The sequence below is a fragment of the Pseudorasbora parva genome, chromosome 17 (genome assembly GCF_024679245.1).
Source record: "Pseudorasbora parva isolate DD20220531a chromosome 17, ASM2467924v1, whole genome shotgun sequence".
Taxonomy (NCBI): Eukaryota; Metazoa; Chordata; class Actinopteri; order Cypriniformes; family Gobionidae; genus Pseudorasbora; species Pseudorasbora parva.
Window position 1 is genome coordinate 26,622,067 of NC_090188.1, and position 72,089 is coordinate 26,694,155.

General features: G+C 38.9%; 2 long non-coding RNA genes across 2 annotated transcripts; both read left to right on the forward strand.

The window, feature by feature from the left end:
* Positions 1–23,856: 23,856 nt before the first annotated feature.
* LOC137045025 (uncharacterized) lies at positions 23,857–33,049 on the forward strand. Its single transcript, XR_010898678.1, has 3 exons — positions 23,857–24,335; positions 31,529–31,624; positions 31,928–33,049. It is a non-coding gene; the product is annotated as an uncharacterized lncRNA (long non-coding RNA).
* LOC137045435 (uncharacterized) lies at positions 25,180–27,117 on the forward strand. Its single transcript, XR_010898773.1, has 3 exons — positions 25,180–25,349; positions 26,479–26,579; positions 26,963–27,117. It is a non-coding gene; the product is annotated as an uncharacterized lncRNA (long non-coding RNA).
* Positions 33,050–72,089: the final 39,040 nt, after the last annotated feature.

The following is a 72,089-nucleotide window of genomic DNA, read 5'->3' on the forward strand; positions in this document are numbered from 1 at the left end:
CAACAGAATTGAGCCACAACACAACGGAATCACCACAACACAACAGAAACGAACCACAACACAACGGAAATGAGCCACAACACAACAGAAACGACCCACAACACAAACGAAAACGAGCCACAACACAATGGAAACGAGCCACAACACAACAGAATCACCACAACACAACAGAATCACCACAACACAACAGAAACAAGCCACAACACAACAGAAACGACCCACAACTCAACGGAATCACCACAACACAACGAAAACGAGCCACAACACAACGAAATCACCACAACACAACGAAAACGAGCCACAACACAACGGAATCACCACAACACAATGACAACGAACCACAACACAACGGAATCACCACAACACAACAGAAACGAGCCACAACACAACGGAAATGAGCCACAACACAACAGAAACGAGCCACAACACAACGAAAACGAGCCACAACACAACAGAATCACCACAACACAACAGAATCACCACAACACAACAGAATCGCCACAACACAACAGAAACGAGCCACAACACAACGGAATCACCACAACACAACAGAAACGAGCCACAACACAACAGAAATGAGCCACAACACAACAGAAACGAGCCACAACACAACGAAAATGAGCCACAACACAATGGAAACGAGCCACAACACAACAGAAACGAGCCACAACACAACGGAAATGAGCCACAACACAACAGAAACGAGCCACAACACAACGGAATCACCACAACACAACAGAAACGAGCCACAACACAACAGAAACGAGCCACAACACAACGGAAATGAGCCACAACACAACAGAAACGAGCCACAACACAACGAAAACGAGCCACAACACAACAGAATCGCCACAACACAACAGAAACGAGCCACAACACAACGGAATCACCACAACACAACAGAAACGAGCCACAACACAACAGAAACGAGCCACAACACAACGGAAATGAGCCACAACACAACAGAATCACCACAACACAACAGAATCACCACAACACAACAGAATCGCCACAACACAACAGAAACGAGCCACAACACAACGGAATCACCACAACACAACAGAAACGAGCCACAACACAACAGAAATGAGCCACAACACAACAGAAACGAGCCACAACACAACGGAATCAACACAACACAACGGAATCAACACAACGGAATCACCACAACACAACAGAAATGACCCACAACACAACGGAATCACCGCAACACAACGGAATCACCACAACACAACGGAATCACCACAACACAACGGAATCAACACAACGGAATCACCACAACACAACAGAAATGACCCACAACACAACAGAATCACCACAACACAACGGAATCACCACAACACAACGAAAACGAGCCACAACACAACGGAATCAACACAACACAACGGAATCACCACAACACAACGAAAACGAGCCACAACACAACGGAATCAACACAACACAACGGAATCACCACAACACAACAGAATCACCACAACACAACGAAAATGACCCACAACACAACGGAATCACCACAACACAACAGAATCACCACAACACAACGAAAATGACCCACAACACAACGGAATCACCACAACACAACAGAATCACCACAACACAACGAAAATGACCCACAACACAACGGAATCAACACAACACAACGGAATCACCACAACACAACAGAATCACCACAACACAACGAAAATGACCCACAACACAACGGAATCACCACAACACAACGAAATCAACACAACGGAATCACCACAACACAACGGAATCACCACAACACCACGGAATCACCACAACACAACGAAATAGCCACAACACAATGGAAATGCTCGCGACCACGAGAGGGCTTTCGGAGTGCAAAAAAGTTAGTTTTCCTTGCCATTGATCTATAGATTGGCCAGTCTTACAAAAATATAAAGACTATGCTCAGTTTAAGTGTGTAACCATTGTATATCGACATGAAATATCAATTCAAAATCACCTACATGCATTATAGCTGCATATTTGTATCTGTAAACGTTTTGACTCACAATCACGGCGCTTCCCAGCTAACAGGGAACGTTCTCAGAACATTGGCTAACGTTCTCTGAAAGTTCTCTCAACGTTATCAAAAAAACGTTCTTGCAGTAACATTATTACTGGCTTTTAAAGGGAATGGGAGCTGAGACTCTTATTGGCTTATTGATCACACCCTTGACTCATTAGGTACAACCCTTTTGGGGTAGTTAAACTAGCAAAAGTGGATTTGGACCATTCGGAGGAGTGTAAGCGCACCTTCAGACCATGCACTCAGATTATTAGAATTGGGCCTATAATGTCATAATTGTGAGTATACATTTATAACTGTGAAATAGAATGCCACACTGAGATATAAAGTCACAATTGTGAGTATAAATGCATAATAATGGTTAATCACAATTTTGACTTTATAACTCATCATTCATAATTGTGAGATATAAGGTCTCAATTGTGAGTATAAATGCATAATCATGAGATAAAAAGTCACAATTGTGTGTACAAATTTACAAGTGTGAGCTATAGTTATACGAGATATACAGTTGTGGGTATCCATTATTCATCATTGTGAGATTTAAAGTCACACTGAGATATAGTCACAAATGAGAGTATCCATAATTCATTATTGTGAGATATAAAGTCATAATTGGTAGTATAAATGCAGAATTATGAGAGAGTCACAAACATGCAAATAAATTCATAATTTAATCTCAATTGTATGTCTTAATTAATAATTTTGTGATATTTAGTCACACTGAGATATAAAGTCACAATTTTGTGTATACATACAATTGTGAGATGTAAAGTCACAATTATGAGATATTGTCAAATTTATGTTAATTTTAAATGGTATTAATTCACAACTGTGAGCAATGAAGTCACACATATGAGATATAAAGTCACAGTTGTGAGTATAATGTCATCATTGTGGGATATAAAGTCAAAACATGACATAATTGTAAATATAAATTCATAACTTTAAACACTACAGAGGTGTATATGGAGTTTCTCGCCTTGTACTTGTGCAGCGCTCCATAAACCCCCACTAGCAGTGGGTACACAAGCCTTAGGGGTAAAATAGCACACCACAGCCATGAAGTTTGTCCGCTCGCCCCTTTAAAGTCCTCTAATGGCTCCCTCTCGCCTGAGCTGCCATAGAAATCAGTCCAAATGAATTGCAACACTTTAAGAATGGGCAGATTAGAGCAGGAAAGGAAACAATGGAACATCAAATATGGCGAGCAGCAGGTCGGACAACAAGTCCGTCCCCACCAGATTACACCGGCTGCCTGGCAGACTCTCCTTTTCAATATAGCTTGGCCTAATTTCCAAAACATGAGGATTGTTTTCCATCAAACTCCATTGTATGTCAGCCCCATAAAAGAGCCACTAGAGTGTAATTTGGATGGGCTTCTCTTCTCAGTTAACGCTTCTTTAGAAGTGCGTTGCTTGAAATGAATTATAAAGGTTTAATTGAGTGTGGCAATTGATTGGATGACCCATATTGATCATTAGAAGGGGAAGTGATGGAGGAAGACACCTCCTCTTCAAAGAAAGACAAGCAGAAAGAGCAGATGGCTGCAGTGCTATTCTTCAAATTCCCTCCCTGGCCCATGGTGTCATGAGTTTTTCATGATGATATTACTGACACGAGGTGGACCTAATCCACGAGTCTGCTCGCTTAATGGGACAAAGGCTGAAAAGCACTCATGAATAAAAATGAGGGGGCTTTCTGACAGGCCTTGAAGAGCCTAAACCTGACTACTCCTTCTGAATAAAAGTAAACATATGTCTCAGTCTGATCCTCAGCTCTGAAACGTACCAAGTTCTACCACAAAAGTTTCTAACTTAAAAAATAGTATAGACCTAATTGGTCAGAGCCATCTAAAGGCATAACAAAGATCTTGAGTCATTTCAAACCTGTGGAACAAAAAAGAAGATATTCTGAAAACTGCTTGGACAATTCATAGAATCAAAGCAAATGGGGTCCGAAACAACATTGAATCCCACTGACTTTTATTGTATGGACTAAAAACACTGTTTCACAAAAGAAAGAAAATGATTCAGTTTTGGAATGAATCAAGAATTTAAATTTTTGGATGAACTACCCCTTAAAATATAACAAAAGAAAGTTGTTACTTGAATCGCTCATTCTCACATGATAGCATCATGACATTGTCACATTCCACTCACACATCCGTTATGATCGTTTTAATTGTTGTCTGCTCTGTGGGCCGGACTTCTAATACTGATGTTTTTTTGTTTGTTTTTTTGTTTTCAGCAAACACATGCATTTCATGAAAGACACACAAGGCTCATGGCTTACCTCATACACAAATCTTTTTTTGAGACAAAGTTTCCCTCTTAAAATCATTCTCCAAAGTCATAACTAATCTTGTGGCATGCTGAGAAGCTGAGGAATGTGTTTACTCACACAGAGTGGGTCTGCCAAGGGCTTCTTGAGACAGAACCCAAGGCACAAAAAAAGAAACAGCATTAGACTGAAGCCAAAAAAACAATCAAAAAAAGCGATGAAACATGGGAATAGTCTTACATGTTGAGTTGCAAATGTATCTCTATCGTAAATTTATGTCCATCTCGTCTGATCTGAACCTATGTGTCAAAGGATTTTTTTAACAATAGCCACATTTCCATTACAGATGTGTGCAAAACGTTTGCAATATTTTTTAAACGTCAATAAAAAACTATTGTGAAATGACAGTGTTTCAATCAATCAATGTTTTGTGTCTAAAACGTATTTTCCCTTTGCGATAAGTCATTCCAAAAATCATGATGGTGTTTCTGGTTGTTTAACCCTCATATCTGCTTTAAGGTCTTGATAAATTGCGGCGTTTCTTTGTTGTTTAGAATCCAGTATTTCTATAATTCTTTTGTCTTTTAGTTTAATAAAGAACTCTGTCCCCTCTTTTGTCCAAACAGACTGCACAATCTATACCAGGTGTTCTGTAAATGTTTCCAATGCTGTTTAGCGAAATAATCATTTTTTAAAATTGCCTGAAAAAACACCTCATGCCATGTGAAGGGAATGGAAACGCAGCTAGTGTCTCAGTTTTTTTTTGTTTTTGTTTTTTTTGTCCATACAGTGAAAGTCAATGTTGCCCAATGTTGTCTTCAAAATATCTTCCATTGTGTTCAGCAGAAAAAAGCAAGAAAAAAGTACGAGAAAATGAAAGCATTTTTTTTTTGGGGGGGGGGGGGGGGGGTACAGTATTCCTGTATTTTTAGAAAACATTCATAAACTGTAACACTCAAAGGGATAGTTCAGCCAAAAAGGAAAATTACCCCATCATTTACTCACCCTCAAGCTATGTATGTCTGTATGTACGGTGACTGTACGCATCTTTTTACGGTGAAAAAGTAATCCCTGATCTGACGAATTATGTATTGATGAATGTGGAAACGCAGAGGATAGAGCAAAACAAAGCATCAGTCACGAATTAGAACATATAATAGGCTGGCATCCGTTACACTCACCCCCCTAAATCTCACTCCCTTCTGGATCACGGTAACAATGTAACTCCTCATGTTTGAGCCACCCGCCCCAAGCGGGCCTCGATCCCGGGTCCGCCAACATGAGAGTTGGGCGCTCTAACAAGGAGGCTAACGGCTTCAACCTCTAATGTTAGTTGATAAAGCATCTCTTGAGATCAGATGAGTGAGGTTTACTCGCATAACAACTACTATCTGGCCTCCGTTACACTTACGCTACTCCTACGTTGTGTCAGGGGTACTCTTTTGGGTCTGAGTCGACTTGTGTAGACCATTTGTTGGAAGCTAGTTATTTTAGTTTTTAAAGTTTTAAATATTCAGACGGCCTTTATTAACCTGGAGCCATGTGGATATCTTTTATGATGATAGGTCGATGCACTTTTTTGGTCTTCAAAATACACTATATTGCCAAAAGTATTTGGACACCTCTCCAAATCATTGAATTCATGCGTTTCAATCACTTCCATCATCACAGATGTATAAAATCAATGTTCTCTGGAATGGTGAATCATGCTTCTCTGTCTGGCAATCCGATGGACAAGTCTGGTTTTGGCAGTTGCCAGGAGAATGGTTCTTGTCTGACTGCATTGTGCTGTGTGTAAAGTTTGGTAGAGGTGGGTTTATGGTGTGGGGTTGTTTTTCAGGGATTGGGCTTGACCCCTTAGTTCCAGGGGAAGGAATTCTTAAAGGGTTAGTTCACCCAAAAATGAAATGTATGTCATTAGTGACTCACCCTAATGTCGTTCCACACCCGTAAGACCTCCGACATCTTCATAACACAGTTTAAGATATTTTATATTTAGTCAGAGTATCTAAGTGTATGCACACTATACTATCCATTTCCAGAAAGGTATTAAAAACATCATCAAAGTAGTCCATATGTGAGATCAGTTAGTCAATTAGAATCTCTTGAAGCATCGAAAATATGTTTTTTTGCTGATTGATTCAAATAAGCGTATTGATTCATGATTCGGATTACGTGCCAAACTGCCAAACTGCTGAAATCACGTGACATTGGCAATACAAATCATGACTCAGTCCGCTAATTCGTTACCATTTGAATCTTTATTTGAGGTTTTAAACGTGCAGTATGCAACTTTTGGCCACTAGGGGTCACTCATTCAAAATAATTACAACTGACGTACTTTGATGACGTCGGGAAAGTGCGTGGGCTCATGGGAGTTGTTGTCATTATTGCCACTGTCAACCAGCGAATCTGGCATCTCCAGCAGAAAACATGCTCACTGACAAGGTAATTGATTGTTATATTACATCTCTATTATTGTTAAGTTTAGTTACGGCTTTTCACTTTATGTAATGTCAATCTAATGAAATAGCAGCAAGCTACCGTTACTTAACAAACTTATCAGTAACGTTAGATAATGTGCGAGACAGAATGTTGTGCGGGCGGTCGCTATGTCAACATACCTATAAGTTGGTAGGCTATGTTGACATATTAACCGCGCATCATAATTTGAGTTACTCAAATTATAGATATATTGACATGGCATCCGCGATTGTCGAACATTCTGTATATCAACTGTTCAATAAGTAAATAAATTTCAATTTAGTTTATCATTACCAACATAAAATAGTAAATGAGAGAACCAGCACCAGCAATACGTTGTTCATTGGAACACGCGCTGTGTTGCTCCCCACGTTCATCAATCATTCTAATAAACATTTATTTTGGAACTCAGAGATATATGAATAAGTAGATCATTATTAAATCAATATTATATGTAGCTAGTATTAATATATGATAAAAGTGACGGTCACCTTATATTAATTGACCAAGATAGTGGCATATTACCTTATGAAGCTAACGTTACTTTCTCCAGCTACATATAAAACCAATAATAGCTAGTCCATCTGCGTTTTACACATGACATCATCGTGTCACCAAATATACGGATAGAAATATACTTTTGAATCAGTTTTAAAAAAAATAGCTGTTTCAGTCTCCAAAAACACAGAATCCGCCTGTTTGAAAAGCCAATACAATACAAAATGTATACGTATTCAGCTAAACTCGTCTCAATGTGGTCAAGATCGCTATGCAATATGCAAACATACAGCATGTTATGATTATATGATTATTATGTTAGCTGAATGGTTACTTAAATTACCTGTTTATTAAAACGCAAGCGAGATCAGCATCTCTCTGCAGTCCGAGCTTGTCACGAAGATTTCGCCATCTTTCAAAGGCTTCTCCAAGGTTTACACGTCTCTTGCTTCTTCTACTGTCCCAAAATCTTCTCGGGTCATTTTTTTCACCCGTACGTTTGCGCTTTGTTGAGCTGGCAAAACGTACAGGCAAAGAGTAGTCATGATCCATTATCATACAGACTTTTTTATACGGGGGTTCCCCTTATACTGTCTGTCAGTGTTCCTCTTTGAGTTTGGCGGTTCCGCCGAGTTCCGCAGGAAGCAAGACGCAAACGTGGATATGACGTGAAAGACTGGCGACATAACGGAAATAAAGACACGGTCCGTGTCTTCGAATTAAAATATTAATTTCTCTGGATTTAGAAGTTAATTGGAACTGTCGGGATAATGTAAACACACAACTTTAAAAAATATATAACATAGATATAGTGATCTTTTATATTTTTAATGCTGAAACATTACATATTGTGCCTTTAAAACAAACTCGGAAGAGAAGACAATGCTGTAAAAAGTAGTTTTTGTTATTTTTGGACCAAAATACTTTCGATGCTTCAAGAAATTCTAATTGAATAACTGATGTCAAATATGAACTACTTTGATGATGTTTTTTATTCCCTTTCTGGACATGGACAGTATAGTGTGCATACACTTGAATACGCTCTCAGACTAAATATAAAATATCTTAAACTGTGTTCCGAAGATGAACGAAGGTCTTATGGGTGTGGAACAACATTAGGCTGAGTCATTAATGACATCAATTTCATTTTGGGTGAACTAACCCTTTAATGCTTCAGCGTACCAATACATTTTGGGCAATTTCATGGTCCCAACATTGTAGGAACAGTTTTGGGATGGCCCCTTCCTGTTCCAACATGACTGCACACCAGTGCACAAAGCAAGGTCCATAAATACATGGTTGAGCAAGTTTGGTGTGGAGTCCTGACCTCAACCCGATAGAACACTTTTGGAATGAATTAGAGCGGAGACTGAGAGCCAGACCTTCTCATCCAACATCAGTGCCTGACCTCACTAATGCGCTTCTAGAAGAATGGTCAAACATTCCAATAAACACACTCCTAAACCTTGTGGAAAGCCTTCCCAGAAGAGTTGAAGCTTTTATAGCTGCAAAGGGTGGGCCAACAGAATGGAATGTCAGTAAAGTGCATGTGCATGTAAAGACAGGCGTCCCAAAACCTTTGGCAATCTAGTGTATCATCCTCTATTCACTGCCATTATAAAGCTTGGAGCATTATTTAATGAAACTTGATTGTATTCGTCTGAAAGAATAAAGTCATATACACCTAGGATGGCTTGAGGGTGAGGAAATCATGCTGTTGCTGTTGCTGTTTTTTTTTTTGTTTTTTTTTTAGTTTTTTCTGTGAAAAACCCCTTTAACAAAAAATGTGTCTGGTAAGCTTAATTCAGCTTGTGTGACAGTGTGAAGGTGTGTGAAAGCAGCAAAAGAGTGAGAGTGATCATGTGACCACCCCTCCCCTCTCTCTTTCTCTCTCTTTGCTGTCGGACATGGTGTAATGTCCTCAGATGGATTACAGGCAGCTGTGTGAAGTCGGAAACCTGCCGTGATGAGTGTAATTATTTATCCACCTGTTTTATTCATAATATTTCACCTACTAAAGGTTTTTAAAAGTTTGACAAACTTTTTTAAGCATATGAAATCCAACGTTGTTTTTTTATAAAACATTTTCACACTTAATGGAAAAGTGTTAGTTCCTCAGTTCTCTAATCTGATTGGCTAAAGCAGCATTCCAAAAGTGGTGTGCTGGGACATTTCACTGATTTGGAACACATATAAGCAAGATGATAAGCAAAGTATGCTCATGTGAAAATTATTTTGAGACCAGTCGGCAGTAAAAAAAAAAGGAATTAAATTTAGGGCCACATTTAGTCAGAATCCTCTTGTTTATAGAACTATACTTTTATACTGAAAAAGTATAAAAAACACTCAAGGTGCCAGTGAGGGTCTCAAAGTACCATCATATAAACTTACCAGAGTAACAGACCACTAACAAAGCACAAAGCCGGTGCTTGAAAGAACACAAACACGCATGCACACAGTCACACACACAATATGCATGTTGACAGAGGCTAATGAACGTCCTTCGATCGGCTGCCAGAAGCCGTGAGAACCACTTCTCGGGCTTGTGGTGTCCTGCTGGGTCTCTGGAGCACAAATGAGCATCGTGACAATATATTTCAGCACAGGAACACAAACATAATCACAAAACTGGGAATAGAGCACCTACATCTGAGACAGAAAGTGCACTTCTCCACTTCATCAGAAACAAACACGGATCCTTCGCTTGCCAATAGAACCTGTAACCAAGGGAACTGACGTTTATTGTGCCGGAGAAACGGTTATAGGAAACTAGACACCTGCAATCCAGCCAATTAGGTTATGAGGGAATAGTACTGTTTCATTTCCTGACACTGAATGGCCTTTTCAAATGACCAGGAATAGCCACGAGGGTTATTCATGCTTGACTTATAATCAAAACCCAGACTGATCTCTTTATGTGCTTCCTTAGACAGGGCTTTTGTCTCATTGAGACAAGTTTTGTTTGTTTAGTTGGTAAGTCTATGGGGCAAATTCACAACACATTTCAGCTTTTTTTTTTTTTAAAGAAATAATTTTATTTAAATAATAATAATAATAATAATAAAACGTTTGACACTTGTCTGTTATGAGATAAAACAAATCTCTTGAGCTATTAAAAGCCAAGCACCCAGGGAAATCTAAATCACTGTTTCTTTAGGAGGCACCATTTTTGATTTTTCCTGTTCCGCCCAGTTTGTGTCTCATGGGTATTATATCCTACGGTAGACAGCGGCAAGCTGCTACATACTCAAGTTGCCAAAGGTCCTCCACTTGCCTTGACCCTGGCTGACACCCGATCCCCCTAAAGCCATCTTTTATTCCTCCTTCAAGAAGCAACATTAGGATCATTCTTACACCCCTGCTGTTTGGTTGTGGTGACCTCTAAGCTTATGGGAATCCAAGGCCAACACCAGAGTAAACGGCAACAGTCGGTTTCTAACAATCAGCTCTGTCTCTCTCTCTTCCGGCATAATGTTTAAACGGAGAGATTGAGGGTTAACCGGGTGGTGCTTGGGTTGCTGTCTCTCGTTCCGCCTCTTGTCCGAATTAGTTCGGGATCACCGGTGCTGCCAATGGCGTGTTCTCAGGCTAGCGTTGCATTCCTCACAGCATTTCATTCTTTCATAAAGCATCTGCCCCTCAACCTACAGGCAAGGCTAGTCATTCATGGCAGAGAATCAACAGCAGTTTGATAAGTACTTAAAGGGATAGTTCACCAGAAATGTTCCTCGTTCCAACCGCATTTTGTAATCGAAATCATGCACTATCCAGGAAGTGATAAAATGGCAACACTTTAGAATAATGGTCCGTTATTAACAGATAACTATGCAGGAAGTAATGCAAGTAGCACTACATTAACACTTCAGCTATTATTAACTAATATAAAAACAAGCTGAACTAATCAGTAAATAACATCAAATTTAGGAGATAGTTCCTTATTGAGTAATCAATAATTACTGACTGAGATTAGCCTCATTAATAACTATAAACTAACTAACCAATTTTCACAACATCATTGTGTGTCTAAGATGTAATTAATCATATTCTTTACTCTGAATAAATGCATTACTAATTACTTAAGTGTTACCTACTCATTATGCAGGAGCTACTAGTGATCTGGACCATTATTTCACAATTTCTCACATCTCAGACATGTTAATGTTGTGATTAGTTAATTAGTAATTCTTTATCATTTTTTCTTGTTACCTATTAATTATTAATGACGCCAGTCTCATTCAGTAATTATTAATAAAGCAACATCTTAATCCTGAATTCAATATTAATTACTGATTAGTTCAGCTTGTTTCTATATTAGTTAATAGTAGTAGCTGTAGTGTTAATGTAGTGCTACTTATTAATCCTGCATTACCTCCAGCATGGCTATCTATTAATAACATACCATTATTCTAAAGTGCTACCGATAAAATCAATCTGATCTTTAAGCTGTGATGACTATGAAAACACCTCTTTCCACAGCAGATTAAGCGATATTTTAGCAAAGATGCTAATCTCCAGTCTGTGTCTTGTAAGTGTGAAACTTGCTTTTAAAGAATTGAAAAGCCAAAACACCATATTTCTAGTGTTCGCAACGTATCTGAACGTAAAATTATAATAAGGGTGCTGGATCGACAATGTACTTTGTCATGCAGTTTACATGATCGTGACTGTTTTAGGCTTGACCACATGACTTAATGACACCAAATTTTGAGACAAATCTGGATGGATCAAGCAACTTCCGATAGAGTCGGATGTACGATTTAATTGGGTAGCCCCATTTCATCACACATTTTAGGTTTTTGTCTTTTGCAGTTCCCAGTTATGCGCTGCATTTTAAAAACAGCACCTAATATAGTGGAGGGGGGACTGTAAAAATAATATGGACAATGCACCTTTACTCTCTTCCATTGTAGAAAAGTGAAGCCGCCAATGTCCCAATATGACACTGACATCTTGTGCTGATTCGGGACCTTAATCTGCACAATAGTGAACTCGGGACCCAAGTCTGATTATGCCCCCTTAAATGAAGACTTGAACCAAATGAACACTTGAACTTGCATCAGTGTGATATACAACAATCTTAAATGACAGAAACTATCTTTGGAAAACATTCATTTGAAGAGTAATTTGATTGTTTAGTTTGTCTCACATCTCATTCCATTACATGGAGAGGATGGTGTTTATGACCTATACTGGGATCAAACACCTGGAGAGTGATCCTAAAGTTTTGGTTTCACTTTTCAGGATGTGTGCGGCACACTTGGGGGAGATCTCCCTCTCATCATCGATCGGCCCACTTCTTGACTCAAAATCGGGTCTCCCCAAACTTGCTTAACTATTAATTAATAAATAATAATAATAATAATAATAATAGCCTATTAAGTGAATCTAAATATTGTTAATTAGTTTTATAAATAACTGATATATTTGGATATTTAACACATAATTTAACACTATTTAATTTGAAGTTATTGAGACTATATGTAGGATAAGTGCAAATGTGTATAAGCTATCAGGATAATTGCTTATCTGTTTACTATGCTAGTATTTAAGATAACTAATAAAGGTATAAATGCAGATAAAAAAACAGCATTTATCATAACATGATTTTGTAGGAAATGTAATCAGGCGCTAAAGGGGAGGGGGCAATTTGTTACTCCCATATACTGTATAAAACAATGCGGTCATAGTGTCTGTGACGTCACCCATAGGTTTCTGAGGAGCATTTTTAAGCCCAAAGTGGGTGGGGTCAGCCGTCGCTATCTTGCCAGCACGTCACCACCAATCACTCCCGGATAACTAAAAATGGGCAAAGAGGTGGGACGTAGGAACAGCAGATAAAAGACCCGTATGAAAGCTGCGGCAATCAACCTGTTACTCAAGTGACCATTCCATTAATTATGCATACCTTTAAGCCTTAATACAATTTAAACAGAAAAGTAAAAAAATAAAAATAAAAAATAAAATCACCCACCCTTTCTCTAGCAGCTAGTCGTTGATTTGCAATTAAAGTAATTTCTGTATTGGATTCAAGAGAGAGACCGGAAAATTGTTGCTTGGTCACGACACACTATACACGGAAAGTTCCAGTGCTCCCTATGGCCAGTACATGCCTGCTGATGCTATAGGTGTGGATGTATTAAGTTTGTTTACAGTTACAAGCACTATATACAGTAAAAAAAAAAAAAACATTTACAATACAATATAATCATTGTTATTGTATAACTAATTAATATAATAATTTCTTGCAATTAGTAGTACTGTAGTAGTAAGAGTGCATGAGAGTGTAGCGTAATTCCAGTAAAATAAAACATCATGTCACAAATGTTACACTATTTGAATTGAGTGCTCCTTTGGGTTCGTTGCATAAATTGACATTTAACAAAACTGTACATCTTTTCAAAGTGTGGAAATGAGCTTGGGGTGTAATAATTGTAAAGACACTGATTGGCAGTGTTTGCGTCAAACAGGCATTGATGATATTTTTCTCTCTTGTAATTGATGCACATGGTTTGAGCCCAACCCTTGCCTGCAGCCAGACTCAGGAATGTGCTAGAGATGAGAAGTTCTTCTCCTTGGAAGAGTACAGTTCTTCGTTGCATCATAGAAACGGCTCGCCGTAAGCACCCACACTGCATGCTAACAACCAGAGCAGAATGCCAGAGATCTGAAAGTTGTGTTTTGATAAGGGTGTGTGATCTTAACCTACAAAACAACACAGAGCAGAGAACAAAAACACTACAGTGTTAAATGCTCGAGACACTCAAAAGTAGCTCTACCTGCACTGTAACAAAACATTTAAAAACACATTAGTAACTTAACTTGTCTAAAAGAGAGAGAGAGAGAGAAAGAGAGAGGAGCTTTGTTTATACAATCACCACACCTTCAATGAAGACAACAATGACTTCTGTATAACAAGCCCAGGCATATTTTGATTGCTGCTCAGGTCTTCCATGACCTCACCCCATATCCAGATTCAGCCTGTACCTTCATTCAGGCTGACATAGAAAAAGAATCCCAGGAAATCTTTTGGCAAAGAGGAAGTTTGGATTGCAGAGGCTCATTTCATCCGGGGCCCTGACAGCACAAGAGGCAATGTCATCATGGGCCCGGGCCAGAGCGTTTCATTGTTCCTGCTCATGGCACAACAAAAGAGATAAATAAACATCAGCAGCCTTGACTCCCCTCAGCTGTCAGTCCAATTACCCACAAACCCATACCTCTCAAAATGTCTATTTACCCATGACCTCAACGGCTCGTGACTGAAGGGTTTTTTTGTTTTGTTTTTGGGAGGGGGAAAAGTCTGTGGGTATCTGCTAGTGTGTTTGTATTTAAACTGCACTCACACTGTTCCGAGATTTTTACTGAGTCAACAGTTATCTCCCCTTTTCAATGGCTGAGTATCCCATCCAGCAGATAAAGATCTGCCTGCGTCCGAACCCCCTGATTCATGCAGTTCATATAAGAACAAAACTGACAAGACAAAATAAAAGTACAATGTGACAGCAAAGCTATGCTAAATGGTTTGCCCTCACATTTCACCTTAAAATCTCAATACTAAACAGGACAGATTGACAAATATAATACAAATAAAACCTTGAAAAAGACCTCCAAAAGATCACTAGGTCCACAGGATGTCACAGATACTGATATCTCAGCTCTAGAGTCAAATTTCAGATAAGCCTCTCAAAAATATAATGACTGGTTTGTTATAAAATAATATATAGATGTACATACATACGTACATACTGTACATAGGTGTATATATTTTAGGCAGAAACGCAAAAGAGAGTGTGATACATTTTCAGTGGAAATATTCTGGCTCATGTATACTGGCACAACCGGATTCCTTTTTAATTTACGACCTGTAGCAATTACAATATTGTTAAGTAGCTAGGTAATAAATAAAACTGCAATATCATGAAAATAACATTAGGGGTGCACTGTCAGCTGTATATATATATATATATATATATATATATATATATATATATATATATATATATATATATATATATATAATAAACATTTTTATCACTCATGACTGTGAATTTTGAAATGCTGTATATTATTGCACCTCAGTATTGTTTGTAGTAGTGCCAATGGCAATTTAATAAAAAGGACAATTTGTTAATAGAAAAACATAATAAAACAATAGTTTATCATTAGCCTAGCTGTGAGATTTTTATATTGCCATATGAATAGAATTTAATAGAGAATTCAGCTGACATGCTGTCACAGGTGTATTTTATCGGATATTGTCAATGAGTCTTATTCAATTAGAATTTACAATTCTGTATCTGTGGTTACTGTGTCAAATTTGATCTGTGATAAATCATTGCATAATAAATAAAATGTCAAACTTCTCTCGTTATGGGGTGCAATCCAGGAGCGAGTTGTATAAACATAGCTGCTAAGTAGACTGCATTGGTCTGAAGAACTAGTCTGACCAACTAGTAATTAGTTACGGCTAATCCGTCTTACTTTTTGGATTCACAATAGACATATCTTTATTTTTATGTAACTGAAACTGAAAATAAACTTGACTTGACTAATTTGTAACTAACCTACCCTTAAACAAAAAAGTATACTTTAAGTTAAGTTTAAGTATATTTTTAAGTATATGTATACTGTATCAATGTACTAGTAGTATACTTGTAAGTATAATATTTTACTAATATTTTGGACTATTAGTTTATAACAGTATAGTATAGGGCTACTTTACGTGTAACAGTGGTAAACGTTAGTTACAATTATGTAACTAGTTTACAATTACGTTTTTCACTTGTACTGCAACTGTACTACAAGTGAACTCATACGTATAGCCTATACTGATAGTTTACAAATACTCATAAAAGTATGCTTATGAAAGTACACTTTGGAGAATAATTGCAGTAAACTAAGTTTAACAGTTTTATACTGCAAGCTGGGCTGTAACCACCACAGGACAAGTCTCCCCAATAACTAGAAATGGCCAAAATGGTGGCCATTTTGATGGCCAATCAAAGGTGGCGGGGCTTAATGTTTACTGAAAATGGGTGTGAATTTTGGCGGAATGCTTATAGTTTTGACGATAAAAGAGTGCTTCCGTGGTAAGCTGAATATTTAATATTTTACAACTGTTTTACAGTGGATATTAACAACCCACAGTAACATACCGTGATGTAAACTACTCAACTTTTTTAATGTAATTTCGTCATGTTGAATTTAAAATATTTAATAATTTAAAAGATGACATTCATAACTGAATGTGACTGTTGTTGTTGTTGCTGTTGTTGATGACGAATGTGTGAATGTGTGCATATTTAAATAACTTAAATTGCAGTTTAAATAGATTAATTCACAACTGATTAGACCTCGTACTTCTTCTACCATGCTTATTTCTTCTTTTTTTCCCTTAAATCCCTTTTAAACATTCATTATATAATTTCTCTAAATAAAAAGACCCTTCACCTCTTCAAAAATAAAAAACGTTAAAAATATGGTTAACTGGAAATTTCTGCCAATGGCGGGAAAGAGTAGATTTGACATAAATAGCAATGTCACTACCGGTGGACTACACAACAAAATAACATATACCCAGAATTGGTGACATATCTGTTGTTGTTTCTTTATTTAGTTTTTTTAAAATACATTTTAAACAATGTAAGTTTATGAAGTATTAAAAAAAATATTCAAAATGCTACTCAATCAAAAAGTAAACACAGCTACAAGCTAAGTATACCCAGCATACTTCATTATACTTTTATCTCGTTTAAAAGACTAAGAGTATATGCCACGTATACTTACACTTTTCTGTCAGTATAAGTCAAGTTTACTGAGAAGTACATAAAAAGTAGACTAAGTATACTTTCTTATTTTTAGTTTTAAAAAAAGTATAGCACACTTGAATAAACTTTATGAAAGATTTTATGCAACCAGCCACAAAGATTTGTCATTCTCTTAGAGTGTAACATTCTTTTCCTTTTATAAAAACACTCTGCATTGTCATGAAAACATTTAGGTTTTTTAAGTTGCACTATAAAACAGATCTAAATTCCATTGTCCTATTATTAATTGCCCTCGGGCATTGCATCATCGGATAAATATCATGAGAATATTTGCAATAAAAAATAATGATTACATTTAGTTTGCTATGTGTTTGACAGGAATCTTAGGTGTGAGACAACAGGATTGCTAAGTGTCAGCGCAATGCTAAAACAGACAGGGAAGTTTGAAAGTGCGTGTGTCCCGTGCATTATTAGCGATGATGACAGAAGATGTTTAGTTCACATCTTCAACTGTCATCATTATTGGGAGGCTAATCCTGTCATATGATCATTGTTCATCACTACCGGCAGATTGCTTAATCTCCCTGAGAGCCTGAAGAGAGAAAAAGAGAGAGAGGGGTGGATTTAAAATGTTCTGATCCGATGACCCATGACATCAGTCTGGGTCATACCTTCCAACCGGGACCACACAGACGAGCAGGCCTTCCATCAAATCACATCAAAGCATTGCAGAAAGAGTGATTGAGCCGGGCTGAAGACAGCCAGGGACATGTGCAAGACAGATCTCAGTATTCATATCTAACCTTAGTCACTCACTCAAGCCATATGACCAAAGCATGAGAGGAAAGTAACATGCATACCAGTCCAAAAAGTCATCAAGAATCTCACAAAACCATCAAAGATTACGAAAACAATGGCTCGGCTGATTGTTGCCCAATAGAGTCCAGCGATACGGCTCACCTGCAATTAATCCAGAGCAAGCCACACTCTCTTGCTCTCTGCCCGGGTAAGATGATGCTCTGTGGGTGGTGGTCTCCAAAGGCCTGTCAGGACAATGGATCAAATGCCAGGGCTGTTCCTTTGAACTATTGTGTCTGTGTCTCTCAAAGGCATTATCTGACCCAGGACTACCTGGCCTGTCAGTGAAAGAAGCAGGCACTGCTCAATGTAGCAAAAAATCCACTTGTCTGGAATGTGACATGGGAAATACTTTCCTTTATTGTGCTGCTTCGGGTTCTCCCAGGGAAATCTTTCAGGTCTCTGAAGGGTGAATAAATGTGGATAAGATCATGAGTCACATAGTTCTTATCAAACTGCAGTGCACTTACGGAACAAAAATATATGAAAATGTACTGCAAATATATAATGTGATATATTACATAATACATTTCCAAATATGGGAATCTAGTGCTTATATTTTTCAATATATTCATTGACCATGTTTGGCTATGTATTGATACATATAAATATAGTTTTATCCACTTTACCAACCAACTTAAAGTTTTATCCTTTATTATGTACATATATTGCACAAACATTTTCCCATAGAAATGTGACTGTATGTACACATATATACAAACATTAATGGAATTAGTTACAGCAGATTTCTAGTTTCCAGCATGTTTTGCTTCTGACTGTTAAAGGAGTTCAAATTAAGTGTTATTTCACATGATTTGTTCAATTTTAATATAGAAGGAGATATGTGAGTGTTTTAAGTTGTATTATTTTTAATTTAAATTTTTGGGATTACCATTGTGCTGAAGAGTAGCGCCTGTAGTTAGGCAAACTAAAAGTAACAAGAAACTAAAAGTCATAAAAAGTAACAGATGTGCTCATCTTCAGCACAGAGATAGTCTCTTTGCTGAATATTTTAGTACATGCAGGTGTGCTTGTGCAATATATATATATATATATATATATATATATATATATATATATATATATATATATATATATATATATATATATATATATATATATATATATATATATATATATATATATATATATATATACATTTATATATTGATATATTTATATATATATACTGGAATATTGGGACACTTCTCTGAATCATTGAAATTACCTCCATGGCCACAGGTGTATAAAATCAACCACCTAGGTATGCAGACTGCTTCTGAAAAAAAATTGTGAAAGAATGGGTCGCTCTCAGGAGCTCAGTTAATTCAAGCGTGGTACCGCGTTAGGTTGCTACCTTCGCAATTTGTACATTTGTAAAATTTCCTCACTTCTAAATAAGCTACGGTCAACTGTTAGTGGTATTATAACAAAGTGGAAGCAATTGGAAACAACACCAACTTAGCCATGTAAAATCAAAGAGCGGTGTCAGCGCATGCTGAGGTGCACAGTGTGCAGAAGTCACCAATTTTCTGCAGAGTCAATTGCTTCAGATCTCCAAATTCCATATGAACTTCAGATTAGCTCAAGAACAGTGAGAGCTTCATGGAATAGGTTTTCATGGCAAAGCATCTGCATCCAATCAGTCGGATGCAGTTGTGTAAAGCATGCCGCCACAGGACTCTAGAGCAGTGGAGATGTATTGCTTAGAGTGACGAATCACACTTCTCTGCCTGACAATCCAATGGATGAGTCTGGGTTTGGTGGTTGCCAGGAGAACGGTACTTGCCTGACTGCATTGTGTCAAGTGTAAAGTTTGGTGGATGGGGGGGATTATGGTGTGGGGTTGTTTTTCAGGGGTTGGGCTTGGCCCCTTAGTTGCAGTGAAAGGAACATTTAATGCTTCAGCATACCAATACAGTTTGGACAATTCCATGCTCTCAACTTTGTGGCATCATATTCGGAATGGCCCTGTTCCAACATAAAAGGTCCATAAAGACATGGATGAGTGAGTTTGGTTTGGAGGAATTTGACTGCCCTGCACAGAATCCTGACCTCAACCCAATAGAACACCAGCCAGGCCTTCTCGTACAACATTAATGCCTGACCTCACAAATGCGCTTCTAGAAGAAAAAATTCCAATAAACACTCCTAAACCTTGTGGAAAGCTATCCTAGAAGATTTGAAACTGTTATAGGTGCAAAGGGTGGGCCAAATTCACATTAAATCTACGGATTAAGAATGGGATGTCATTTAAAGTTAATGTGCATGTAAAGGCAGGCATCCCAAACCTTTTGGCAATATAGTGTGTGAATGTGTGTTTATACAACATGACTAAATATATCTGCAATATATTATACACATGCAGTAACATTTCTGATCACAAATATATCTGTATATTATTAAATGTATTACTGAATATAAAATGACCTACATTCTGATATATTAGTAAATATGTAGTCACATATTTTTTAAATATATAACAAGCTGCAATCCCTTATGTATTATCAAATATATTGTAATATATTAACACAATTTATTATTCTGTATATGTTAAACTATACCATTATATAATTTCATATATTGATCACTCATATATAGGGAAATCTATTTTTCTATAAAAATAATAAAATTATTATTATTATTTACACAAATTGATGGATATATAAAAAAAACTGGTCATTATTTGAGGGATAAACTACACAACAAATGTTTTCTGTCAGAGATAGTTCTCATGATGAATCATGGCTAAAATATGAGAGCAACCCAACAAAAACAGCCACCCCCCACACACGATTATCACAGAGGAACTGAAAATCCACCTCTCTGTACACATTCAAAATAGACAAGACAAGAGATCTGATTAGTTTCACTGTTTGGAACTAAATCACCAGCACCACCCTACAACTTGTTGAGAGTCGCCCAAATATAACATGACATGCTCTGACTTTCATGATTGAGCTATTTTTTTTTTCTAGGCTTGGTTGTGTTTATGGGGTGCAGTATAATATGTCTTAAAGGTGGGGTAAGTCTTATTTCAAAACTGTTTTAGAAAAAGGACACATGCCGAGTGGAATAACAAACTTGTAGCCAATCAGCAGGTAAGGGGCGTGTCTACTATTGATGGTGAGAAGAGCGCTCGCTCTCGCTCTGTGCACGTCATTATTCAAAACACACGAGTCACACATGACGGACATTAGCCGAGAACTAGCCTAATATATGCTGCTTGACTATGCTCATGTGTCATGTTCACTTGTTAGTCCATTTGCGATCGTATTGTGGCTCTCTTCAGCGATGATAAAGACCCGTTCATTTCCACACCGTATGGAGCATCTAAATCTCCTCACCGTGTGCTTCAAGCATCAGCTCACACAATGTCTCTGACAAGTAAGATACTATACTCCTAATATGTGTTTGCTTACTCTTTTCATGATCTATATAACCCTTATCCGGTCATAATTGTAATATGTTGTTAGCTGGACTGTCGGCTCGTGCTATATAGTTGTTCATGAGAACGGTTTGTGTGTGTTTTTGTGATTGCTGTAACTCTAATCTTGTCATAATTGTAATATGTCGTTAGTTGGACTGTCGGCTCGTGCTATAGAGTTGTTCATGAGAACGGTTTGTGATTTTTGTGATCGCTATGACTCTAATCTTGTCATAATTGTAATATGTTCGTTAGCTGGACTGTGTGCTCGTATATCGAGTTGTTCATGAGAACGGTTTGTGTTTTTGTGATAGAAGGGATGACTTTTTCATTGAATATTCGACCTGGATTAGATACACAGATTCTGCCATAGCCGTTGATGCCTCTGGGTTACGTATGTGTGGGGCGGCGCTATCAAAATAGGGGCGAGACCCTTTTGGGGGTAGGGGCGTGTTTGTTTTGGTGATTTGAAATACCAACAACGGTTACCAGATAGCACTTACCCCACCTTTAATACTTCTTTTTTTTAAATGCCATATTTTTTCTTATATTTGACCTTTATTCCAAACCACTGTCTCCACTGTCCTTTGAACGGCTTGTGTGCTTCCTGCTTCCGAAAAACGCAATGGTCTTAGATTGGTGGCCAAATGTAGTTTCATGTATTTTTATTGGTTGAAGTGCCAAGCTAAGGTTATCCGGAAACGGCACACTCCTTACCATTACGGGCAGAAGTCACATCTGCGGTGACTAGCAAGGGTTTATGATGTCACCAACCCTGGAAGAAGCTTGTTGTTTTGTAGGCAATAAACTGCCATAACTTTAAAAGACAATATCTCCGTTTGCATTGAACTTTCAGCGCTGTAACTTTGCAGATACTGTTTATGCTCAAGCCGCAGCATTACACACTAACTAAAGTTTAAAAAGTTAAATTACATGCAACCACCCCTTTAACAAATGTTAACAAATAAGACCTTATTGTAGAGTGTTACCAAAACGTCTATGTATTAATTAACATGAACAATTAGCAATATATTTGGTACGGTATGTATTATTCTTTCTTAATGTTAGTAAAAAAAATCAAGCTGTTCATTGATTGTTCATGTTATTTTACAGTGCATTAACTAATGTTAACAAATACAACATTTTATTTTTATAATGTTAGTAAATATTGAAATTAACTTTAACTACCATTAAGAAATGATGCAGAAGGGTACTGTTAATTCTTAGTACATGTTAACTACAGTACTTAATTGACGTAAACTAATGAAACCTTTAAATATCCAATATTTTAATATATTTTTTTTCATTTCACTTAAAATTAGATACCATTTTAGTCAGAGTAAAAGTGGCTAAAATAAATGAATACGACGATGTCGTTGATACTGCTGAAATATCATCATATTCGTCATCTACCTTCACATTGCAATACTTTACATTTTTTATTGGAAAAAAATTGTCATTGGTATTTGATGAGAAAATAAAAACAACAGATACTGACAACACATAAATAAAATAGACTCAGACAGAGGCCTCAAGATTAAAAGACTCGAATGAGGAGTAACAGTCATGCTAGTTTGCAGGGCAGCTAAATGAGAGATGCACAGGTTGGGAGCAGTTAAATGTTAACATGTTTCTAAAAAATTTGACTTACATTCAAAGTCCTCTTGAATTGTGGTCCGAAATCCATTTAAGAGCACTCACTGCATACAGTCCACTTTGTTTTGGCTAGACACTGTGAACAGGGTGGGTTTAAAATGTATGTGTGACACTGCAGGATTACAGCATTAAGAGACTACAGATGTGGGAACATCCACAGATGGGCCATCATCCCACTGACATTGGCACACTGACCCACCGATGGGCACCAATCAGCTTCCACTACCAAAGTAAAGAAGACGAAATCATTTATTGTGAAATGTTGAGTTGGTTCCCATAGATCCAAACAAAAGCTGTCCGGGGTCCCAGATAGCAAAGATTTGAATACAAGTGCTAAAGAGCAGTTTGTCTAAGAATGTTTAATATGTAAATGGCAGGAGCACAGGCAAGAGGGGCTGGGGCCTCTTTGAGCTAAAGCTGATTAAAGAGGGACAGATGGACCCATATCCGAGTAAGATCAGCATTTTCACACAAACATAACACTGCGCATGCACACATCACTGCACATACACATCTGTACACATGTGGGGATTCATAATAAAGTAGGTCAACACACATGAACAAGAACAATGGACTATATATATCTATCTAACTATCTAACTATCTATCTATCTATCTATCTATCTATCTATCTATCTATCTATCTATCTATCTATCTATCTATCTATCTATCTATCTATCTATCTATCTATCTATCTATCTATCTATCTATCTATCTATCTATCTATCTAATCACAGTGAAGGCTAGTGCTGGGTTCTCCATTGATTTCAGTGAGAAACCTTTGGCGTCACACACAAAGGCATTGGGCATATGAATGTTATCCTCATGGTGAAATTATATACTGCACTGTATTCCCCAACAGTGTTCTAAACTCAATAAAATTGCAGAGTTGTACTCAAAGCTGCAATATTGTTCAGGCACCACAAAAGTTTTAAGTTCACTTAAGTAGTTTCCAGTTATTGATTATTTAGACAAGATTAGCTCTTAGTTTATGAGTAGAACTGACCCCCTAACTCATTTCGTTCAAGAGTGGATTGAAATTACGTCTGACGTAATAATGACGTGCAACTTCATTGGAGGTTCATATCAACATGGCAAATTCAAATAACCTAATAACCTATACAAACCAACATAAACAAATAAAAAAAATCGGACATTCCAATGAATGGTGAATGACCTAGTCTATGATCGATTGTGGCGGATGTAAATAAACTTTGACATTGTTTGCAAGGACTGCTGCGCGCACCCGGATGTAGGCAGCAACATCAAGAGATCCATCATCAACAACATCAGTCTGCATGCTAACCGTAACGCCTGTACACAAAGGTAAGGACACGCCTTAATGTACTTTGTTTATTTATTTGTTTGCCATCTTCCAGGCAGACCTCAGCTAAAGCGTAGGCTTGTGAGAGAGACCTTTTGCAGCTACCTGCATGTTTTAGCGAATTAACTAAAGTTAATTGTCTCAGCTGTCAGCCAGCCAGCCTTGTTGCACTACTTTAGTGGGATAACTGGACAGACAAACCCTATGGTTTTAGCACTACCAAAGATCCTTTATCCGTTACTGGTGATATCATATATAGGCTTTGGCCGCGCAGGTTAGTTTATAGACGGACACTGAAGGTACCCACTAAACACTGGACGTCGGATAGACGTGCAGATCATGTCTATATTGGGTCCGTCGGTCCATGACCAATTCTGGACATCTATTCGCACTCCAAACTAGGTCCACTATTTTGACGTCCAACCATGACCCAACTTGGACGTCAAGGTGACGTTCAACTTTTGACCTGGAACTGGGTAGTTTTTTTGGACGTCTATGACAGGTGCAAGAACATTTACATGATTCATTCATATGTAATGTTTTATTTACAAATATCAACATTGTTGTTATCAACATTAATACATATTATTTAGAAAAAATATATAAAAGGTTTTTTTTTTGTGCATTTTTTTTAGTTTAACTCGCACCGGTTCGTGGACGAATGAGTTTTTTACACTTGTACAATCTGTAAGTAGTTGCTTTAGTTTTCCAGGGACTGTAAATGCATTTTAATTAGCAGTTTACAGCAAAATTATTTTGAATAAAAAACTACTCTTTACAATTACAAATTCTAATATAACTGGACCTTTTGAAAGGATTTAATATAGTTTGGATTTCAAATTGAGTCAAAAACCAGTCCACGGCACACAACGTCACTCTGATTGGCTGGGTAGCACATCATCATAACCCAACCAGTAAACGCTATTCTGATTGGCCGAGGCAACACGCCAGCCAGCCAGGCATTTGGCGCGATTCTGCGTGCAAGACGGCACATTCAGCCTGCATCGCTTTCGCTGGTGAGTCAATTTTTTCTTCTCTAAGTTGAATTTTGGTCAGCTTAGTGATTTTTATGTCATGTGTATGTATGTTAGGTAATTTAGCATGTCTTCACAAACCTGCTGTTACAGCCTCGAATGGTCAAGGGAGAGAGACCATGTCGAAAGGCATTGGTAGCTTGACATTTTGAGCGGCAAACTTGTCACGCGCACTATAAAACGCATATGTGTGTGATATTGACAAAAAATATCTTGCTTTTTGGGGGGTTTTCTCAATAACGATAATCAGACAATATCTGTTGAGTGTTTAGTAAGGAATAATGTACATCCAGCTGGTTATCGCAGTGTAAACCCAGACAGAGTGATCAGGACCCGACACGAAGCGGAGGGATCTTGCCACTTAAGGGCTTTATCCCGCTTATTACATGGCTAACAATACTTGTCTCAAGTAAATTAGACACGAAAAATTGTCTTGAGTTTAAATATTTTATTAGCTCTCACGCAAAGCTTCCGCGAAGAAAAACAGTTCCAAACTGCGAGTCGTTTTGAAGTTGACTGTCTGGCGCCATCTTGTGACTAAGAAACACTTCACCGCCACCCCAGAGGCGTGTGGAGCACGTTTTGACGGACAGCTGCATTTTTATGAACTTTAAAAAACAGCTACATTTACTGCTATTATACAGCTTGGATTAGCCAGGACTTTTTTATTAATATAACTCAGATTTAATTCGTCTGCAAGAAGAATGCCATATACACCTTGGAGGATGGCATGGTGAGTAAATCATGGGCTAATTTAATTTTTGGGTGAACTAACGTTATCCCTTTCAGAATTAATTTCATTGTTTCTTGAGCAGTAAATCATATTAGAATGATTTCTGAAGGATCACAGGAATAAATTACATTTTCAAATGTTCAAATAGAAAAGTTTTTATATTTTAATAATTAACAATATTACAGTTTTTTTGTCTTTCCAATAACATAAATGCAGCCTTAGTGAGCAGAAGAGATTAAATACATTTTAAAAAATGTTTTAAGGAGGACCACCCTGGGGGACACTGATCAACTAGTAAAAGGGTTTATTGCATGTGTAATGTTGTTCGTTCCTACATCTATCCTTCACATTAACTTAGTGAAATGTATTTTTCTTTAGGCTCTTTACCAACAGCCTCATGGCCAAATTTAATTTGAAAGGCAAGGGGAAAAGGGGGAAACGTCCTATAGAGGGAACCAAGGTTTATCGAGCAATAAAAGGTAAGTCAAATGTCATGTTGACCAGTCTATAAATAACTTTGGACAACATTTCCTTCCCTTCTGACTTAAAAAAAATAAAAAGCTATACCATCTTGTTAGATACTTTATTCATCCACAAGAGGAAATTAAGGTGTTACAGCATTAAAGGGATACTCCACCATTTTTTCATATTAAACTGTTATTCCCTTAACTAAAAAATTTTTGCTCACAAATATGGGGATTTGCCTGTTTGACTGCAGATTGCTGTTGTGTGTATGTATGTATGTGTGTGTGTATATATATATATATATATATATATATATATATATATATATATATATATATATATATATATATATATATAATATAAATAAATAAATAATTTGTCTTTTTTTCTTGTACAGAAGGGATCATGAAATTTGATTCAGCAGCCACTGAGGACTACATCAAATTCAATGTATCTGAGCACCTCAAGCATGCACCACAAAGACTTGGAGGCGGAGGATTCACTATGCCCTGATTTATTATTATTTTTTGAATAAAGATGGAAATAAAGAAATGGCTATATTGAATTGTGACTTATTTGTATGTGTATAACTAGTGTTGTATGTATGTATGTGGTCGCATGTTTCCAGAGGGTGAAGGATATGTTTTCTGTACCAGTTAATTTCACTGTAGCTTTGTGTTTTAGCTGCTAGTTTGAGCTGGAAATGCATTACACCTATGTATGCGTCTCCATTTATCACCTGCTGCTTAGACAATCAAATTGAGTTTTTTGAAAAATAATCTAGTCCCATTTCAGAAGGTGGCATATGTTCCAGATAATTTCCCAACAACTTTTTTTTTTTGATTGTCTCAGCAACAACTGGAGACCCATAAAAAGACGCAATGCATTTCCTGTTGAAACTAGCTACTGAAACAAAGTTACAGGAAATTTAATACATGGTACAGAAAACATGTCCTCCACCCTCTTGAAACATGCGACTACAGTTATAGAAGTTGCATAAAAATGACTTCTAAAAATAGTCGAAATATGATGCTGAAAAGACGTCCACAAACGGCAACATTTGGTCTATAAATAGCCCATATACGGAGGTCCCGCGGACGTCAAAAAAAGACGTCGCCTGGCGTTACAAAACAACCCCTTCAGTGGACCGAAATTGGATGTCCAAAATTACTTATAAAGGACGTCACTACGACGTCGCATTGCGCAGTAGAAGTAGCATAAAAACGACGTCTAAAAATAGTCTAAATATGATGTTGAAAAGACGTCCACAAACGACCACATTAGGACTATAAATAGCCCATATATGGAGGTCTCGCAGACGTCAACATTTGACGTACCGGTGACGTCAAAAAAAGACGTCAAAAAAGTAAATGGTGAATGTAAAGTAAATGGTGAATAAGGAAGATTATTATGCTTAATAATTCTATATGATGCTAACATTAACACCTCCCTTTGTGTTCAGCAGAGAAAATTAGGTCATACAGGTTTAGATTAGGAATAACCCAAGGATGATTCTTTTTTTGTGAACTCTGTCATATTGCTTTTTATGTTTTGTGAATAAATACAATGAGTGACTAAATTTGTGTAAAGTAAAAATTATTTGGACTACATATGTAAATGTAGTTTAATAAAATGAGCAACAACCAGAGGAGAGCCCTAAAGGTAAGGTGAAATGTAAAAAGTGCTAGTAATAAGATGAATATTCAGATCTACAGAAATATTGTAACCTGTGACTTGCCTATGATAAACTATAAAGAGATCTAAAAAGACCACTTAATCTATTTCTCTTACTATACAGTTATAATATTGTTTTATATTGAAGTCATTTTTCAAAGATAACATGAATAAACGGTATGCAACTTTGGTGAATAAGACAGCAGGCTAACCGGGTAGCTGTATTTTGTGCGAACAATATAAATCATAATTTTGTAGAAATTGCAATAGGTGCTAAAAAAAAAAAGAGTACCCATTAAAATGTCTTTACATAAAGGTCGTGAAACAACCGATCATGAAAGAATGCACAGAAAAAGGGCAGGAGTGAGCTTCTTGAGTCTGATCAGTAAGGAGCGTTTTGATTGGTGGATTAAAAGCTCACCACGATTGGCTAAACAGAACGTCCTCCAAAAAAAGATATTTACGAATCCTAACCTGCCAGGAAGGTCTCAAAAATCCCACACACAAATGCAATGCAGTCCATGCACGTGTGACGATTCGCAAATGCAGATTCAACGATCCATAAATGCATGCAACATCTTTCATAAATGTGTGATGGAAATGCATTCAAGACCTTGATATATACATATTTGTGTAAAGATTTTACATTTATTTAGGTAAGATGCATTTGTGTGAGCATTTGGGGAAATATTTATGCTTTTAACTTGTGCATTTATGAATCGTGTTTTGAATTTACGAATCCGATTTTACAAATGTGAATTGTGCTATGCATTTATGAATTTTGTTTTGTAAATGTATTATTATTGAGGCTGATCTGGCTCCATAGAAAACTGTCATCTAGAGGCAGCAGGTGGGTGTGTGTGTGTGGATCGTGCAAGGCCAAACCGGCGAAATGAAAGTCTCAAAATCCAAATGAATCAAATAGGATCGACTCACAAACGAGTCAATGAATGCACGCGCGTCACCGGATCCGCGAATGCACACACACCGCTAGCGTAACTACACTGTCACTGCAGCTGCAGACGCCCGAAGCCTTTGTGCAGCGGCTCCCACAATGCTAGCCTAGAGCCTAAGCCTGTACTATACCTCTGAGTACTAAATACTAAACTAAAGAAAGTTTATTATATTTTCTGGCTAGTTTACTTTATACTTTCTATAATCATAACCATACTTTCACCGAAACGGATTAATTAAAACAAGTTTAAATGGGTACATCTTCTAAAGATGTTTTTCATTCTTCGTTTTCTCTTTAATGACATACTCCAGTTTACTTTATTTTTTATAATCATAACCATTATTGTTTCACCAAAACTGAATAATTGAAACAAGTTTAAATGGGTAAATCTTCTACAGATATTTTTTATTCTTTGTTTTCTTTTTTGACACACTCGTTATTGTTAAAGTACACTACACGTGCTTCTGTGTGCATTTTAAGCACTTTTTGTGTGAAATCATATTTATTTTGTCCATTAAAAGTGTTATTTCACTTTAATTGAGCGTCAGCAGCGCAGCAAAATAGGCTCGCCGCCGAAACCCCCGCTTCACTGCTGCTCACGCGACGCTTGCGGTGTGAAACGGCCGTTCATTGCACGCACAAATTCTGACTTGCATTAATACAAAATCGAAGTTTTGTATTCACAATGGCCCTCATTTATCAATCTTGCGTAGAAACTGGTGTATATGTTGGCGTAAGATTATTCTTACACTCCTCTCACCGCCTGATTTATGAAACTGTGCGCACCTCTGCAATCCAGGTGTACGCAATACTTGGCCTTGATAAATGCGGCGGCTGAAAACGATCGTCATTAGAATAACACGCCCCTATATATTCAAGTCTCCGCCTCTCCCACGCCCTCATTTTACGCCATGGACACACAGAAGACGGCAAAGAAGCGAAACTTCTCCGACGTGGAGATCGGGCGCGCTCAATCATCTCACTAGTCCACTAGTCAGGGCACTGACTAGAACATAAGTCAATGGGCTGACTCCCTGATCAGTGCTCTGACTGAACTAGAGAGATGATTGAGACGCGCCCATCGAGACCATCACCAGGGAAGTGAAAAAAAACAAAAACGAAATTGTTTTATTTGAGAGTTTAAAGAGTGGGAATAAAGGCACAGACAAAAACAAAATATGGATCTAAAAAAACGAGTACTCTTAATAATGTGGAGGTTGAGAAGCACACTCCAGCAGTTTAAAGCTGTTTGGATGATAAATTACAATCCATTATTTTACAGCACGTTTTGAAAAAATTAGCAATTTCGTATCACGGCATGTATTGGGGTGTACAATAGTGATGATGATGTGATGTGGAGTACTACCATTCATTCACAATAATTTACATGACAATTTGTAAGATTATTATTATTATTATTATGATTATTATTCTTAATGATGCTTGTTATTCAGAAGAAGAATGTCGTTTTTATTGATTTTATTATTATTTAAAAGAAGAAGGTCATTTTTATTATTTTGTCAGTCTGAATTATTTTAGTCCCAGTCCGTGCGCAGCTGCCGGGCCAGGCGGGCCTGAAACGTCAGATAAAGCGCACAGGCTCGCGACTGGAGGAATACATATGCCTACAAATCAAACGCTTTGGTAAAGTCACACAAATTAAACATTGACGTTCATGTTACACAAAAATAAACACTGAATGTTGTTGTTGTGGTTTTTAACAGTGGGTCATATAGCATATCTTGTCAGTGCGTTTTGTGGTGTTATGACTTGTTAAAGTTAAAAGGCATTTGTTTGTGGATAGTAAAATAGTAATTTTTTTACGGATAGTAAAAGCTCTTCAACATTTATCAAGTTCATGAGTTATTGTGTGAGTGTAAAATCATCCCATACAAAGCAATGTTTCATAACTTACACGACTTTTGTCAAACACATGACATGCCAGGCACACAGGCAGCACGCTTTTAAACATTTTATTAGTAGACTACCTAGCTAGTTGCCATAGGCTACATGGTTCGCATTAGCTGCTAGATGTAATGAAAAGTAACACTGCAGTGATTGCATCTGTCTTATATTAACGTCCATTACTAGTGTCACAATGTAGCCAATGTGTAGCCTATATTATTATAAGTGTTTTGTATGCATTTATTTCCCAATGAAAATAGCCTAGCCTAATCTTATCCCTTTGTATCTCTCCACAGGGATACACAAAGTCTAGGGTTGAGTGAATATTTTACTGAAAAGAAATTACATAGTGCACCTTTAATATATGCATAGGATTAATATTCTACTGATTTGTCTTCCTATTACCCCACAATCCCTCTGTCTTTCTAGGAAGACGTCGATATCAACAGCAGACGGACAGTTACTCTGCGGGCCCTTCCCATCTTCCTGCGGGAAGATGCTGCTGGATTTTTTAAGACCTGGAATGTAAGTTTTTGATTCAACTGTGTGTCCTCTTTCACTCTCTTTTTTTTTCTTACTTTGTCTTCTCTGTATATCTCTTTCTATTTAACCCTCTCTGACCTTGCAACCAAAAGACAACAACCCCAACCATCTTCCTAGCCACCAGAATAGCAATTTAATCATACCACAGTAATTCACCAAGAATGTCATATTTGGAAATTTCACCTGAACTTTTCATTCACTGGTATTTCATATTATATTAAATACACATGTAGTGTTTTTCATTGACTACTCTACTCATTAACTAATTACTGTCATGTTCTTCAGGCAGATGAAATTGACCTGCCAGACATCTCGGATGCAGCTCTTGCTTATTCTCACTGTCTCAAGTGATACGGACTCCCTTGTGAAGTTTGGTCCTGCTATCAATTCTATAGTTCTTGAGGGAGATTTTGTTGTGCGTGATATAGCGGAGTTGACCGAGGCGTTCATTTTGCTGTTCGGCTTAATTTATGCACTTCACCTTGATTATCCAAAACAATTGTCATACACATTCAATTTCATTCAGAAAATTATAATGGGTTTGGATGACCTGAAGCGGTTACCTCCAAGACTGCTTAGCCTTAAAAATGAGTTGATGATGGATGAGTACTAAGTCTGTTTTCCAAATGTCATTGTTTGGACTGCCAGCATGTTTATAATCAAGCAAGAAATGGAATACCATTTCCCCCCGCTTTTTATTAATGTGTGTGTGCCTATTATTGTCGACCTATTATTTTTGGATTGGCCTATTATGTTGGCCTATTAATTTTGTTTTGTGAGTATTATTACCTTTGTTGTTATTTCTTTGATTTTCTGTATGAACCCCATTGCTAGGGAGGTTTTTCTGTTAAATAAAAAGAAAAGGAATCTGCAGTGAAATTGTCTTTTGAATAGTTTTTTATTTGAATCATACAACTTAAATATATTTGATTTTGAGGAAATTAATAAACATAAACAGTCAATAAAATGTGTTTTTAATAGACTTAAATTAACTTAAAAATATAAGAGGCTGAATTGACAATGTTTAGGTGTGAGGAACTGAATGAGTCATAACATAACCTCAATATATTATTAGGAGTGATAACTTTAAAAAAACAACTCTGTTTCCAGTGTCAATTTTGTTAGTTTTAACAATGGTTTCAAATTCATCAGGTTCATTGAACTTATCCAAACTTAAAGTACTGATTACTTAAATTTTTAGTTTGTCAAATTATTATGTTTCAGTTCATCAGCTTCCTCAAAAAAATGAGTGTGAATAATGTTTCTAGTTTAGAGTAGTAATTACTTAAAATATTTGTTTGTAGAAATTATTTGTTTTAATGTTGTTCATTTTCTCAAAGATTTGGAGTCTAAAGAGCTTGTCTGACTAATGTAGTAATTACTTAAAACATATATTTCTCACATTATTCTTTTTAATTTTATCCTTGTCCTTAAAGATTTTGAGCATTAAAAAAGTATAATTTTAAGTAGAAGTTGCTTAAAATATTCTTTAACATAGATAAATATTTTGAGGTAATCAGTTTCATCAAATATTTTGAGTTCATTTAACCTGTTGGGGAATACAGTGTGGGTTATAATTTTGTAATTATGACATGTTGGAGTATGATTCTCAATTTAATTAGCCAGCATAATTTTATTGTAATATCTATTTAGACACATCTGAACATGTAACCCAACCCCATCCCATCGCATCCCTAAACCTACCCATTTGTGTATTATATCAAAAAACAAGCTATAACAGGCAGATACGACTTTAGCAAGGTTAACCTACTCACACTGTATGAGTAGTTGTGATGTAAAGCCAAAGCTCACGATTCATGTGCTCTCACTGTGCGGTCCGATCGTCGAGCACGATAAAACCCCGTGCCTTTTTGCGATGATAGACCATGCAGGCTATTATAGAGAGATAGCCTATCACATGCATCATCGATATCAAGAAGATTTAGCATTTAGAATATTATTAGAGTATGCCTACTTTTATTATTAAATTGATATTACATTAATTTGTATCCCCCAACTTTGATTGTCATACTAAAGAGTCGTGTGTATGATTTGAATGAGGTATGAATGATATTGAATGAGGTGCGTTCATGGAGCGGCGGGATCATAATTTCAGCGATTAAAACTTTAAGATCAACTCTGTTCTTTACATTAAAGGTGTCATGAACTGGCTTTTTTATAGACTGTTGTCTGAGGTCAACTAATGATGTTCGTGTGGTTTTTACTTTCAAAAACATTAAAACTAATAAGCAATAGGCTATTTTATACACTGCTTTTGAGGCTCTCTCCTGAACACTGGGTATTGATGGGCGTGCCGCACTGGAGACTTGTAAGTAAACGCCCACGGCTAGGATTGGATAAGATTTGCATATTTATTGAGCTTCAGCTCCCCTGTCAGTTCATATGAGGGCGAGATTGTTTTGAAAGCGACAACCGGAATGGCTCATAAACATCTTTCTCAAACAAACACAATGATTTATTTCTCATCCACCCACGATTGATTGGACTGTTATTTTTGTATTACATAGCCCGCACGATCAGGCGATATAAGCGCGAACCGCTCACGCACACACACGCACGTGTACCCTTCAAATGTCAAGTCAAGAGAGAGTGAACAACAGAAGAAGAGCCCTTTTTTTCAAAATGCGATAAACGCCTAATAAAAAAAAAAAAAAGAGTTTGTCATGGTATTTTGCTGTGTACTGAACCTATTGTCTGCTCTATAAAAATATAATGCCAAATCACTATATTTCCTTGTTTAAAATGTACTGCAAGATGCCGTTTTTTCCCCAAACCGCTATAAGCGCCGAGCCTGTTTTTAGCCTAAACACGATATATCCTCTCATCTCGTCTTGAGCCCCTGCCTCTTTGAAAGTGAAAGTGCCTTTTCGTTTGTGCTGCGGTGCCCCCGCGAACGCGATCCCGGCCGGAACATAATCCAAAACGCAAGTCTTATCGGCAATCTATGACACCCCACACCCCCCACCGGCACGGACTATAACAACATAAGTGTTCACGGACGAGTGGATCTGCAGCTGAGAGCATTGTTGATGGGGCGTGCATTTCCTCTCTCGCTCTAGTCACGCGCGCGCGCACCCTACCGGGAGAAGAGCCCGTACAGCCCATACAAGGACCTTCCGCTCTATCGACGTCAAGCCGACCCATACTCGAAAAAAACTCTCCGAAACTTGTGAGAAACCGGAAGGAGTATTTTTGACACAGAAATACTCCATCAAACGTCCAACATTAGTTTTTGAAACTTTGACTATGTTTAGGATGGGAATCCAACTACACTTTAACAGTGTAAAAAGCTCAGTATGCATGAAACAGCATTTCACCCCCATAGATTCGATTTATCCTGTGAAAATGGTCAATTGGCTCAGTCTGAACATGTTAAACAATGATTGTTAAAGGGGGGGGGGCTTTAACAATCATTGTTTAACATGTTCAGACTGAGCCAATTGACCATTTTCACAGGATAAATCGAATATTAACAAAATTTTTGGGTGTAGGTAAAAAAATTACATTTTGAAAACTGTTAAAAATGGATTTATAGCGTTTTTGGAAAAGAGCTCCTCAGATCAAGAAAGGAATATAATGAAATTCATCGGCCTGCCGATGGGCTTAAATTTTGGTAACCCGTCTGGAAACACACAGCCTCGGGCCGCTGGCCTTTGTGAGCCCTGGCCCATACGTGTCTGAGTCCAACGTGCTAAAGGTATGTTCTGTTAGACATGTAGATCCGAAGCATAGCGCAAGCCGATCACCTCCATGAGTCGGTGGTCGGCGCTTCTGATGACGTAAAGATGCGCACACTGTCGTTTTCTGGACCTGGTGTCTATAAAAGCTTTTTTTGTCTAACAAGGAAGTTTTCAGCTTTGAAACATACAGGATATTCTTATATCACCATGACCTTTTATATATTAAAAGTTCAAGGGAAAGTTGATTTCTCAATTCATCACCCCTTTAAGATATCGTATGACTTCAGAAGACTTGGAATGCAATATGAGTTCATATTTTTACACAGTTTTTGGCCAGTTTTTGCAATTAATACCTGTGACTATATATTTATTTGCCTGTTACGTGTTTTATATTGTTTAGAAGTGAGTAGGTTAAGGGTAGGAGTTGGGTTAGTTGCTCCAAAATATATTATATATTCATAAAATCGTGTCTGCTTTTACAAAGGCAAAGAATTGAATGCGCCTTGATCTGATGTATCGGACAGTACCCTGCGCGCCAATATAGTGACTCCTAGGGCGAGCTTTAGTGTCTTCATTGTGACGTGGAAGGCACTTGACCATGCCTCAGATTTTGTGGCCTTGGGAGTGAGAATGGGTTGAAAAAATATACATAAACGAAACATAAAGGGAAATTAGTTACTCCATGAACCACTAATGGCAGCACGATGACCTTTACCCTTCCTTCTGTGGTCTTGCTACATTTAAGGAATCGCTCTAGGCAAGTCTACATGATTGTTAGCTGGCCGATCTAGAAGCTCCCATAAATCCATTGAGGAAATGAATTGCTCAGTCAACACTTACAGAGTAAAACGATTAGGATTGCATTAAAGAATAATCTCATCAACCACTCTAAACACTCAGGCCTGCTCTAACACAATCACCATAAATTAAAATGCTCAGATATGACAGATTAGTGATTCAAATGCATGGTCTAGAAAGGTAACTGCAATACTTCTAATATATTTCCTCTTTTGTATGTCTATGCAGATATAAATAATCTTGTTAACACTTTATTCTTTCTTTCTTTTTTACTTTTTAGAGGTGGATCTCTCAATCCTTTTACCTAGTATAACCCCTCATTTAAGTCCAGATAGGGAAGTTCTACCTAACTTTATATTAAGGGCTCCCTGTTCCTTGTTTCATTGTCTACAATATGTACTTTCATTGACAGGAAAGGCTTCACCATGTAGTGTCTTCCTGTTCTCGAGGAAGGTTTTGTGATTAGACACTGACTCAGCGACTGCACCATTGATTGACTCAACAGATGGACAATTCTCAATCTGAATCATGAGAGCTTTAAAAATGTGCAAGGGTGCAGCAAAGTGCGCTTACTGCCAAACTCGCACTGCATTCACTATGGAATAGTAGTAAATCTTAAAAATGTATTTTCTCTTTTCTGTGTCTTGCGTTTGAGATGCAAAACTGTCTCTTAAACCAATGGCATTGTTTTAAGAAAGAAAAATAATTTAGTAAAACAGTATTTGCAAATGTCAAACAAGACTAAATCTTATTAAGATGTCCTTTTTGCAGTGCATTTACTTGCGCATACAACATACTATTAAGAATCTTTAATCTGTGATTTACCAGCATGGCTTCCTGAACATGATTTTTCCTCTTTACCTCAATAGATGATTTAGTTGTTTTCATTTGTGCATTATGCGCCAGATAAATTACTCCCAGCGGAAAATGAGGCACATGTTGGGATCATGGTGATTAGCATGATATTTCCCAGGGTGTGTTTGCATTGCAGATAGAAATCTTCAAGGAAATGTCTGAGAAGCTATGATGACAGAAACACTATTATGAGGAATTCAAACTGGTTAATCACGGGGGAAGTTAGCTAATGCTGCAGTCCCAGGCTTTAACTATTTATTTAGTTTAGTGCGTCTTTTTCTGGATGCTTAACAACAGTTGCTTTATGCCATGCTGTTTCATTGGATGTGCTAGCCACATTGTTAAATTAAACAGTAACACTGTTTGGCTTTGTAAATAGTAACAGCAAATGTTAAAACATTAGATACAAAATCTTAAGCGCATATATGCAATAAATACACACATATACGTGTGTGTGTGTGTGTGTGTGTGTGTGTGTGTGTGTGTGTGTGTGTGTGTGTGTGTGTGTATGTGTGTCTATACAGGAAATACAAGACTGCATACACATACTTTGATTGTGCATATAAAGAAAACCGTTGCTATTGCAGCGGTGTTGTTCATAATCATTTGCCAGCTCTACTGTGTGTTGCATTATAAGCAATTATGGCTACTTTAGGGATCCTATAAAACACACTGATGTAGACATTTAACAAGCTAAGACAATCTTTTCTCAAGAATTAAATAAAAATAAAAATAAAAACATTCAGGATGACATCATCTGCTCCTATTATTGGATTTATATCGGTATAGCTCCACAAAACAGACTAGACGGTTTTCCTATCTGGCCTCCTGGGCTGTTCTGGACCGCTCTAGTGTTAGACTTGCCTCGTGAGATTTATTAAACTTTTTTTTTGACTCGCGCTTGGAAATAAACCAAGCTCTATTTTCGTAAAATGGATGTCTAGTATCATTGCTTGTTGAACCAACAGCTATTCTGTACTGATTCCAGTAGGATTGTCTCATGCACTTGACCAGGATTTTCAGACAAAAAAGAAACTCTTATGGAACCAGACCATATGCAAAACTCTTCACAATGTCTTTAAAGATATTTATAGTATTTTATAGTAATGCAGCTATGCTAATATAATGGTATTTTAAGGAACAACATTCACTAAAGCCTTTTAAGTGGATCACTTTTTTCTAATAATCAAGTGTAATGCAATGTTATACACGATTATAAAATATTTGACAGCTGTTGCTGTTTTTGTATTTAAGGATATAGCAGAACATCAGTTTAAAAGCTGTAATTAGTATTAGTAATCAGATAGCAATACAATGTACCTTCAGAAAATATCCAGATATTTAGATATCAAACAATCATTCTTGGTCCAGATAAGAATGAATTGGCGGATCTTGAAATCATCACTTCTAAAAAGCCGGCATTTATTTCTTCCAACAATGCCAAATTCTTCCACCCTCAACGGCCGTCTAGAAGCCTAGATTCTCTGCAAACCAAAGTGTAACATTGAAGTCTTGACTTAACGCTAAATGAAAACAGCTCATTCATTATTTTACAAGTGTATAGCAAATGGACACTTAAGTTTGATAATTTATTATCATTGATGCATTTAAATAAAACAAGTTTATATTCTTTGGGAGCCAAAAATAAAAAGCTTGGCTATCTTTGAAGTTTCTTATTTTTAATTACAGTTGTTATGACTATCTTGTGTTTTATGACTAAGGGCCGGTTCTCTTTTACTTACCAAAGGAGACAATTGGAGGAAATCAACTTACTTAGCACTTAGCGAAGCGGCTAACATTAAATGAGAGCTTGTTGTCTAGATTGGATCGTTTCAAAGCTAAGGGGTGTGCACTTATGGAAGAATTGAGAGATTGCCCAGTATCCCATTTTTAACAATTCCCTTAACCTTTCTTCTCCTGCCAATTCATTGTCCGCCCCAAAATGCCTCATTCTTTTGCAGCAGCAAAGTTTAAGGGAAAAAACAAATGACTTAAATGGCTATGCAATATATATTTCCATTTGGCCCTGTCTTAAGAAATAGTTGTTTGGTCTAGTGCTGATTGAAGGTGCTCACTTGTTGAGTTTCTATAAAACATGATGATTTTGGAATAAATTTGAATGGGGTATCATAAGAAGTTTAGGATATGACTCAGAGCTGTTTGTATGGTGAGACGCCTAATATGAAAGAGATGGATGACTGCTTTAAGATCTAACGTGCAGAGTTGGCGTAGAGATGGATGACAAACCACGTGGTGGTTTTGGCCAGCCATGGGAGATGTGTGGGTGAACAACAGACGAAAGTCTGTACAGCTGTTTTGAGTGACCCAGTTAGTGAGTGACAGGCTGGATAGTCTATTGTCTATTATGTATCTCTGATATGTCTGAAAAGCATACGTTTACCAATGAAGGTTTGTGGTGAGTAAGTTGACGGCCCATGAAGAGGAAAGGCCACAGCATTACATCTCCTCCTGTCTTCTCACACTGTAAGCAAAGAAACTAAAGAGCAATGGAAAAGGACTGGTCATTTTCTGCCAGGACATTATCCTTTCAAATATGCCAGCACAGCAGATTTTGGATGTCTGTGATATCTAACGCAGTTGAATCAACTCGTCAGGGATATTTTATGGTTTGTATATGATTAAAATCCTGCAAGTGTAAATGTAATGTAATAAATGTAATATTCTGTGCATTTTGAAGGGTCTGTAATCATAACAAGATATAATGCTAAATGATAAATATATGTAGAGTGAATTGAATCATACTGTAGCCTATAAATACTCTCATTTTATGATTTCCAATCTATTGATATACATGTCTGAACTCGAAGACGCATACATATGCAAGTAATTATAAAAGATTTTTGGCCACATTTAAAAAACAGCTTGTGTCAGTGCAAACCCTCTTTTGGCATCCAAACAAGTCATCAGGAATTCAAATCCCAGTCAGTTACGGATACATGTCACTAGCTAACACCTTTGCATAATGGTTTACTTTGTCTGCTCATAAACAATTTGACCCGCACTTCAATGCAGGAATCGCAAAATGCAATTTACTTGGACCAGCTCGCTCCTCAGAATCACAACCTGTATTAATTAAGTATGATTCATTATTGATGTATATATTTTCGAGCGGGTTTTCAATATACTAATTCACATTATTACTGTCTTACTGAAATATTTCTGCTAATCAGGGCTAATCAGCCGCGGGCAACTATACCCTAAAACTGTGTCTATTAATGCCGATTCTCTTCCGTTCTTACTACTTTGAGTAAAGATAAAGGATGGGGCAAGATTTGTTTAACAAATGTTTATGTTACAATAGTCATTTGCGTTAGTACTGTGCTAACATATGCACAGTTATTAATACAGTTAATACTATTATGCACGTTCCCTCATGAGCGCCGCAATAGAACGCATGGGTTTGTTGATGGACATACACTTGTTGCTGATGTCATAATGTACTCCAAACTGAGTAGCATATGGCTGAGAAAAGTCCTACTCATGTCGTCTTTACGATGGAGGTTCAGGTTGAATAACTAGTTCTTACAATTCCTCATCAGACTCGCGCTCTAATTGATATTGTAAAATCTACGCCATTATCTTTAGTGTGTACAATTGCTACAATACAATAGCTCAGTTCTGCCAGAAAGACTCGGGAGAATATATACTGTGACAACTGTCCATTTATTAACAACCCAGCAAGCAATAAAGTACTTTGGAATTGCTTTGCGTCCGTAGCTCGCAATCAGAGGGTACGGACTCTGCATATCTTGCCTGAAGACAAAGGCAGAGGCGCAGCCGACCCCCCTGTGAGCTATGGAAGGGACCATCCTGGGATGGCGGTGAATTGGGGCTTCAGCATCTGCGAACTCAAACGTGAGTAAGTACCGATCTTTTATACTCAAGTAGGCTATTAGAATGTGATTGGATAGATAGAAGTTGAAGTGACGTAACGTCTTCCCGGCAGAACTTATGCTAAAGCTTTCATTTATAGTAATGGGCATTTAGCTTCCGAAATGCGCTGTACATGATATACCAATCATAACAGAGTGGACCGTCTGGCCAGTCAGAGCAGAGAGTATGGCTCCTGCAAAGTAGGGACTGAATCATCTGACAAATCATTTGAGAATCATTGTTTTTGACATTTAATGTATGTAAACCTGTTGTAGGAGACCTTCGAAACAAAATTAGGAACCTTTAATACAACTGCCTTAGAAATAACATGCACAGTTCAACTACTTTTAATGCAACTGCTCAGATGATTTGGCATGACATGCAGAGGTCCATGCACAGCATTATTCTTCTCACTCACTGTCCGAGATTGCTTGCTTTTGCTCTGCTATGACAATGACCTGCCTTCCTCCGTACTGGCTATTAGAAAAAGAAACACACACACACACACACACAGTTTCACTCCCTCTCCACTATCTCTCTCCCTCTGTTTCTCCCCACTTCCCTCTCTGGGAACAGAGGCGTGCTTCAGGCCGGGTCTGGGAGAAGAACAGACAGGGATAGGCCTTTGAAAGAACAGTATTGTGAGGTCACATTCTTCCCAAATGTGAGCGGGAGCCAAGTCAGTAGCTGTCGGAATTACCCCATGAATCATACCCATTGTGATGCCTACTCCAAGATGAGAACATGGAAAGGAATTAGGTACGGCTAGTCTTATCAGTCCTCCGACATGGACACAGGGTAGCCAAGTGTCCGCAGCGACAGGGCGACGTTCCCGCGACCGTCGAACAAGAAGAATTCCTCCGCTGCCATATGTTGTTACTTAAGGGCGTGCTGCAGCCAAGCAGAGTGTGCTTTTCCATACACGCCCGTCTTCCTGTCTGTGCACTTCCTCCCCTTGCCGTTACCCAGAGATCTTTGTGGTGGGTCCTGGGGTTCAGGCAATATTAGGTTGCACCTCTTAAAACATGTCAGCTTTGTGGTGAAAATTAAAGAATGGAAAAAATGATGAAACGTAATGTTTTATTGATCCTTTTCTTCAAGTTTCAACTGTTAAACAGGGGGAGAGAGAGAGAGAGAGAGAGAGAGAGAGAGAGAGAGAGAGAGAGAGAGAGAGAGAGAGAGAGAGAGAGCTAGAAGGGGAATGGAAAGACGGTTTCAGAGGAGGCGTGCAAGCCATCGCCACTCGCGAAGGGTGGTTTTCGACAACTTGGATTTATTAAGCTTGGAGAATTTGCATGGAAATTGTGTTACCTCCAGTGTCTGACTCACTGTTTGGTCTCTGCAGCGGCACTTTGATTTAAAGGAGCGAATGCTGAGCTGGAAGTTTTCTGGGGTTTTACAGTCAGACCTTTGTTTTTGCTCCTCTCCTGTTTTCACTTTCGCAAGTTCGTGTTTTGATGAGGAAAAAATTATTTTTACGAAGACCTCCAGTGGAAACATCAAAACACATGTTGAATATTAGATACACAGATACCTTGTTAGGAGGCCCCTGACCGAGCGAAGCTATTTCCCCTTTGAGCCGCTGTATCTTCACGGCAGTCCTGGAGAGAGGGAGATGCAAGCGAGATATGACAAATGAACTGTGTTCTGCAAGTTAAAAGAGAAATGTGTTTGTCATTTTAGTTACGGAGGATGAAAGAGGCAGAAATCAACAATGAGGCAGTGTAATCTAAACCACTTTACAATGGAAAGAGGCACGGTTTCTCCCAGGATATGGGAAGGGAGGACAAGGTTAAGGAATAATCGACTGGACCTTTCAGATTTTTAGACATATGAGCTGTATGTCCACAAAGAGCTCCTTCCTCAAGGAATCTGATGATGGATGTGCACAGTGCCAAAAAAAAAACATTTTGAATGAAGTAATAGCGCTTTGAACAGGAAAACACACTGGCAGGAAATCTCATGTCAGCATTCTCCCTGCACAGACCCCAAAAAAACACATGAGGAGAGGGAAAAGACAGGGTGGAAGGAAAAAGAGAAGTTAGGGATTCTCTGAACTCACAGACACGCATAAAAACAGCAAGTCTCGTGTGAGAGGGCTGTCGGTGAAAGCATTTATATGTGCATGCACAGTCTGCACACGCTGTGGGCTGCTGTCTGTCAGTGGTCGGGGGAAAGAGGTGTATGTGCAAGTCATTGGTGGATTCCTGTGGCCCTTCCTTTCACTTGGAGGCAATGTCCTACATGGGTGCATTACAGTATGAGTATGTAGACTGCAGATCTTATGAGTTGAACACAGGCAGAGATAAAGCAGATCCAGAATAGAAACAATAGAATTATTATTAGGTACTAAAACTTTGAAGATATACATACATACACACACACACACACACACACACACACACACACACACACACACACACACACACAAATCCAATTCCAAAAAAGTTGGACACTGTACAAGTTTTTTTGATTGCAGTGATGTAAAAGTTTCAAATTTGACTATTTTATTCAGAATGCAACATATGACATCACATGTTTAAACTGAGAAAAATCTATAATTTTAAGGGGAAAATAACTTGATTTAAAATTTCATGGCATCAACACATCTCAAACAAGTTGGGACAAGGCAATGTTTACCACTGTGTGGTATCCCCTCTTTTTTATATAACAGTCTGCAAACATCTGAAGAGTGAGGAGACACGTTGCTCAAGTTTAGGAATAGAAATGTTCCATTCTTGTCTAATACACGCTTCTACTTGCTCAACTGTCTTCTTTGTCACATCTTCCTCTTTATGATGCGCCAAATGTTTTCTATGGGTGAAAGATCTGGACTACAGGCTGGCCATTTCAGTACCTGGATCCTTCTTCTACACATCCATGATGTTGTAATTGATGCAGTATGTTGCCTAACATTGTCATGTTGGAAAATGCAAGGTCTTCCCTGAAAGAGTAGACGTATGGCTGTTGTTCTAGAACAGGGGTATCCAATCCTGCTCCTGGAGAGCTACCGCCCTGACGATTTCAGTTCCAACTCTGCTCCAACACACCTGACTGTAATTATCAAGCAGCCCTGAACACCATGATTAGCTGGTTCAGGTGTATTTGATTCAGGTTGGAGCTAAAATCTGAAGGGTGGTAACCCTCCAGGACCTGGTTTGGACACCCCTGTTCCAGAATCTTTCAGCATTGATGGTGCCTTTCCAGGTGTGTAAGCTGCCCATGCCACACACACTCATGCAACCCCATACCATCAGAGATGCAGGCTTCTAAACTGAGCGCTGAAAACAACTTGGGTTGTCCTTGTCCTCTTTAGTCCGGATGACATGGTCCCATGCAGTTTTCCAAAAAGAACTTCAAATTTTGATTCCCCTGACCACAGAACAGTTTTCCACTTTGCCACAATCCATTTTAAATGAGCCTCGGCCCAGAGAAAACGCCTGCACTTCTGGATCATGTTTACATACGGCTTCTTTTTTTAGATGATAGATGGCTGTAGATCATCTCAAACTGTTGCAATTTTTCTCTGAGAAACTCCTTTCTGATATTGCTCCTCTATTTTTCACCACAGCATTGGGCGAATTGGTGATCCTCTGCCCATCTTGACTTCCGAAAGACACGGCCAATCTGAGAGGCTCTTTTTATACCCAATCATGTTGCCAATTTACCTAATACGTTTCAAATTGGTTCTCCAGATGTTCTTTATATGTACATTTAACTTTTCCGGCCTCTTATTGCTACCTGTCCCAACTTTTTTGGAATGTGTAGCTCTCATTAAATCTAAAAGGAGACAATATTTGGCATGAAAATTCTAAATGTCTCACTTTTAACATTTGATATGTTATCTATATTCTATTGTGAATAAAATATAAGTTTATGAGATTTGTAAATTATTGCATTTTTTTTTTTCAATTCACAATTTATACAGTGTCCCAACCTTTTTGGAATTGGGTTTGTAATTGACCATGATGACCAAATGAATTGTTTGATTAACATTAATGAAACAGATTTAAAAATCTTACGCTTGCAATTGTCTGATTAATTTAGTGAAACAAATAAACCAAATTTTGTAAAACTGCAATAAACTTGTTAAGAAAGAGACAGAGAAAGCAGATTATAACAAGGAGATGTAAAAAGTAGTGGGTGAATGCGCAACAAAGCAACAAGCCCCCCCAAGTTGATTTGCTCGTTGGTGAGTAAGCTTTCAGTCCATTAGGCCAAATAACAACCAGGTGCTGTCACTGCGGCTTTTCATGTAAGGAAGGTCTGCTCTGTTTCATGAAGAGACGCAGGAGGTCGGGAAGCGGTCCAGCCAGAGCCATAAAGAGAGTTCTCACTACATTTAAACTGCTCTCCTCTCATCCTGTCACTTGAGTCACCTCTCCTACTGTCCAAAAGGGCACCATATTTTTCATTCCACTTTCTGACATCAATGTGCGTTACAGTTCCTCATTCCTTTGTAAACGTGGGTGTCATCTCCCCCTGAGTGAGACCTCCCTCCATTAACCGTTCATGCTGCTTCCCACAACAGAGCCTGAGGCCCCTGGGCCAGCACCAAACAAGCCCCCCCACCCACTCACCCACCCTCCATCTGTCTCCCCCTGAACTTTTAATGAGAAACAAGAAAAAGAGTAGGCAATGGAGGGAGAGGAATGTTTGACAGAAGTACAGAGGAATTTGACAAAACAACCACAGACAATAAATGTGAATGACAATAAGAATGGGAACAAAGACCCTTTCAACCGAGTTCAAACGGTAGACTCTCTCGCAAAATGAAGGACCACCTGGACCACCTCGAGAAATAAAGAATCTGACTAACGCTGATAGACTAGGAAGATGTTGTCTGAGAGTTTCCCCAAACTTTTCAAAGTTTTGACAAAGAAGCTCTGGAGAATCGAGGCTTCGACCAAAAACCACAGCAGAAAGAAGTGCAAAAAACATTTTTATAAGTAACCATCCATAAGTCAAAAAAGAAATGACAGGGAAGTCAATGCCTAGCTTGGGCGTGCCGCGTACAGTAGACGCTTACGGGTAAAGCCTCTGCTGTGTACACTGCTCATTCACATTCATACAATCCTTTCCTTCAATGGGAATGCATGTCAGAACAAGGAAAGAAGGCATTTATCTCTTCCTTCTGGAGCTAGTTTGTCAGCCTAGTCTGCATCTCAGCATCTTAACTTTGAAAAGCCTTTTTGTACCTCCGTGTTTGTTTGTCCCTGGAAAAACAAACCAAGTGGAGTCGCTCATGTGTGACATCCAGTATTAGTTTTCACTGTAAATTCACTCAACACAAATCGATGGTCAAGAGAAGATGGTATTCGTGTCAACCCAACCAGAAAATCCACATGTTTATCTTTTTCTCCCCCTGATCTGAATACAGTCATTATCTGACACTAAAGAGCACTGAGTCATGAAACGGCACACACACACACACACACACACACATATATATATATATATATATATATATATATATATATATATATATATATATATATATATATATATATATATATATATATATTTATATATATGTGTGTGTGTGTGTGTGTGTGTGTGTGTGTGTGTGTGTGTGTGTGTGTGTGTGTGTGTGTGTGTGTGTGTGTATGTACTCATATTAAGGGGCGTTTGGGGGCACTGTGCACTGTATGACTCCTCAGATCAGTACAAATATGTTCTTTAAGCTTGGTAATGACGGCGAGCTTTGTTCATATCTCATAGTTAGACACATTTAAATACCTCTAGGCTCAAATCAGGCTGGGGTGGGGCAAGTCTTAATGCTTTTTCTTGCTCAATGGTTCAACCTATATTTAAAGAACCGTGTTTACCAATTTGTACTGAACCGCTGAACAGAAAACCCGATGAGCAGTAAAAACAGAATGGAAATGTTTTAGTGGGAGGGTTTATATTGGCAAATGCATGGCAAATATCACTTCTCTTTCAATCACTCACCATACATAGTTATTTAATCTTTAGAAAGGCAATTCAATGGAAAATGTTTTAAAGGCATTAGGCAAGGTCTGGAAAACCGGCAAATAATAATTTACATAGATTACTCTCACATCATCACTTTGTGCAAACATAAAAGAATTGAAAACACTTTACAAGAAGATTGTATGTATGAATTAATGCAATAGCTAACATTACTTAAAGGGGGGGGGGGGGGGGGGTTGAAATGCTGTTTCATGCATACTGAGCTTTTTACACTGTTAAAGACTTGGATTCCCATCCTAAGCATAGAAGTTTCAAAAACTAATGTTGGACGTTTGATGGAGTATTTCTGTGTCAAAAATACTCCTTCCGGTTTCTCACAAGTTTCGGAGAGTTTTTTCGAGTATGGGTCCGCTTGACGTCGATAGAGCGGAAGGTCCTTGTATGGGCCGTATGGGCTCTTCTCCCGGAAGGGTGCGCGCAAACGACCAGAGCAAGAGAGCAAATGGACGCCGCCCATAAACACTGCTCTCAAGGTGCAGATCCACTTGTCCGTTCAACACTTCTGTCACACAAATGGCGGGGTAGCAGCCATCATGGCTGGAGGCGAGGGCTTCTTGACGGCCCTCCTCCTCCGCCTCTAGGGCCTTGGGGCAGGCAGGGCTAAACAGGATAGCCCACTGGAGGGATTGGTGGAGGGACCCGGCTGTTGGCGAACTGGCCTGGTCGCATTGGTTTTGGGTGGGAGTCCAGCTCCGCCCAAGGCCCCTGTTCCGCCCAAGACTCTAGATCCGCCCATAAAGGCTCCAGACGCGCCCAAGTCTCCAGACCCTTTGCATTTCAATTGGTTTGCATTCAAATTCCTCCTCGTTCAGTCACTCTTTGTCCGGTCAATCAGTCTGATTTGAATAAAGTCAATTTAGTTTGGAAGTCTTGGATCTCCTCTTCTCTGCTGCATCCAACACCCGTAACAGGTAACAGTTTATAATTAGTACAGTATTTTTTAACATTTCAAGTTTAATAAGTTAGTAGTTAGTTAATAAACATGAATGAACAAAAGTTTATTTCTAAGTTACAATTTTTCTTTATAATTGCTCTAAAAAAAAAGTGTTAATTCATGATACCAAATGCATTAATGAATTTAACCTTATTGTAAAGTGTGACCAAAGAGTTTTTTTTATACCGTGGTCATAGTTTCTCACAGAGGAAGCCATGATCTACTCAGAAAAACAAATTCTCATGCTTTATATCGACCTAACTTTACAATGTGTTTGCTTTGCGTTATGTTTATTGGGCTCAGCAGGAGGTTCTAACCTAAAAGCACAAAGATTAATGACTGTGGTGCAGAGTGGTGTTACTGAGCGGCCACGGAGCAAACAGCAGACCAGCGGTGTGGGATTCCCCCCTCATACAACTCCAGATGGTGCGACCCAGGACATGGTTTCACTTAACTGACCTCACATATTCTTCTACCTATATCACATTTACTCTCGAAGACTGTACTGTATACAGCTAGCTATGTTATTAAAGGTATTGAAATCCATATGAGTATTCAGTGTGCATTCCCATAGTCATACTGTAACTGCAAATTGGTACTAAATGATCTGTGCAAGTTGTGGCTTATTAAGACATATTAAGTGATCATAAATATTGCAAAACTTGTACTTTTAGCTTGTTGCGGCCTTAAAGGTAAATCTGTGTGTCTTAACAACCCCCTAAATGTTTTACAGTTACCCTTTTTTATCTGAGGGGACATGTGTGTACATGCCATATACACTACTATGCAAAAGTTTGGGGTCAGTAATATTCTTTTCTTGAAAGACATTAAGACTTTAAGCTTGGTATTACACAATACTACTGTTTGTATTTTTGATCAGATAGATGCTGCATTGGCAATCATACGAGACTTCTTAAAGTTAAAGTTGTCCAAATGTGTCTAAACCTCAAAATATCTTACATGAGGGGTTTTAGTCTTGTGACAAAATTTGCCATCTAGTACAATAGTTAACAATTGCTACAAATTATAATTGTGCAACTGTTCCGCAGATAATGACTGTATTTTTCCACCTATAAGAGATTATCGGATTATCCATTTGTACAGGCACTCTTGGCTCATTCTCAAAAAGGGATTTAGAGCTAAAAAGATTTAGACAATATAAAAGCTATAAAGCGCACTGATTTCTGGGAGATCCCTCTCATCATAATGGGGCCCCTAAGATGCTGCACGCACTTAGAGGACAACACTATAGTAATGTTCTCCAAACGCTGACATCAACATTGGAGAGGACGGAGGTGGTTAGAATCAGTCAGCAGGGTGTGACTATGGTAATAGGCCTGGCAATAGGTGCCCTAGAAGATGCCAGAAGGAAAATAGATTCCAAGTTCCTGTCCAGATTTCATGGGCTTGACATGACTTGGGTCTACTACACTACAGTTAAATCTTTATTTATTGACTTTATTAAAAGGGTTTCTTCAATGAAACACTGTGAGAAACTATGGAAACAGAATCCAACAGAAAGTCTAAACTGTAATTTGTGTTTGCTCAGTGGTTCGAGTTGCTGGACTTTGCCATGGCTCACTTGGTGGGTTTGATAGAAGATGGCAAATGATACGTAATTGCCTCTTTCCACTGGTGACCCTGTATTACAGCAACCAGTTCAAGACCAATTTTCAAATTAGATGGTAGATTTGAGGGGGTCGTTGAAATTGATTGCCTCCTCGAAAAATACAGATGCAAAAATAATGAAAGTGGGAAACCAATTGAAAACCATTATGTGAAGAAAAATCATGGAATGTTTTCTTTAACAAAAAAAAATTCAACTGAAGAAATGAGATGGTGTGTGTGTGTGTGGGGGGGGGGGGTAAAAAAATATCAGAAAATGTTCATTTTGAAGTGAACTGATCCTTTCAATGATAGGTGATTTGTTCAGAATTACTATTATTTTTTATTTAATTTTTTGATAACGGTCTCTTCACATCCAAAAAGCAATCACTAAGTGTATTTTTATCATCTGTGGAAGGCAAAGGAACATAAAATGTTTGTTTGAATTGGGTCTGAAAGCAATGATACAATGTCCTACCTTCTTGTCAATGTATATGCACAGGTATAAAAGGGATCAAATTATTGACTGCAGGGGGACTTTAAATGTATTTAATAAGTGTATAATAAATAACTGTTGATATGGAGGAAGGTAAGAAATGCATTGTCTGCGTTTTTGATTTACCAATTCTATTTGAATATATGATTTTGCCTATTGCAGAAGCTGGTTAAATCTAATATCCCTGCCGTTATCAACCAAACACAAAACATCTACATAATTTATAGCTACAGTGCTGTAAAAATAATGACTTAAACTCCATTTATCGTTGCGTTAACTGGAATCAGCCCTATGCCTGTTTGATAAAAAGAGGTCAAATGACAGTCATTCTCTGTATTCACAAGAGGACCAGTCTGTGAGCCAGAACAACATGTGGAGGAAAATCATGTTCTTCGGATTCAAATCACAGCTGGAGACAGAAAGCATTTTTACTATGTACATGACAGGATAAAACCAGGCTATTTGAGATCATGATCTGAGCTGGCTAACTTTTTCTTTTGATCTTTGGAGCACACCTGCATCTGTTGGCTCAAGGAAATCCTTTTAAAGGGACTTCTATAGTAATGTGGAATCAGTTGAGATGAGGCAGACCACTCTAATCTGACAATGGTTTTTCCTGTAGCATAAACAGCAAAAAGACAGAGGGACATGCAGGTCCTTGGGACACATATGGAAGCTCTAAAACACATAACGATGATTAAAATCCATCCATGATGACAGTCAGTGAATCGTACCACATCTGGGATGAGAGGAATCATATAAACCAGCCATATTTTACGGGAATAGCATCACATTTATTGGCAAATGTGTTTGTGTGAGCATTATGCATTAACATTGATGCATGTACTGTAGATGATATGAATGTAAGAGTCTGAAAACACATTTAACAGTGCCAGGGTATGTGTAAGACAGTGTATATGAAATTACAGTAGCATATAAGTTTGTTTAAAAATGTGTTAACCCTTTCATTGAAATTAGAACAGAACTGCTTGACATTAAGCCTTGTTATGTGCTTTTCCTTCAGTCCTGATACAAGCATCATGTCGCACCAAAAGCAAATAGAACCCATTATAATCACTGACGCTGTCTACACTGGATACAGATGCCCGTCTGCTGGATTGAGTCTGCTGGCAAGAGGACAAATAGAATAGTAAAAGTAAGCATTAAGTGTCACATGCCTGTCCTGTCTTGTGTGCACATGTGGGTTTTGTCATGTCTTGCATGTGTTCCTGTCATTGTCTGATCCCTCCCCCTTGTTATCTGATTAGTGTTGATTTCTCCCACCTGTTCCCTCTTGATTTCTTCCCTTTATAAGCTCCTTGTGTTTGTCAGTCTGGGTTGGATCCTTGTGTAATGTCTGCGTCTTCCGTTCCCCTGTGACTTCCTTGTGGTATGTGTTCAGTTTCAGTTTATGTGTTTTCTAGTTACGTTTTCCCCCTCGTGGGTTGTTGTTTTGAGTTTGTTTTATTTTATAAATAAATATATCATTTTCTGCACTTGAGTCCTCGCACCCCTTCCTTTGTGTGTAACGTGACAGAAGGATCCAACCATACTATGAGGACTCAGCAGAGAAGTTCTCCCTCGGTGCCAGTTCCGGGGGTCCCGAGTCCGGGAATCCCGAGTCCAGACATGGCCTGGAGGGCCGTAATGGGAGGGTTTGTGGTGGCAGTCCTGCATGCTTGGGAAAAGCACAGGGTGTCATCCACCACTCCGGTGGTCCCAGTTCCGGTGGATCGTGCGCCGGTGGTCCCTGTGCCGGTGGATCATGTTCCGGTGGTCCCTGTGCCGGTGGATCGTGCTCCGGTGGTCCCTGTGCCGGTGGATCGTGCTCCGGTGGTCCCTGTGCCGGTGGATCGTGTTCCGGTGGTCCCTGTGCCGGTGGATCGTGTTCCGGTGGTCCCTGTGCCGGTGGATCGTGTTCCGGTGGTCCCTGTGCCGGTGGATCGTGTTCCGGTGGTCCCTGTGCCGGTGGATCGTGTTCCGGTGGTCCCTGTGCCGGTGGATCGTGTTCCGGTGGTCCCTGTGCCGGTGGATCGTGTTCCGGTGGTCCCTGTGCCGGTGGACTCCGTTCCGGTGGTCCCGAGTCCGGAAACGGCCTGGAGGGCTGTGATGGGATGCTTTGTGGTGGCAGTCCTGCATGCGTGGAAGGAGCACAGGGCTTTATCCGAAGCCCCGGAGGCAGTTCCGGTGGTCCCAGTTCCGGTGGATCGTGTGCCGGTGGTCTCAGTTCCGGTGGATCGTGTTCCGGTGGTCCCTGTGCCGGTGGATCGTGTTCCGGTGGTCCCAGTTCCGGCAGATCATGTTCCGGTGGTCCCAATGCCAGCAGATCGTATTCCGGTGGTCCCAGTGCCGGTGGATACTGCTGGACTGGAGAAGTTTCCCCAACGCCCTGCCTGCGCCGCTGAGGCGCCCTGCTCTCCCTGCGCCCCTGAGGCGCCCTGCTCTCCCTGCGCCCCTGAGGCGCCCAGCTCTCCCTGCGCCCCTGAGCAGTCCTGCTCTCCGTGCGCCGCTGAGGCGTCCTGCTCTCCGTGCGCCGCTGAGGCGTCCTGCTCTCCGTGCGCCGCTGAGGCGTCCTGCTCTCCGTGCGCCGCTGAGGCGTCCTGCTCTCCGTGCGCCCCTGAGGCGTCCTGCTCTCCGTGCGCCGCTGAGGCGTCCTGCTCTCCTTGCGCCCCTGAGGCGTCCTGCTCTCCTTGCGCCCCTGAGGCGTCCTGCTCTCCGTGCGCCGCTGAGGCGTCCTGCTCTCCGTGCGCCGCTGCGGCGTCCTGCTCTCCGTGCGCCGCTGAGGCGTCCTGCTCTCCGTGCGCCGCTGAGGCGTCCTGCTCTCCGTGCGCCGCTGAGGCGTCCTGCTCTCCGTGCGCCGCTGAGGCGTCCTGCTCTCCGTGCGCCGCTGAGGCGTCCTGCTCTCCGTGCGCCGCTGAGGCGTCCTGCTCTCCGTGCGCCGCTGAGGCGTCCTGCTCTCCGTGCGCCGCTGAGGCGTCCTGCTCTCCGTGCGCCGCTGAGGCGTCCTGCTCTCCGTGCGCCGCTGAGGCGTCCTGCTCTCCGTGCGCCGCTGAGGCGTCCTGCTCTCCGTGCGCCGCTGAGGCGTCCTGCTCTCACCGCACCTCCCTGGCGCTCCCTGCACTGACCGCACCACCCAGGAGTCCTGCTCTCACCGCGCCTCCCTGGCGCCCTGCTCTACCCATGCCGCCCTGGCCGCCTGAACTCTGCGGGCCGCCCCGGCCACCTGAACTCGGTGGGCCTCCCGACTTCGGCGGGCCGCCCTGGTCATTCGAACTTTGTGTGCCACCATGGCCTCCTCAACTTTTTGTTTTCCCCATGTTTCCCTTGTTGACCCCTCCCTTGTCTGTTCCTTCCTTGTTTGTTTCCCCTGTCCCGCCCTGGTCTGTCCCTCCCGTCCCGCCCTGGTCTGTCCCTCCCGTCCCGCCCTGGTCTGTCCCTCCCGTCCCGCCCTGGTCTGTCCCTCCCGTCCCGCCCTGGTCTGTCCCGCCCGTCCCTAGTGGAGCGTCTGGTAGCCGCTCCTTAAGGAGGGGGTAATGTCACATGCCTGTCCTGTCTTGTGTGCACATGTGGGTTTTGTCATGTCTTGCATGTGTTCCTGTCATTGTCTGATCCCTCCCCCTTGTTATCTGATTAGTGTTGATTTCTCCCACCTGTTCCCTCTTGATTTCTTCCCTTTATAAGCTCCTTGTGTTTGTCAGTCTGGGTTGGATCCTTGTGTAATGTCTGCGTCTTCCGTTCCCCTGTGACTTCCTTGTGGTATGTGTTCAGTTTCAGTTTATGTGTTTTCTAGTTACGTTTTCCCCCTCGTGGGTTGTTGTTTTGAGTTTGTTTTATTTTATAAATAAATATATCATTTTCTGCACTTGAGTCCTCGCACCCCTTCCTTTGTGTGTAACGTGACATTAAGTGTGCTTTTACACTTGGTTCTAATGCCTGGACCGAACCCGAGTTCGATCGCTCCCCCCTGCCCCCGCTGGACTTGGCCTGAACCAGGGTTCGTTTGCATCATTAAAGCAGCAGCTGTTTATACTGTTGCTTGGTAACAATGGCGAGCGGAAAGGTGGCAAAATGAATAGTTGCTCACCTCACTTGTATATGTTGTTTTTTTATCCATTGTTGTTGTTACTAGAGCTTCAGTACGTAATGGCACTTGTGTCTATCTGCCGCGAATGCACTGCAAATGCTCTAAAGAACGGTGAAGACTAGCAGAAATGAGATCTACAGCTCCCTGCTTGCAGTACGTCAGTGCCGCTCGTCAGGTAAATTAGTTAAACACTCACATTTTTATCAAATCATACGTCATTAACTCTTTCCCCACCAAACACGGAATTGTCCGTTATTTGTGAGAAAACGTGTTTTTACTGTTGGGTGCAAGGGGGCATTATTGCGCATCTTCTGAATCAGTACTGAATCTCCTGATCAAAACGCACACAAGTAAGATGCAGTAAAACAAGTGATCGTATGTAATCATATGCATATGTAAAATAAGGTGATAATCATCATTAAACAGCATATGAATCAAAACAATCAAAAACAATCCGTTACTGGATGAAATGTGGACCCAGGAAAAGCTACAGGACTGTGCAAGTATTAGGGGTGTTGATGGATTCGATCTACTCCATCTGGGTTTGATCCTCACTCTGAATCTGGAAAGAGTATTTCACAAAAACGTAATTTTTTCAGCTCTTTGTTCAAATTGTTGTTTTTTTTATTATGAAACTTACCCATATTCAAGATTTGATAAAAAGGAAAGCATGAAGCTAGAATAAAACAGTTTTTTTTTTTTTTTTTGTTAAAAGAAGAGGGTCAGTTCTTTATTTTGATATATTGCATGCTCAGATATTCATTAAACAAAAGGGCTAATCAATTTTGGAAATTGTCAAAAACCCTAGCGGTGACTGGTAACTTTTTTTTTTTAAAGCTGGTGGGGAAAGAGTTAGAGATTTAGTACGTTCACATCAGCAACAAACCATACCGGAGTTCACATGAACCAAACCTCATACCCCCTTTTTAAACGGACTCGGGTACGGTTCGCAGGTGTGCACCCGAGTTCGGAAGGCCGTGTTCAAATGAACCGAACTCTGACATCAATCAAACCTGGGTGTGCACCTAAAGTGCTAGCGTGAAATCACCCTAAGAGACATTCGCATTGATGCATCCCATTTAAACATCTCGTTTGCTCATTTAAACACTTCAAAAGGATACTAGCATCAGGAACAAGTGGATTTTTTTATTTATTTATTTTTTTAGCAAACTGCCGGACTGTCCAGGATGCTTGGTCACCCTGTTTTTAATGGCGTCCGGGATGACATGTTTGTTCTGAGAATTTGACTGCAGATTGCAAACCTAAGTATATGATTTCATAAAGTTTTGTCTGTAAAATATGCTGCATCTGAAGTGGCATTTAGATATTAGACATGCATAGACATTGCGTCCTTCAGATGAGACGTTAAACCGAGGTCCCGACTCTCTGTGGTCATTAAAAATCCCTGGCATCCTGGCCAAATTTGCCCATTTGCCCCTGTCCATCATGGCCTCCTAATAATCCTCATATCCTGATTGGCTTCATCATTCGGTCTCCTCTCCACCAATCAGCTGGTGTGTGGTGAGCGTTCTGGCGCAATATGGCTGCCGTCGCATCATCCAGGTGGATGCTGCACATTGGTGGTGGTTGAGGAGATTCCCCCTTCTATATAAAGCGCTTTGAGTGCCTAGAAAAGCGCTATATAAATGTAATGAATTATTATCATTATAATTATTATTATTATTATAAAATCTGTCATATTTGCAATTATGCTGATATTCGTGAACAGAGTACTCTTCAGAATCAGAATCAATGTCGAGGGGTGTAGTTTCGATATTTTTTGTTATTGATGTTTTAATCATGCTTTTTGTCAGGTCGGACAATTTCTGATGTGGATTTCTGGATTCCAAGTAGTCCACAAATAATTAAAAAATATATATATTATAGTTGACAAAAACAGTAACACTCAATTACTCAACATTAATCAATGAATTAGCTAAATGTGTTAACTAAGTTACACTGAAGTGTTTTTGTTGTCTCATTTCAATGACGTAACTCACAGACTCTTGCGAGTCTAGATCATTTAAATTGTTTAAATAAAAACAAAAATGAAAGCTTTAGAGTAAGTTCTGCCAGGAAGATTCAATGTTATTTCACGTGTCACATTCAATCCTAACCAATCATGTTCTATTTCACAAAGTATAAAAGATGATGGTCACTTACCATCTTTTTGGTAAGTGACCATCTGACTTTGAGTTTGCAGATGCTGACGTCGACTTTTACCTCCAACCTCCCCACCACCACCAGGATGGTCCCCCCTCCTGGGGGCTGGCTGTGCCCCTGCCTTCATCTTCAGGCAGGATATACAGAGTCTGTTACCCTCGAAACGAAAGCTAAGGACGGGGCCTACGCCAAAGAACTCTAATTATCATACTTGCTGGACAGTCAATTCATCTGGCTTCTGTATCTTTCTGGTAGAACAGTATGTTACCTGAACACATTTGAGAACCAATTAGACCAAATTTTATAATCAGTCAGAAATCGAGATGAATCCTGAAACTGTACAGTATGTGTGAGAGTATTAAAATGCGCAAGAGATATGAAGATCAGCAGGAGTAGGCTCAAGTTCTTTTGTAGCTTCAGTTAATCAGTTTTATCTGAAATCACAGCATGCACCGATGGCAAATGATGAGCCTCATGGGCACAGGGCAGATGGGGCTTCCTGTCTGGCATGGGCCGTGCAGGCAGGGCTGACTCATCGCTCAGGAGGGGCCGTGACTACGAGTGTGAAGATGAGGGGAAGTGAGTGCACTGGTGGCCTGCCTCTCCACGGGGCTAAATCACTGCCCTCTAATTAACAGCAAAATGGCTCTTTCGAAGGCCCCGGTGCTTAAACCATTATAGACACCGTCTAACACAGCTAATAACTTTTGCGGTCTGGGGGGTACACACACAACGCTTTGAGGTCTTGCTTTCTCTGTACTCAGTAAATGCTAATAAATAACAGGGACCTCCATGGTGAAAACACAGATGAAGATAAGTATGTTCACATAAAGGTTTCTTGTCCAATAACTTTTTACTTTAGAATGCTGCAATTGACCAATCAGAATCAAGAATTCCAGAGAGCCTTGTAATATGCTAGTAACCACAACATGGCGTTTTAAAGGAACGTGGATAAAAAGAGACAGCTGAATAAACTTGAATAAAGATGAGTGCAGAATTAATGCAATATGCAGCTTGAAGGATTATGAAAAATAACTCATATTATAAAATCTTCTATTCAAGACAAATGTACACTTCATCCAAAAAAACAAAATGCATTTAAGATAAACATTTTCATCAGTATGAATCGAACCCATGACCTTAACATTGTCGGCAGCATGTTCTATCAGCTGCGCAACGGAAATATTTCAATATGTGGAGTATTTTAATACCAAACTGTTTCAGTTAACAGATGCCGTGATTTTACAAAGATATCTTCAAGGCTATTATGTGAAATAGATCTGACTAAAATTATTTGGCAGCTTATAAATCTGACCTATTGGAATTCCAGAGCGGCTCGCAAAATCTGCATACAATAACCACAACCGACCACAGACAAGGCGAAGTCTCTCTGCATTGCAGCAGCTTTGATTATATCATTGTAAACAAACCTTGTAAACATGCCTCGTTAAGAAAAAATACAAAACAGATCGACAGTTCCACATTTTCCAGTCTGGAAGGAAGTCGAGTGAGCCAATATCCGCAAGAGCCCTGGTTATGGCTGACATAAGTCATTGAAAGATTACACAGGCCATTGAGTAAAGCCTTTACAGACTCAGGGGCTATAAAAGCACACGGTCACAGACACAGCGGCTATGCCCATGTTTAAAAATGCTTGCCAGCTATGTTGCCCTCAGTTGCTAACATGTGGTATATTTTTGCATCGACTGTGTCCACCCCAAATCCTTTGCTGTTGCCCTAGCTTTCGAGTCATTCTGTGTTCATATGAGGGGCCTCTGCCAACTCTGAGCTAGGTCTGAGGTGAAAGTATATCCCATTGAGCTCCACGCATGATTGCCGTCTTGGGAGTGCCACAGAGCGGCATCACTGGAAATGAGATGGGGTCAAAGGCTGCCTATGATGTAGTGTTGATGTAATATGGCTCCCATTATCTCCAACAATGGCCAACAGATGAGGAATATCCTCCCTAACGTCAGAGTCAATTTGAACCTCAAGAGAACTAGTGCCGCCTCCCTGCCAACTGCACACATTAAAGTATCAAATCGCTAACTGTACTGGAGACAAGCTTAGCAATTCAGACTTGAATGCATGATTAAAAAAGTTATGAAATTAGTTAACACTAGTGATTGACAGTCATTTTGGCACGAAATAACAAGGAATTGTGTGCACATCAGTGTTGGATACTGTTACTTTTAAAAGTAATGTTACAATAATGCGTTACTCGTACTTTTATTGGAAAAATGTGCACTAATATTGTTTTACTTATAAAAAGTTACTACTTATAAAAATATTACATTTGAACTCTTTCCCAAAAAATGCATGTCTTACAATAATGCATTACTTTCATTTGTTTTTAAGAAATGTATGAGAAATAATATTATTTGTATTTGTCAGTAGCTACATAAATAATATTGGAAATAAATTTGAACTTAAATGTGTTATGTGAAAACCTATAAATCCCTCTTTTTACAAGATGTGATACAAGTCTCAGGTGTCTCCAGAATGTGTCTGAATTTTCAGTTTAGAACACACCACATATAACATGCAATGTCAGAAAAAAAAGGTACAGTGCTGTCACAGGGGAGGTACCCTATAAGGTACAAAACTGAAAAGGTACTAATATGTACATTACTAATACGCATTCTTAAAGTACTGATATGTACCTTTTAAGGTACTAATATGTACCATTTAGGGGTACATATTACCCCTATTACATAGATGTACCTTTTTACTTTTGTACCTTAGGGTACCGCCCCAGTGACAGCACTGTACCTTTTTTTCTGAGAGTGTGTTGTAAATGCCCATTTTAAGTGGATGGAAAAAAATGCTGTTTTCATATCTTTCATTGCAAATCAGCTGCTGCTTCCTGCCTTCTATATGCTGTTAATATGAATTAAACAACAAAATAAAAAGGAAATAAATCACTCACTGCTCTTTATTGAATAAGTTTTAATAAGAATAAATTTATTACTTGAATGTGGCTGTTAAAGGCACACTATGTAAGTTTCAGCACTAGAGGTCACTTATTTAAAACAAAAACTTAGCTTGATGATGTCGTGAATGAGTGTGGAATCATGGGAGTTGACGTCTTCACCGCCACACCTTTCAAGGGAAAGTAATCCAACGGGACTCAGAATCAACAGCTAAGCTAATAGAGCAGATTTTGTTGCCAGTCATGGGCGGGGCCTGTTCCAATGTAATGTCACATTGGAGTACATTCCAGAACAGCTCATTTTGAAACACAGATTTCAGATTTATGGGGAAGATGGAATAGATGTATTTTTACCACAACAGGGAGGTTGTGTAAACACGATATACGCAATAAACATAATTATGTTTTAAAAAAAAAACAATATAAAAGTTAATTTTGCATAATAGGTCACCTTGAAAAATAATCAAACATATTACAGTAATGGCAAAATCTCCAACACTGGTGCTTCATAGTGTGCTATAATTGCTTTTTGGGGCTCTTGACACAGGCCAAATCCAACTTGCAAAGCAAATATCTGAAATGTCTGCATCTCCCTATGGAGTCTAGAGGCCATTGAAGAAAAAAAAGCCACAGTTCCAGTCCTACACAGCAAGCTCATGAACAGCCATGGGGCAAGGTCTACATACCAGCAGAGGTCCTCATCAAGGACCAGAGGGAAGACATGGCCTTACTCACAGCTTGCGTCCCACACACAAACATGTCTCAATATGAAGACACACCCTGACCCAATCTGTCATCTCCACATTCTTTCTCTGCTGGTTGAAGTCTGACAGAAATTTCAGGGTTAGCAGGGTTATTTGCATAATACAATGTCTTGATCAATCAAAGCAAGCTAATCAAGGTCTGCGTAGCAAGACGTTCAGAGTGACGGCGGAAGGTCTGGACTCCATAGCAGCTTTCATTGGCCAATGACTGTCCAGAAGCTAACTGACATGTAAAGCAACCAATCACAGTTTGTTTTGTTCATGTTTTGGGATGTAACAATGTAGCATCGATGTCCCTACAAATACAGACCAACGTGCAAAACTTTAGGAGCTCCATAAACTTCACATATTTTAGTTGATTACACACACTGTTTAGTCGATCCTGATAAGCTCTCATTGCCACAGCTGTAAACTATGTAAACTTCCATGAGTTACTTTCCAGGTTGACCATTAAAAAGAAACCGGCACACGTCTCCTGGAAATCCTGTAGAATTCAACCAATCAGATGACAACTTCGAAGCTTCTGACGTGTTTCCAATTTTGTGTGCCATATGCATCAGACGTTCAGCCAATGGTCAAGAGTTACATCTGAAGCTGAGACTAGCTAATGTGTCACCAGGGCTTGACCATAACACCCGCCAACCTGCCATCTGTGGGTGGATTTCAGCTTTTCTGCGAAACAGTCACTCCCACTAGCCATTTTGGCGGGTTGAATTTTATTGTAGTCTTCTCAAAAGTCATCTTTTATAACAATTTTGTATTATCAAAAATCACATGCGATTCTGTTGAGCTTATGAATGCAATGTCTAATAGTGAGAGGGGTTCAAGTCCACGCTGAAACGCTGGAGTTTTGTTCAGAGTGTGCTCTCACTCATTGAAATCTGCACTCTTATCATAAACGACAAAGCAGAGATGTACGTGTGATGTACTTAGGAGAGTCTTTCATCATATAGTTATTGACAGTTTTTGTTCTATTTCAGCAGCGGAAATAGTTTCAAACAAAGATCACATCAGAACCACAGCATTTCTGATGTGACTTGATGTTGGACGTTCGATATTTGCAGATTTACACTGTAAAAAAATTCAGGTCTCCAATTGAAAATTTTCCAGTGACTGATCATATCTAAATTTTTCAGTTGGCAGAACTGAATTTCTGTTAATTAAATTGCATCAAGTCACAGAATTTCAATTCAGTCAACTGAAAAATTTAGATGTGATCAGTCAGTAGAAAATTTTCAATAGGAGCCATTATTTTATTTATTTTTACAATGTAGGGACTGTCTCTAAAGTTACATACGGCATTGGTATACACGTTTATAATTTCAACAGAATTTGAAGAGAATGACTTACATCCAACTGTAAAGCGTTCATCTAGATGTCAGGTATGATACATACCTTTTAGAATTTTGATATTTAATAAATGAATCTTTTAAATAAGATGGAAATATGGATATGTATTGCACCTCATACACAAAGTACGCTAGATTTAAATCTTATAGCTGAGAGAACGCTGATGAGAATATTGCTTGAAATCAAACTTTTTCTCTGTCTAGATTAAGGGCCTTTACATATAGCCAACAACAAATTTACATAACAACAAAATTTGGGCCAGTGAAAATGCTGAGTGGCTAGTAACTTTGAAAAACCACTAGTCACAGTGGCCAGTGCGCAAAAACAAAAACGTTCATGAAAAAAGGTTTATTTGAATATTATGTGTTGACTGTTTGCAAAAGTTCTGTTTGCTTATTTGCCCACGTGAGACTGAAGTAAGTATTCAACACCCGGTGTGCTTCCTTTTAGAAGTCAGACCTCCTGGAAAAAACGTCTTCTGGAAAACTTCTATCCAAAAGCATATGTAATGGTCTGAATAGCTCTGAGGAGAAGCAGAACAAACATGTATTTTCATTGGCACTGTGATCGCATTGTGTGGGGCATGCAACTCTGCAGACCCCAGGCGATTGAAGTTTGATCCAGCGAATGATGTCATTGGATAAAAAGTGGCATTCTAAATGGCTATTAAGCCGTTGTCTCCACACACTGCAGAGATCCCAATATCAAGAACTGATGATGTTACAAGATATTTATTGGTATGTCATTATAAATAGTGATTTTATTTCCTCTGTGGAATGAACAATTAGAATCCGTTTTTGAACATTGAAAAGGATCATGGAGCTGTTCTATATATCTTGTAGGGTACAATTATAATCGATCAAATGTTATTCGATTAGAAGAGGATTTGTCAAACAAATTTGAATTAGTTGGTTAGTTGCAGAAAAAACAAACAAAAGGATGTGGGAGTCATGCCGTCTGTGATGAACAGATCATTAACATGGCTGAGTTGATCATTTATCAATCCTCAAACATGGCTTATCATTTGAAACGTAAGTAGCAGCCTAAAGTTACCCACTTTACATGGCCACTTGATTGAAGGTTAAGGTGTAAGGAAAAGATCATCTTCACACAGTAAGCCACTTTAACAAATCCGTCTGATTTACACAGGAATCGTTCAATTAACTGAAAGAAATGGTTAAAAGTAAATTCGTTCACTTGTGCAGTTCACATAAGGGTGAGTAAATAATGGCAATTTCCATTTAAAGGCGAATTGTTTGATATGTTCCTCATCTGTAAGTCTCTTTCGATAAAAGCATCCGCTAAATACATTAATGTAAATGTTCAAGACAAACTCAATTCTCGAACAGATTCATGATCAAGGGAAAAGTTTGGAATTTACTACAATAAATGAAAGATTGTATTGTCGTGAGGCACTCACTCATCGCCAGGCATTCCATGACTTGCATTTTGGATTTAAAAAAAATTAAAAACAATTATAGTGAGGAGGGGAGCTCCTGAGATTTGACTGAAACATCATCCCCTCGTTCAGGTTGTTCATGAAGCTCAGCAGCCTGTTTTCAATATTGTTGTAGCACAGTTGCCAAGCACAGGAACACACCTGAGTAAATACACAGCACGCTTTCTCCCTCTCACTCCCTTTCCCAAACACAGATGAAGAACTCTTGGCGCTGTGAGGCAGCCGTTTCTTCAGTCTTCATTCTTTTCGCTGTCAGTGCTGTTAGGCTTGGCAATTAGCATGGATCCATCTCACTTCAGGGTATTGTCTGATCAGACAACCGCATATCTGCTCCAAACCTGAGGCCCAGCCTTTTCAGCATACTGTACTTCATGGAACTACTTTGAATTTTCAGTATCTCACTCCATCAATCTGTTCTTCAAGAATTTCAGCCATTGAGCCTGTCAGAGAACATGTCTGGGCCTTCTTATCTAGCAATGAAGTCCTGGGGCTAAAAAGGATGGTATATGCAAAAATGGAACTTCTGTCAACATTTACTCACCCTCATGCCATTTCTCATGATTTCCTTAACATCACGGTACGCAAAACATATAATTAGCAACGCTACTTATTTCATTACAAGGAAAGTGAAGGGTGAACATGAGTGTTAAAACGTGATCTTCAACTTAAATGATTAAATCGACTGTACTTACCGCACATAAAGCTATCACAGACTATATGGATTACTGAAGTGTTTATGGTATTTTTTTGGACGTTTTGGCTCACATGATCGCCATTTACATTCCCTATATGGAAAAGAGCAGCTTGAACACTTGATTTGGCATCTCTTTTGTGTTCTACAGAAACAAAAAAATGTTCTAGTACCTTGATACTGAAATTTTACATATTTCAAGATACCAGTTTTTCTGCAGTACGCCTAGAGTCCATTGTCAATCTGGTACTCGCTGATAGGCGCTGCTTACTGGGCATTTTTGTGTGAGCCACTCTGTGAAGAGCATTAAAGTTTTTTTTTGTTTTTTTTAAAATGTTTAGCATTGTTGCCAATGGCCATTCAAAGGTGTTTAAGTTAGTTAGAATGTACTCAATAATGCACAAAACACTGGATTAACTGCACGACTTGCACAGACAGAAAATACATTTTGTCACATGTAACCACATCAATCGGAATGAATTGGCCAGATCTAATTAAAATTTCATTCGGATTAAAAACTCAAAAGTACTGTGCATGTGCATGTGTAAAGGCCCTAATTATGTATAATGTGTGAAACGGGCTGTTATTGTTGAATGAAGTGTCATAAATGACATGTCGCGTCATTCTAAAATTCTCCTTTCACTCATCATGTGTAGTGGAGCTGGACAACGTCCCACCAGTCCTTGTATTGGACTCCCATCTACAGTTGTTTTGGGTGTGGAATATGAGCGAATTTACTGCTAGATTAACAGCACGGCATAATGGTTCATATGCTCGCCATTTAATTATGACCCGCAATCAAAGAAAGAAAAAATTTAGGAGAATAGCAAGCAAGCGCAAACTGAGGGTGCGCATGTCCGATTTAATGCTTTTGACATATAAACATGCACATTAACCCGATCACTTGTTCGGATTGATCAATCGGAATGAATTAATTCTGATTGAAACAAAATGTATCCATTTATTTATAACTAGTAATAACCATAGCAAAGGACAGAACAAAAATAAATGATGTCAAACAGATCTGTGAAGGTTACATGCTAATGCTTTTTTTAATTAATTAATTAATTAATTAATAGTTATATATTATTTTATTTCCTAATAGTTCATATAGATTTGCTATGGTACTGAAAATGGTACAGCAATTGGTCAAATTTTACTGGGTATTGGTACAGACCACTGAAATTGATATTGGGACAACAGAATAATGTCATAAGGGTTTGGAATGGCATTATAGCGTGTAAAAAATAAATTTAGTTAACCTTTGAGCATGGCAGAAAAAAATGAGAACATCCAATTCTGGTTGAAAGAGGAACTGGTGCAAGTAGTTGCCAGTTCTACTCATGTCAACAACATTTGTAACTAAATGTAGAATCCATAACTTTCTCAGCTTCGCAATGGGGCCTCTCAGTCTGAATGACATAACCCTATTTGCCAGTAAAACAGGAAAAAGTGTAACAGAATGGTTATAATGACTGTATTGGTGGCCCTCTTTGCCTCAGAGTGGGGTTTTGGCTGAAACACTAGGCTGCATTGGAGGGCCAGCAAGTATTAGTGGTTCCAGTAAAGTGCACTGGGCCAGTTCCTTTTGTATCTGACTTCCCTGTCCCACTCTCTCGTTCTTTATTTTTCTTTTTTTGCAGCCTTATTGTTTGCCAACAGATTTTGTGTGTGTGTGTGTTTTATTTATTTATTACTTTTTTTAATACCAAGGCAGCCTGGTCCAGAGTTTTATAATGGAGGTGAGGTACAGACACACCCATGTCACACCAGAGGCTAAAATTTTACAGTATCCCATCAAGTGTCCATGGAAACCTGGTTTAAGTGACGCAAGGCTCATGAGAACATTATTTACTAACATGATTGTGCTGTGACGTGAGGTGGTAAAAAATTACTAGTTAAAATTACTTCTAGTGGGCTAATTACAGTGACAGTTCCTCTGAAGAAATCAGAGGTTAGGTGCCTCACTTAAATACACAGCAACTTTTGAACAGGACAGTGATTGCAGTCCCCTTTTTGCACATTCTAAAGGGTGCAAAAACAGGTCAATTGTTCATTGTCAATAGAGTAGAAATGTATGAAGTACAGCTTGCACAGAAGTCACTTTTAAACAAATAAGCTTTCAAATTTAAATATGAACATGAGCCAAATATGCCTGAACTTTTTCACTCTCATGCAAAACTCGCATGATCGCGTATGCGCCTTCCTATTAGAATAACTTAATTTTGCCCACAAAATTTAGACCGGGCAAAGATAAATGTGACTGCATTAATCACAATATTTGTTAGGTTGATTTTTATGTAGTGGCTGATAAACAAGGAATGGCCAATATATAAATTAAATGAATAAATTAGAAAACATAAATCAAAAATGTATTAAATTAATTTAAAAAGTTAAAGCAGGTATCTGTTATAATTATATTTTTTGAAAAATGGATATTAAGTTTGATATTTGCCAAATATTATTTAACATGAACAATTAAATGCCCAAAACAGACAGACATAAAAACATATCAAATGTCTGTCTGGTGTGTGTGTGTTTAAAACTTACTGCCCTGGCCTCAAGAAGTGTGCGGAGACTTTTTTGAATCCGACACATTCTGGTTAGAATCCCATTTGGAACGGGTCGAGTAGGACTGGGTACTTGTACTGGGTACATGTGGTGCCATGACCCGGATAAGAGTGAGGGCTAGTAAGAGCTGTGCGTGTAAACCTCACTCCCACGACACACAACTGACATGCTAGCAGCTGCGGTCTTTAGCGTCCTTCTTAGCGTGCCCGCCTCCCATGCTGGTTAGAATCCCAAATGGAGCGGATCGAGTAGGATCGAGTACATTTGGTGCCATGACCCGGATGGGAGTGAGGTTTAGAAGGCATAGGCTAGTAAGAGCTGTCCATGTAAAACTCACACCCTTGACTTCAAGAGGCATGCGTGCGGCTAATGCTAACGGCTGCAGTCTTTAGCGTCCTTGTTAGCTTGCCTGCCTCCCGTGCCGTAAAAAGAAAAAACAGAAAAGGCCACTAAGAGCCTAGCAGAATTTAGATTAATTTGGCACTGTTAGGACACAAACTTGGAAATGGAGGAGACTGCATTTTGTACCTGGTTCGACACATTTTAAGTGATATTTTTAAACATGCTGGAAAATTCCTGTTGACATTTGATGGCACATGCCATAATAAAATCACCATCTTCCTCACTAAAGCTCTCACTCTTCTCTCTCCCTCTCATCTCTACTTTCCTCACTCTCTTTTCTTTACCCATCTGGCTTTTATAAGACCCAGACCCCTATGGAAGCATATTAAAGCAGCACAACACGAACGGCAGGAGAGGTAAATGGAAGGTAGTGAAGTCTTTTGAACCTCTGTTACATTATAACCCTCCTAAACACATCCAGCTGGCCAAAGTTCAGGGAAGACATAAAAGGGGCTTTTGCGTGTTACCTCGGAGAATGATAATAGCTAAGTACCACTAAAACTACTGAGACACTTCACAATCAAAGGAACGACTCCCCTCACTTATTACTGGCTGCTAATGGGAAGTCTATATGAAGGAAAGCTCTATGTGAAAGGATGTCCATCTCATAACACGGGCAACAGCAATCGTAAAGGAGAGGAAATTTTCTGTGAAAGCGATTAACCCAATTAAACCAGGGTCAATTAAATTTCCTAAGACCAGGATTTGTACTAATTTCACATGACAAGGTCGTCAATGTCATTTTGATGATAGTACAAAAGTTACAAGTGAAAAGCAGATTTGCTTTTTGGATCATGTCAGCAGCATGAAGCCCAAAGTTCAAGACTGCAGATCTGTATCTTTATTCTCACACAGTGCAAAACCACACATCTCTTTGCATTAGCTCTGAGAATGTTGAAACCTCTAGGCTTATTCCATATGGTCTGGTTTGGGGTGTCTGTTTGGAAAAAGACAAAAAGAAAGATTAAAACAGAAAGCGAGAGAGAAAGACATTGTGCATGTCGTTGGTGTGATAATAGACTGTATTGATGGTGAGTATTTTCACATATTGTGTGTGTGTGTGTGTGTGTGTGTGTGTGTGTGTGTGTGTGTGTGTGTGTGTGTGTGTGTGTGTGTGTGTGTGTGTGTGTGTGTGTGTGTGTGTGTGTGTGTGTGTGTGTGTCTGTATACGCAGTTTATGTTTGGGCCATGTGTTTTCTGTGGTTCCAGTGTGGAGCTTCTACCACACGCAGTAAATATGAGCTTGTGGCGGGACTGCAGGGTTTCAGGAATGCTCTCATGTGGTAACGCTGCTAACCACCATTGACAAGAGATTCAGGAGTCTTTCGTCATCCTTGCTGGCCGGTGACATATAAGAGACATGAACTGTCTCTTTATGGATAATGGGAAGACAAACAGAATTTGCTTTCCGCTATCTTTAACACAACATAGTAACCACTTCGGGCATAATAACAGATCACTGCATAATACATCATATCATAGCTATTCAAAATTTGTATTAGGGAAAATACAAACCTGATTCCAAAAAAGTTGGGACACTGTACAAATTGTGTATAAAAAAGGAATGCAATAATGAACAAATCTCATAAACTTATAATTTATTCACAATAGAATATAGATAACATATCAAATGTTGAAAGTAAGGCATTTTGAAAAGTCCTGCCAAATATTGGTTCATTTTGGATTTCATGAGAGCTACACATTCCAAAAAAGTTGGGACAGGTAGCAATAAGAGGCCGGGAAAAGTTAAATGTGCATATAAGGAACAGCTGGAGGACTAATTTGCAACTTATTAGGTCAGTTGACAACATGATTGGGTATAAAAAGAGCCTCTCAGAGTGGCAGTGACTCTCAGAAGTCAAGATGGGCAGAGGATCACCAATTTCCCAATGCTGTGGTGAAAAATAGTGGAGCAATCAAAAAAGGAGTTTCTCAGAGAAAAATTGCAAAGAGTTTGAAGTTATCATCATCTACAGTGCATAATATCATCCAAAGATTCAGAGAATCTGGAACAATCTCTGTGCATTAGGGTCAAGGCCAGAAAACCATAATGGATGCCCGTAATCTTCGGGCACTGCATCGCACACAGGAATGCTGCTGTAATAGAAATCACAACATGGACTCAGGAATACTTCCAGAAAACAGTGAAAACAGTCCACCATGCCATTCGCTGTTGCCGGCTAAAACTCTATATGTCTATAGGTATATAAATGATACATTTTCACAGTTTAAACATTTGATATGTCATCTATGTTGTATTCTGAATACAATTCTGAAATTTGAAACTTCCACATTCTGTTTTTATTTGCACAATTTGTTCAGTGTCCCAACTTTTTTTGAATCGTGTTTATATATACACACACTATACCATTCAATAGTTTGGGGTCAGTAAGTTATTTGTTTTGAAATACTCTTATTCTCATCAAGGCTGCATTTATTTATATATAATATGAGAAATGCTTAATGATAAATACAAGCTGGGTCTGGCTAACAATGGCTACAATAATCAGCGATTTATTTTTTGTTTGCATTTTGCGTTTCTTCTCATGTCACAATCATGCCAGGCTCTCCATCACTAAGCCTTAACAATTACTGAAGTACTAATACAAATATAAAAAACTTATACGATATGAAATCGTAGTCATATAAAATCAGCGCTATAGTACAACGATATATTTAAATATATAAAGTTATGAAACTTAACTTTGTGCTAGATATGCCCAGGAACAAATAATAGATTCATGAGGTCAAAGATTGCCTGTTAGATATTAACAAGATAAATTATCTCTCATATTTTACTATTATAGGGGCATCAGAGCCAGCGCCCAAATGACTGAAGAACTAGCCGAGGTTAGGCTGTTCTCGGTGGGGTCCATGAGTGCCTGGTGTTCACCTAAATCTCACAACTCCAAAAACCATAGAAGAAACTTCTCAAATAGGTACTTTCTTTATAAAAATTACCACAGATTTCAGCTGTAAACGACTACATTTTCACCTTAAAAACTCTTAAAATTACATTTTGGGACACAATAGCAGTAATAGCAGTAAAAAAAAACGTTACACGGGTTTTCTCCTGCAGGACTGATGCTTGTGACGTGCATTCTGAGATACCTGGCTGTCTCAAGTCATCTCCTGATTCATCCTCGATTAAAATAAGAACACATCCAGGGATTTGAACTGTACTTGGCTTGATGTGAACTTTGAATTGGACCAGTAATTGATCATATTAACTGTTTAAAGACTGTGTTACTGTCAATTCACTAAAAAACGTACCTGTTTTATCTTATCCATCTCTCTACCATCGTGTCTATGTCTGAACATGAAAATCATTCAGAAGAATTTACAGACATACAATCTGATAAACTTCCCACCAATTAACTGTTATCATGTTATTCTGGTTGTTACCAACAATAGCATTAGCATTAAAAGGTTTAGTTTGAATAAAATCACTTTTTCATAGTATATCAAACTCTTTTAAGTCTAAAGATTATGGAAAATTGTATTCATCGTGATAAAACCCTTTTAAAAGCAAAACACACAGACTTCCTCCAAACTGATATTTACCAGAACTGGAGAAAAAATATTTCTAGTCTAACAACTAACGCTGATTAGCTGTTGGTATGAGATGAATTTTCCACAGCCACAACATCCAGAGATGGATGTGAAGGGAAAAAAAGGTGGGAATGAAAGAAAACATGGGGAAAGTGAAGACTCGTAAGCAATGCCAAATACAACGCTTTAGTGATAAGCTCTCTGAATGTTTTATGAGTTCATCAATAAAATCTCAAATTCAGAACGTCAGATCTGCCACAAGGAATGAAAATTTGTTCCAGCTTCACCCCTAAAGATAAAACACGTGGACTTATTTTAAGCATTCCCTGATATGTCTATCAGTAGGCCAGCGCGTCAACTATTTGAATACATTAACCAGATATATAGGAGAATGGAAATACAGGGCTGGTGTAGCTGACCTTGTGTGCCAGAGGTTCTGGGAAATGAATGCAAAAGGTGAGATAAACCCCAGCAGCTGTTTGTGTGAAGTCTGTGACTGATGCCACACAGTGAGACAGCACTCAGAGAGGAATAGCAGGTCCCTTCTCCCTGCACATGGAATACTACACCAATGTGATTTATGATGGTTATCAATGTTTGGGTTAAACCCCGGACACGGAGACAAGCCTAATGTTTCTTTGTGAATGAGACCTGCAGGGAAATTGACATGGTTTGTGATAAATGAATAGCAAGCATCTCTGTTTATTTGCTTAACAGTCTACAATCTTCATGTACATCATTCTCTAATGCCCTAATTTTAGAGTTAAAAATGCTAAAGGATCTCCAATGCATTTTTTTTTCAATCTAGCTTAAAGAAATTAAGCAAATAAGTATATATTAGCAGTTATTTTTAAAGAGTTTAGGTGCAAATAGGACATTTGAATTCATCTTTGTTGAAAATATTTAGGGAAGGTGCAAAACAGGTAAAAAATAGGATTACATAGATGGTGTTATAGAACTTGAAAAAGATCAATTTAATTTATTATTTTCATCAATTGCAAAAAGCTTAGTAGTGGATAAGCTCACTTTGTCTAATGGAAAGTATGTAATTTATTTTATCTATGGGGGGGGGGGTGCCTAACTCTTTTGTTTTTATTAAAGTGACAGTAGATGAGATCTTCAGACATCTAATTCAACTGGGCTAGATGGTATTCCAGCTATATTTTACCAACGGTTACATTTGTATTAAATCATTCTTTAGAAAATAGTGTATTCCCATCTGACATGAAGATAGCAAGATCATTCAATTATACAAGAAAGGAACTATGATCCTGGAAATTACCATCCAGTCTCCATTCTTAGCATGGCAAAAAAAATTAGGAAAGATTGTGTATAACAAGGGGGGTGCGAGGCCCTGTACGAATGTGATGTGCGAAGCCCGGGGTTGAGGGAGTGGTATATTAACGGGGTCTACTGTTGCTATAGTGATGAACAATTTGTTAACTTTGTTATGTGGATATTTAAGAAAAAAAATGAATACACTGAATGTATATTCAGTTTTACAGCATTAGGTTCAATAAGTGAAACTGCATAGCTGAATTGTGCAGTGTGCACATTTTGATGCTTGAATTATGTTCCTGAATGTACTTGAACTATTTTGGACTTTTTCTCAGTTGTGAACAGTCTGACAATTTTGTTGCTTTTTGGCAGTTTTCAGATTTAAAAAGGTTAAAAATGCCTAGAGATAGACTAAGCTCGTTCTGCGGCACCATTGCTCTCACCGATGCTCCGAAAGGTGTGTAATAGTTAGGCTATATGTTTATTTAACTTAGTGTTAATTAGAAAACTAAAAACTTTTGTGCGTACCGTCAGATAAAATCCTGCAGGCGCCCATGCTTTCTCCTTCCATGCAATAAATGCACGTCCTTAATAAGTGCAGATTTCTAGCATATTTACTTTAACTTCTAGGTGATATCTGTCGTTTGACCCATTTCAGAGGCAGTCAAAATCAGAATTTGAATGGACTGTGAATAAAGCCCTGTCTACGAACTTGACGTGCGATGCCGAGCTCATGGCATGTATGCGCATGAATCACCATGATACGCACAAAAAATATAAGTTACTGCGTAATACATTTTTAACAAGCAGAATAATACAGCGTCATGATAGTGGTTTTTCATCACGATTTTTAGTTATGTCTTTTAACTATTTCAAAGGACAAAAACATGAACTTTATTGGCTTTTACATCGAGTCAGCTGTCA